The sequence below is a fragment of the Pseudophryne corroboree genome, chromosome 3, assembly GCF_028390025.1.
Source record: "Pseudophryne corroboree isolate aPseCor3 chromosome 3, aPseCor3.hap2, whole genome shotgun sequence".
Classification (NCBI taxonomy): domain Eukaryota; kingdom Metazoa; phylum Chordata; class Amphibia; order Anura; family Myobatrachidae; genus Pseudophryne; species Pseudophryne corroboree.
The window spans coordinates 263,516,346-263,588,434 of record NC_086446.1 but is presented as its reverse complement, the minus strand read 5'-3'; the positions used below and the strand labels follow the sequence as shown (position 1 = coordinate 263,588,434).

The 72,089-nt window shown below is 45.1% G+C and overlaps 1 long non-coding RNA gene across 1 annotated transcript; it reads right to left on the bottom strand.

Moving 5' to 3' along the window:
* Positions 1-34,620: 34,620 nt before the first annotated feature.
* Positions 34,621-41,286, bottom strand: LOC135057679 (uncharacterized). The gene is made up of 2 exons (XR_010244296.1): positions 41,157-41,286; positions 34,621-35,724 (listed from the first exon to the last, which is right to left on the bottom strand). It is a non-coding gene; the product is annotated as an uncharacterized LOC135057679 (long non-coding RNA).
* Between the last annotated feature and the right edge of the window lie 30,803 nt (positions 41,287-72,089).

Below are 72,089 nucleotides of genomic sequence, written 5' to 3'. Positions count from 1 at the left end.
TGGGTGGTGAGAAACGTGGTTCCGGTATCCACCGTTAATTCACATGGAACTAGAGAATTAATTGAGGTACTGTGTCCCCGGTACCAAATACCATCTAGGTTCCATTTCTCTAGGCAGGCGATACCAAAAATGTACACAGACGTCAGAAAAAGAGTCACCAGTGTCCTAAAAAATGCAGTTGTACCCAATGTCCACTTAACCACGGACACGTGGACAAGTGGACCAGGGCAGACTCAGGACTATATGACTGTGACAGCCCACTGGGTAGATGTATTGCCTCCCGCAGCAAGAACAGCAGCGGCGGCACCAGTAGCAGCATCTCGCAAACGCCAACTCGTTCCTAGGCAGGCTACGCTTTGTATCACCGCTTTCCATAAAAGGCACACAGCTGACAACCTCTTACGGAAACTGAGGAACATCATCGCAGAATGGCTTACCCCAATTGGACTCTCCTGGGGATTTGTGACATCGGACAACGCCATCAATATTGTGCGTGCATTACATCTGGGCAAATTCCAGCACGTCCCATGTTTTGCACATACATTGAATTTGGTGGTGCAGAATTATTTAAAAAATGACAGGGGCGTGCAAGAGATGCTGTCGGTGGCCCGAAGAATTGCAGGCCACTTTCGGCATTCAGCCACCACGTGCCGAAGACTGGAGCACCAGCAAACACTCCAGAACCTACCCTGCCATCATCTGAAGCAAGAGGTGGTAACGAGGTGGAATTCAACCCTCTATATGCTTCAGAGGATGGAGGAGCAGAAAAAGGCCATTCAAGCCTATACAGCTACCTACGATATAGGCAAAGGAGGGGGAATGCACCTGACTCAAGCGCAGTGGAGAATGATTTCAACATTGTGCAATGTTCTGCAACCCTTTGAACTTGCCACACGTGAAGTCATTTCAGACACTGCCAGCCTGAGTCAGGTCATTCCCCTCATCAGGCTTTTGCAGAAGAAGCTGGAGAGTTTGAAGGAGGAGCTAAAACAGAGCGATTCCGCTAGGCATGTGGGACTTGTGGATGGAGCCCTTCATTCGCTTAACCAGGATTCACGGGTGGTCAATCTGTTGAAATCAGAGCACTACATTTTGGCCACCGTGCTCGATCATAGATTTAAAACCTACGTTGTATCTCTCTTTCCGACAGACACAAGTCTGCAGAGGTTCAAAGACCTGCTGGTGAGAAAATTGTCAAGTCAAGTGGAACGTGACCCGTCAACAGCTCCTCCTTCACATTCTCCCGCAACTGGGGCTGCGAGGAAAAAGCTAAGAATTCCGAGCCCACCCGCTGGCGGTGATGCAGGGCAGTCTGGAGCGAGTGCTGACATCTGGTCTGGACTGAAGGACCTGCCAACGGTTACTGACATGTCGTCTACTGTCACTGCATATGATTCTGTCACCATTGAAAGAATGGTGGAGGATTATATGAGTGACCGCATCCAAGTAGGCACGTCAGACAGTCCGTACGTATACTGGCTGGAAAAAGAGGCAATTTGGAGGCCCTTGCACAAACTGGCTTTATTTTACCTAAGTTTCCCCCCCTCCAGTGTGTACTCCGAAAGAGTGTTTAGTGCAGCCGCTCACCTTGTCAGCAATCGGCGTACGAGGTTACTTCCAGAAAATGTGGAGAAGATGATGTTCATCAAAATGAATTATAATCAATTCCTCCGTGGAGATATTCACCAGCAATAGCCTCCAGAAAGTACACAGGGACCTGAAATGGTGGATTCCAGTGGGGACGAATTAATAATCTGTGAGGAGGGGGATGTACACAGAGAAAGGGGTGAGGAATCGGACGATGAGGAGGAGGTGGACATCTTGCCTCTGTAGAGCCAGTTTGTGCAAGGAGAGATTGATTGCTTCTTTTTTGGTGGGGGCCCAAACCAACCAGTCATTTCAGTCACAGTTGTGTCGCAGACCCTGACGCTGAAATGATGGGTTTGTTAAAGTGTGCATCTCCTGTTTATACAACATAAAGGTGGGTGGGAGGGCCCAAGGACAATTCCATCTTACACCTCTTTTTTCTTTCATTTTTCTTTGCATCATGTGCTGTTTGGGGACTATTTTTTTGAAGTGCCATCCTGTCTGACACTGCAGTGCCACTCCTAGATGGGCCAGGTGTTTGTGTCGGCCACTTGGGTCGCTTAGCTTAGTCACACAGCTACCTCATTGCACCTCTTTTTTTCTTTGCATCATGTGCTGTTTGGGGACTATTTTTTTGAAGTGCCATCCTGTCTGACACTGCAGTGCCACTCCTAGATGGGCCAGGTGTTTGTGTCAGCCACTTGGCTCGCTTAGCTTAGTCACACAGCTACCTCATTGCGCCTCTTTTTTTCTTTGCATCATGTGCTGTTTGGGTACTATTTTTTTGAAGTGCCATCCTGTCTGATACTGCAGTGCCACTCCTAGATGGGCCAGGTGTTTGTGTCGGCCACTTGGGTCGCTTAGCTTAGTCACACAGCTACCTCATTGCGCCTTTTTTTTTTTGCATCATGTGCTGTTTGGGGACTATTTTTTTGAAGTGCCATCCTGTCTGACACTGCAGTGCCACTCCTAGATGGGCCAGGTGTTTGTGTCGGCCACTAGGGTCGCTTAGCTTAGTCACACAGCTACCTCATTGCGCCTCTTTTTTTCTTTGCATCATGTGCTGTTTGGGGACAATTTTTTTAATCTGCCATCCTGTCTGACACTGCAGTGCCACTCCTAGATGGGCCAGGTGTTTGTGTCGGCCACTTGGGTCGCTTTGCTTAGTCATCCAGCGACCTCGGTGCAAATTTAGGACTAAAAATAATATTGTGAGGTGTGAGGTGTTCAGAATAGACTGGAAATGAGTGTAAATTATGGTTATTGAGGTTAATTATACTATGGGATCAAAATGACCGCCAAATTCTATGATTTAAGCTGTTTTTGAGGGTTTTTTTGTAAAAAAACACCCGAATCCAAAACACACCCGAATCCGACAAAAATTTTTCAGGGAGGTTTTGCCAAAACGCGTCCGAATCCAAAACACGGCCGCGGAACCGAATCCAAAACCAAAACACAAAACCCGAAAAATTTCCGGTGCACATCACTAGTTGTCATGATTTCTTCATGTTGCATGCTGGTTGGCATGGTTTCTCAATGTTGCATGCTGGTCTGCATGGTTTTTCAATTCGGTGTGAGCTAGTGGGATTCTCACCACTATCTGTGTATTTCCTTCTCTCGAAGTATGTTCGTCTCCTCGGGCACAGTTTCTAGACTGAATCTGGTAGGAGGGGCATAGAGGGAGGAGCCAGCCCACAGTATTAAACTCTTAAAGTGCCCACGGCTCCCAAGGTACTAAATGGAACCCCAGCATCCTCTACAGACTATGAGAATAGGATTTACTTGTAGGTAATTAAAATCCTATTATATTTGCACCTACCAGTCTGCCCTGTGACTGGAGCTTGCCGCGCTGTGAAGTGAGGTGTTCCCTTGCTTCTGGAGCTGGAAGGAGGTGGCAGGTCCCTGCAAAGGTGAAGGCAGCGGTCCCTGCAGCCAATGGAGGTGTGGTGCCTGCTCCCTGCGGCAATCCCTGCAGCCTGTGCCCTCTCTGTGGCCGGCCCTTGTGACCGGTGCGGGGAGGATGGTGGTCCCGGCCGGTGGAGGATGGAGGCTGTGCCCTCTCTGAGGCCAAAGGAGGATGGAGGCTGGTGGCAGAGAGGGTTGGGTGACTGGTCCCTGTGGCCGGAGGGGGATGGAGCCTGGTGGCACTGAGGTGCCCGGTCCCTCCTGTAGCTGGAGCCGGTCCCTGCAATTAAAGGCAGCGGTGGGATGGACGAGGTGGCGGTGAGGTGGAACTTGGCGGCGGTGAGGTGGTCCCGGTGTGGGACAAAGGCTGGCGGCCGGAGGGGGATTGAGGCCATGAGATGGACTGTGCGGGAGGCTGGTGGCTGTGCAGTGGCCGGTCCCTGCGGCTTGCACTGGACAGGAGCTGGCGGCTGGTGCAGGAAAGATGCTGGGAAGGGGAGGTGACCGGTGGGGGATGGTGCAGAGAGGGTTGCCTGCTGTCCCAGAGAGACAAAAGTAGGCGGACACTAGCAGGCAGTGTCCGCCTAGTAATCATTCAGTTTGGGGGAAAGTTCCCCCTACACCTGAACGATTAGTTGGGAAAATCAAACAAGTTTGATTTACCCAACTAGTTGGAGCAACCGTTTCTGCCCGTTTTTGAGCGTGTGGGAGCAAACGGCTGATTATAGTTTGCTCCCACACAGTGCCAGATTATCTTTCCAACCAGCCAACTAGTTGGCTGGTTAGAAAGATATTGTCCTGATGTATGGTTACCATCAGTCAGGCAGAAGTGGAAGCATCTGTTGGCCATGATAAGACAGCCATTGTCATGCTTGGGCATCGGACCAACAAATCCACCTCCTATGTGTGGAATTATTTTCACCCAAATCCTGACAACATTTGCCAAGCCATCTGTAGCCTTTGTGGAAACAAAATAAGTAGAAGTAGGGACGTTAAGCATTTAGGAACCTCCACCCAATTACGTCATCTACAGCAAGCTCATGGCAGGTATAGGGTGTCAGAAACTGGTGCTAAGAAAATAACAACAAGCAGTCCAGCAGCAATTGTCTCCCTTCTCTCTACTAGAACCCAGCACCTGCGATCTCCACCAACACCTTCATCCTTAACCTCAATATCCTCAGTTTTGACCAGAGATGGTCGTGAAACCAATTTGTTAATACTAGGTGAATCCTCCCATTTACAGTTTCTGCAGAAGAATCCTTAAGTGCAAGGCCTGCTGATGCTGGTTCTGCTGCTGCTGCTGCTGCTGGGGGTAGTTCATCATCCCAGAAGTGGACCAAGAAAACTGCTAGTACTAGTTGTATTTCCCAAAAAACAATTGACGTTCAGCAATGCTTGGCAAGGAGAAACAAGTATGTCAGTTCTCACCCAGTTGCACAATGTATAACTGACGCCATGACTGCTTGGATAGTAACAGATCTGCGTCCAATATCTGCCATCAACTCAGTGGGCTTTACGCAGTTAATGGAGGCCGCATGTCCACGGTACCAAATTCCATCTCGGTTCCATTTCCCCATAAAGGCCATTCCCCGTCTGTACCAGGACGTTAAGAAAAACCTCATTCACAGCCTAAAAAATGCCATTGTAGCCAATGTCCACCTAACCACAAATATGTGGACAAGCGGGAGTGGGCAAACTAAAGATTATATGAGTGTGACAGCCCACTGGGTGGTTGAATCACCTTTAGCAGCAGCAGCAGCAGCAGCAGTACTATCTAGCAAACATCGCCAGCTCATTCAAAGGCAGGCTACTCTGTGTATCACTGGCTTTACTAAGAGGCATACCTCTGACAACCTCTTAGAGAAACTAAGGGATGTGATAGCAACATGGCTTAACCCACTTGGACTCTCCTCAGGATTTTTAATTTTGGATAAAAATAAAAATTATATCATGAAAGCATTACAGGTGGGTGAATTCCTACACATCCCCTGTTTTGCTCACACGATAAACCTGGTGGTTCAGCGTTTTTAAAAAAAATGACAGGGTCATGCAAGAGATGCTGTCTGTGGCTTGAAAGATTTTGGGGCATTTTCGGCATTCCACAACAGCATGCAGGAGATTGCAGCAGCTGCAAGAAGAGTTGAATCTGCCCTTCCATCAACTGAAGCAAGAGGTGGTGACAAGGTGGAACTCCACCTTTCATATGCTTCAGTGGATGGAGGAGCAACAGAAAGCCATTCATAGCTATACATGTACCTCAGCCCAGTACACTGGAAATTACTTTCTGTCTTGTGCAAGGTGCTCAAACCCTTCGAAGCAGCCATCTGTGAAGTCAGTTCCGACACTGCTAGCTTAAGCTAGGTGGTTCCACTAATTAGGCTTTTGGAAAAACAACTGGAGAAATTGAAGGAGCAGATAAAACAAGGTGAATCTGCAAAATATGCCGGACTTGTAGATCAAGCCCTTTTTTTGCTAAGCGAGGATACAAGGGTTGACAACATCTTGAAATCAGATCACTACATTTTGGCAACTGTGCTTGAGGTTCAAGTTGCAGAGGCGTAACTAAGGGGGGTCGAGCAGGGTATGTGCCCTGGGAGCCTTGGCAGTCCCAGCAGAGTGGGTGCTGCCGGCGGCAAGGGCATCATGCCCACTCGCCCCCCGCTATTGCTCTGCCAGCCCCAGTGGCGGATTTAAAGGGGGGAAGAAAGCTACACCTTCCCTGCACGTTTATTTGAAAAGCCAGCGCCGCCGCATCCACTCCCGTACAGTACTTCCGCGGCGGCAGTGGCGCTCACCAGCCAATCCGAGGCAGACGCTTCTGATGCACCCCTCACCACCTTATCCGGAAGCGGAATTGTTATGTTGGCGGCGGTGCGGGACGCGAGCCCGGGCAACGAGGTGAACATGTCATTTGCTGAGATGGAGGAAAACCTGGTGTCCTTCCAGGGGCTTGAAGAGCAGAGCGAGGACCAAGGAGGTGGGGAATGTCTGAAGGTGGGAGATGTACTGCCTGGACTACACTTCCCGTCATGCCCCGCGCAGCCTGGGCTCGCTGCTCTCGCTAGCTAGCTCCACCAAAGCTTCTTCTACTTGTCCAGCCAGCACCCGGGTCACCAGAGGGAGTCGCCGGCCCGCCCTGGAGTGGAGTCACGGAACAGGTGCGTGTGATAGCTGATAGCGCCCTCTCCGCATCTCTCCCCCACCCCCCCTGTATCCCCGATGCTGAGGGGCACTGTGTATCTGGCGCTGAGGGGCACTGTGTATCTGGCACTGTGGAGCACTGTGTATCTAGCACTGTGGGGCACTGTGTATCTGGCACTGTGGGGCACTGTGTATCTGGCACTGAGGGGCATTGTGTATCTGGCACTGTGGGGCACTGTGTATCTGGCACTGTGGGGCACTGTGTATCTGGCACTGAGGGGCACTGTGTATCTGGCACTGTGGAGCACTGTGTATCTAGCACTGAGGGGCACTGTGTATCTGGCACTGTGGGGCACTGTGTATCTGGCACTGAGGGGCATAGGCGTAACTAAGGGGGGTCGAGCGGGGCACGTGCAGGCCCAGCAGAAGGGGCGCCGCCGGCCAGGGCATCGTACCTGCTTGACCCCCCTTAGTTACTTTGCCTGCCGCCCGCCGCCGCCGCCGTCATTGCACTGCTGCTGCCATCCGTCCTCCCCACTGCGCCGCCGAACTACACCCGCCATGGACCTGGTGCTCGGCGGTGATTGAGCTGCTGCTGGGAGGGAGCGTGACTGCGGCACCAATGTCACGCTCCCTGCTGCTCGGCCACCCTTGCTCCGGACTTGCAGGCTCCCTGGCTCCCATCTCCCAGCTGAAGGGGTCGGGGGGGGGGGGGGGGAAATAACACAAACACAAAAACACACACTATCTCTCTGAAGGGGGGAGGGGGACACCAAAACTCCCTTTTACACCGCCAGCATATAACACGGGTTATTGCACATGAGCACGCGTAACCCGTGTTGCTGGCTGGTGTAAAAGGGTCGAGTGACCCGGTATTCCAAGTCGGGAAGTTTGCAGGGTTGAACACGCGTTCAACCCGGCAAACTGAGCAGTGTAAATGGTAGCCGGGTCGATGCGACCCGGCTTCTCATTTACACTCTATGTGTGGGTGGCACTTGGAGATCATGTGATCTCCAAGCGGCGCCCCCGTCGCGTCACCGGCAACGTCACCAACTCGGCAATATGCCGGGATGGTGACACCGGTGTAAAAGGGGGCTGATGCGGGTCCCAGCCGGGTAGCTCCCGTGTCAGGCTCCTGACTGTGACACGCTTTATTAGGTCTAAAAGCGGTATAAGAGACACATAATGAAGGGCAGGTCCAGATTAAGGCTTGTGGGGGCCCCAAGGCAACAAATTTGTGGGGGGTGCCATCAATAAATATTAAGGCCACCCACCAGTGGCGTAACTAGTGAGTACGAGCAGGGCACGTGCTGTGGGCATCATGGCAGACCCAGCAGAGGGGGGAGCCACCAGCACCTGCATGGCCCGCTCGCATCACTGTGACCACTGCCACCAGAACTCCAGCTGTCCTCCTCACCCTCCACAATCATGGTGCCCCCGAGCCGTCCGCCCGCATGCCATGTCTGCTTGCTGTTGGGAACATGCTCCCTTTTTAATGAACGGCGTGCCGAACCAGGGGGGTAATTCAGACCTGATCGTTGCTGTGCGTTTTCGCACAGCGGGCGATCAGGTCTGTACTGCGCATGCATATGCACTGCAATGCGCCAGCGCATCAGACAACTGCACTGGGCATCGTTGCATAGCGACGGGATGGTGCAAAAAAAGCAATCGCACGGGCGATTGCAAGGTGATTGACAGGAAGGGAGGACACACACAGAGAGACAGTGCAGTGGCGTGCTGAATGATGACGCACGGGGAGGGGATGGTGTGCTGAGTGACGTCGCAGGAGGAGGTGATGGTGTGGCTGAAAGATGATGCAGGGGAAGGTGATGGTGTGACTGAGAGATGACACGAGAGGTAGATGATGGTGTGGCTGAGAGACGCAGGGGACAGGATGTGACGCAGGGGGCAGGGTGTGAGTCTGGTGAACCGCTGTTGTATGATGCTGACCTTGTTAATATTCCTACACAAACAGGCATCTTCCAGACGATGTGATCTCCTACATGAATAGTGAATACCGACTGAAGACGCCGTCTGCCTCAGAGGATACATTTCTTCAGAGGTTCCATATTGTGAGAAACCATCATACAGGTAAGGTGTATGTTGAATTGAAAAGAACGTTCCCAGCGTGACGTGAAAACAGGTGGCATGTCATGTCGGCACGCCCCATTTTCAGTAGCCATGCCCCTTCAGGTGTGTGGCCACGCCCATTTTTTCAACGCGCGCCAAAGGCGCGCACACGCAGCTGCTTTATAAGGTTTTGTGGATTTTTTTTTTTTGGGGGGGAGCCATTCTTAATCTTGCCCTGGGCTCCAAAAACCCTAGTTATGCCTCTGTCAAGTTGTATGCATTGTCTTTCTTTCCAAATGACATAGATCTTAAGAGATGTAAAGAGCTCCTGGTGAGCAATTTGGCAGCTGAAGTGATGTCTCCTCCTTCAATTTCTTCCGAAACAGCCAGGAAAAAAAACTACGTTTTCCCAAAAGACCTAGTGGGGATGCAGAGCAGTCCAAAGACCATTTTGACATCTGGCCAGGTCTAGATGAATTTCCCAGTAGTGACACCTCTACCGTAACTCCATCTGATACGGTCACCGTCCAAAGAATGGTGGAGAATTACTTTCACGACACCGTAAAAGTAGGCATGTCACAGAGTCCCTTGGCATACTGGAAGGAAAAAAGTCAATATAGAGGCCCTTGTACAAACTGGCTTTGTATTACTTAAGCTGCCCACCCTCCAGTGTGTACTCGGAGATAGTTTTCAGCATAGCTGGGAACCTTGTGAGTGAACGGCGTAGGAGGCTACTTCCTCAAAATGTGGAAAAGATTATGTTCATCAAAATGAACTAGAAATTCCACTCGGAAGACCTGTCCCAGCAATTACATCGAAATACAGAGATATCTGTAATGGGGGATTCCAGCTGGGAGGAATTATATTGTATGATGATGAGGAGGATATACACACTGATGAGGATGGCAGTGGCGATGACATCTTGTAGACATTGTAGAGCTGTTGCTTTAAGGCAATTGGTTGCTTGTTTTTTTTTTGCCCAAACAAACCAATCGTTTCAGCCACAAGTGTCCCTGAAATGATTGGTTTGTTAAAGTGTGCATGTCCTGTTTAATATCCAACATCAGGATGAGTGGGAGGGCCCAAGGACAATTCCATCTTGCACCACCGTTCATTTATTCCACTGCTGTGTGGCAGTGTTTCATAGATATGCTACAAACTGCCGTCTGTTTGTGCCGCTGTTCTGTGCGTCTAGTAGTAAATAACCAGCCAGGACTGCAGACATTGACCTAAAGTCTCTGAAAACAACAGTGTGAGCATTATGGTGGTCACAATTGTCTGCAAGTGACTGGAAATTAATGTTATTGAGGTTAATAATACTCTAGGGCAAAAAAAAAATGCAAAAATTATGTGATTTTGGTGTTTTTGTGTCAATTTCGGGAAAAAATCCAAATCCGAATCCCATCACGGCTGTCTGTCAAATCCAAATCCCAACCCCGCCGATGCATCCAAATCCAAATCTTCAGGGCTGGCGCACATCTCTAATTGTATAAGACTCCTCTCTCCATTTTACCTCTGTATTGGTGTCATACAACTTTCCTGGCCAAGTTTTCTTGATAACTCAGAACTCTCATTCCTTTCCAATGACTTACCTACTTTCAACATTCTGCACTACAATGTTATCCTATTGTTTTACTATAATCCACCAAGACTGCCATTACTAAAGTGTCAAATAATCTACAGAAAGAGCCTCACTGTGCCCTTGAAGGACCATCAAGGTGCAATGGTGAAATACCTATGTAGTTACACCCAGGGCATTGTATCAATGAGGCTCACATAACTGTACATCCACAAATACTAGGAGAGAATTATGCATAAACACACAAGACCATTTTTTACATTATGTTTAACACTTGCGAAAGTAAAATCACACCAGAGAAAGTCCTAGTAACTTTTCCTAGTACTGTGGTTTCATATGTCCAGTGCCAGCATGAAACATGTCTTCTGATTTGTGGTAAAGTTCCCTCTACAACTCTCTTACAGGGAATGCAAATTACATTCCCCAGATACACTTCTGAAGATTATCTAATCGCTTATCTCTCTCTCTGCTGAAACATCTTTTTCTTTCCCAAGCATGCTGGGCAAGTTTTGAAGTACCAAAACATTCCTCAGAGCTTTTCATTCCTAATTTGCCTCCCCTACATTTTTTCACAGTGTTTTGCAACTTCAGGAGACATGTGAGTTAGGAAAACTCTAGATTTAAGTCAGTTATTTCTGTTATATTTTGAAGTTGTAAACTATTTACTGCCAACAAAGCATGGAAGTATTTAATTAAAGCTTTTAACAAGTTGGAATCCCTAAAACGAAGCAGTCAGAGTTTGAGTGAGTGTGGATCAGGCAGTGAGAGAGTCTCCTCCTCCTGTCTGCTGGTGTTTCCTGATGACATAGAGGAGACTCTCAGAATATGATTTGTCTATGATTTCTCTTCCTGAATGAGTCCCTTTCCTCTACTCTGCTCATAGCCAACTATAGTGCTATACATACTGTAGCTTCAGTATGATAGACAAGCTGTACATTAGTTTTTAGCACCCCAAGAAGGTTCTGGGTAATTCTGAGCAATGGGGAGACTCATCAAATCTTGGGGAGAGTGGATTAGTTTCTCAGAGCAACAAATCAGCATCTGTCATTCCAAAGACTGTGCTAGACGAATGAAAGTTAGGAGCTGATAACATACCTCCCAACATTTAAGAACTTCAAAGAGGGACATCTCGGCGCGTAGCGTGCCGCGTCCGAAAAGGGGGCGTGTCATACGGGACAGGGGGCGTGGCTTCATGGAGGGTCCGTGATCGCGAGCCACGCCCCGTTTTTGTCACTGAGGGGGCATGGCCAGCGCTCTATGAGCTGCTGGCATGCCCCCTCTCCCTCTGTCAATCGTGAATAAACGCTGTGCGCAATAGACGCTGTGCACCGGAGCAGCGAACACCGGCTCCCTGGAGAGGTGAGTATGTTTTTTTTGTTTAACTTTTTTTTTTAAACTGTGATCAGCTTGTGTGTCCATCGGACACACGTAGCTGATCACTCTGCCGGGTCCCTGCTCAGCTTTCTCTGCCAGGGGCAGAGAAAGCTGGGCAAAAGGGTGCTTATCGCAGTGCTGCCCTGTGAACTCGCCAGCCTTAGCTGGCGAGATTATCACAGGGCACACTGCGGTATTTTTTCACATTTTTTTTTTTTAGTAAATTTGGCCACATCACATTTCCCATTATAAGTATGGGGAATGCGATGTGGATTACTAAAAAATTAAAGGGTTTGGAGCAGTTTTCATGAAAACTGCTCCAAATGCCCTTTAATACATTTAGGTGATACTAAAATAATGTGAAAAGGGTGTGAAAACACCCTTTTTCATATTATTTTAGTAAAAATAATGTTAATAAATAGACCACTAAATCTACAGTTTTCCATTTTGGGTTAAGGGCCCTATACACGGGAGAGATGTGTGCTGAGCAAACCGCTCAGCACACATCTCTCCCGACAGCGCGATGTGTGCTGAGCGATGCGGGGGAGGACGGGGCGGGTGAAATGAGCAACGTGCTAGATTGGGCTGCATTCAGGCTCAATCTAGCACTGGCGATAGCGATGTGCGGGGCCGTGCATCGCTATCGCTGACGGGGGTACACATGAGTGATCTGTGCTTAAAATCTAAGCAATCTAGTCAGATTGCTTAGATTTTAAGCATGGATCTCTCCGTAAGTACCCCCCTTAACAGTTATCACCTAGAGACAGATGTGTCCTTGGCAGTAAGATCTGCTGATTACAATAGGTGTCACATTTTACAGACTACTGTACATTAGAAATCAACCAAAGGAGACGTTCCATGGAAGAGGCCTACTACAGTATGTGGTGTGCCATGTCCTATATCACAGCTTAATGAGAATGATTTAAATTTTAATGCACAAAAACAATGAAACATTGTTTCTGGCCACATGTGGCGTTATGACATTTAAAGCAACTTGAAGCCAAAAATAAAGTTGGAAGTTTTCTAGTATGAAGGGAAATCTACTGCCTCACCTTTCAGGACAGATCTTTCTCATCAAACAATTATTTGTAGCCCACTTGTAGTTAGATGCTGCTGTGACTGGAAATGGCACCCTCGCCTACACTCTTTTCACAGAATTCAGTTGTCATAGGAACCGTTCTCCAGTCACCACACAGTTCTTTATAGGGAGCATGGCCTCGTAACAAGGGGGAATGCAGTGCAAGAAATAATGTGCCTCTAAACCACCCCCCAATTTCATCATGTTAGGAGCATGCCCAGCCCTTTCTTCTGAGAATAGATGCTGCGCCATAGTTTCCAAGGGGGCAACCAGATGGCAGAGTGGAGGGCGATGCAAAGGGCATAGCTTGGCCTAGGGTGCCGAGAGTGTGGGGTGTCGCACAAGAGGCTTTGGGTGGGGATGTGGCTGTGTGTTTACATTATCATAGCCACACCTCCCACCGTACAATGCTGAGATTACTGGTATAGTACAGTAGGGAGCATGGCTACGATAATGTGATTCAATATAAATCACGTCATCAGCCACCTGTCTGCGGGCTGGGTGGCTGGGTGTGGGCAGCTCCAGCAGAACTTTCCTACTTTCCCTGGAGGGGGGGTGGGGTGGGGGATTTTGGGGAGGCTCCTGGCAGTTCTGGGAGAGTATGCAGTTGCAGGTGGGAAACGGGACAGTGCTCTGAAAGCAGGACTACTGACTCCTGGCAGGACTCCTGGGTCTTTTTACAGAACTTTGGCTTTTTGGATTTTACATGCCCTCTACTATCACATTGGGCATCGGCCTTGGCAGACGACGTTGATGGCATTTCATCGTCTATGTCATGACTAGTGGCAGCAGCTTCAGCACTAGGAGGAAGTGGTTCTTGATCTTTCCCTATTTTATCCTCCAAAATTTTGTTCTCCATTATTTTTCTATAACACAATATGAGGTACAGGAGAGCGTACCCCTACACCACACAGGGCAAACCCTGTAAAAATTATTTGGATTAAATATTAATAACCCCTTTAAATGGAGTAAATAATATACAGCACAGGTCAGTACCACTGGACTTATACGGCAATACCACTGGACTGGATTTGTACGGCAGTATCACTGGAATTATACAGCAGTACCACTGGAATTATGCGGCAGTATCACTGGAATTATACAGCAGTATCACAGGAATTATACGGCAGTACCACTGGATTTATACGGCAGTACAACTGGACTGGATTTATCCGCCAGTACCACTGGAATTATACGGCAGTATCACTGGAATTATACGGCAGTACCACTGGACTTGATTTATACAGCAGTATCACTGGACTTATACGCCAGTACCACTGGAATTATATGGCAGTATCACTGGAATTATAAGGCAGTATCACTGGAATTATGCAGCAGTACCACTGGAATTATATGGCAGTACCACTGGAATTATACAGCAGTACCACTGGAATTATATGGCAGTACCACTGGATTTATATGGCAGTACAACTGGACTGGAATTATACGACAGTATCACTGGAATTATACGGCAGTACCACTGGAATTATACGGCAGTATCACTGAAATTATACGGCAGTATCACTGGAATTATACAGCAGTATCACTGGAATTATACGGCAGTACCACTGGATTTATACGACAGTACAACTGGACTGGATTTAAACGACAGTATCACTGGATTTATACGCCAGTACCACTGGAATTATACGGCAGTATCACTGGAATTATACGGCAGTACCACTGGATTTATACGGCACTATCACTGGACTGGATTTATACAGCAGTATCACTGGATTTATACGCCAGTACGACTGGAATTATACGACAGTATCACTGGAATTATACAGCAGTACCACTGGAATTATACGGCAGTACTACTGGATTTATACGGTAGTACAACTGGACTGGATATATACAGCAGTATCACTGGATTTATACGCCAATACCACTGGAATTATATGGCAGTATCACTGGAATTATACAGAAGTACCACTGGACTTATAAAGCAGTGCCACTGGACTGGATTTATATGGCAGTATCACTGGATTTATACACCAGTACCACTGGAATTATACGGCAGTATCACTGGAACTATACGGCAGTACCACTGGACTTATACGGCAGTACCACTGGATTTATATGGCAGTACAACTGGACTGGATTAATATGGCAGTATCACTGGATTTATATGCCAGTACCACTGGAATTATACGAGAGTATCACTGGAATTATAAAACAGTACCACTGGACTTATATGGCAGTACCACTGTACTGGATTTATACGGCAGTATCACTGGATTTATATGCCAGTACCACTGGAATTACACAGCAATATTACTGGAATTATACGGCAGTATCACTGGATTCATATGGCAGTATCACTGGATTTATATGCCAGTATCACTGGACTGGATTTATACGCCAGTATCACTGGATTCATACGCCAGTACCACTGGAATTATACAGTAGTACCACTGGAATTATATGGCAGTACCACTGGATTTATATGGCAGTACAACTGGACTGGAATTATACGACAGTATCACTGGAATTATACGGCAGTACCACTGGAATTATACGGCAGTATCACTGAAATTATACGGCAGTATCACTGGAATTATACAGCAGTATCACTGGAATTATACGGCAGTACCACTGGATTTATACGACAGTACAACTGGACTGGATTTAAACGACAGTATCACTGGATTTATACGCCAGTACCACTGGAATTATACGGCAGTATCACTGGAATTATACGGCAGTACCACTGGATTTATACGGCACTATCACTGGACTGGATTTATACAGCAGTATCACTGGATTTATACGCCAGTACGACTGGAATTATACGACAGTATCACTGGAATTATACAGCAGTACCACTGGAATTATACGGCAGTACTACTGGATTTATACGGTAGTACAACTGGACTGGATATATACAGCAGTATCACTGGATTTATACGCCAATACCACTGGAATTATATGGCAGTATCACTGGAATTATACAGAAGTACCACTGGATTTATAAAGCAGTGCCACTGGACTGGATTTATATGGCAGTATCACTGGATTTATACACCAGTACCACTGGAATTATACGGCAGTATCACTGGAACTATACGGCAGTACCACTGGACTTATACGGCAGTACCACTGGATTTATATGGCAGTACAACTGGACTGGATTAATATGGCAGTATCACTGGATTTATATGCCAGTACCACTGGAATTATACGAGAGTATCACTGGAATTATAAAACAGTACCACTGGACTTATATGGCAGTACCACTGTACTGGATTTATACGGCAGTATCACTGGATTTATATGCCAGTACCACTGGAATTACACAGCAATATTACTGGAATTATACGGCAGTATCACTGGATTCATATGGCAGTATCACTGGATTTATATGCCAGTATCACTGGACTGGATTTATACGCCAGTATCACTGGATTCATACGCCAGTACCACTGGAATTATACAGTAGTACCACTGGACTTATAAGGCAGCACCACTGGGCTGGAATTATACAGCAGTATCACTGGATTTATATGGCAGTATCACTGGAATTATACGGCAGTACCACTGGACTTATACAGCAGTACCACAGGACTGGATTTATATGGCAGTATCACTGTACTTATACGCCAGTTCCACTGGAATTATACGGCAGCACCACTGGACTTACACAGCAGTACCACAGGACTGGATTTATATGGCAGTATCACTGTACTTATACGCCAGTTCCACTGGAATTATACGGCAGTATCACTGGACATATATGGCAGTACCACTGGACATATACGGCAGTATCACTGGACATATACGGCAGTATCACTGGACTGCATTTATACACCAGTACCACTGGAATTATACGGCAGTACCACTGGACATATACGCAGTACCACTGGACATATATGGCAGTATCACTGGACTGGATTTAAACGCCAGTACCACCAGATTTATATGGCAGTACCACTGGACATATACGGCAGTATCACTGGAATTATTTGGCCATACCACTGGACATATACGGCAGTATCACTGGACTGGATTTATACGCCAGCACCACTGGATTTATATGGCAGTACCACTGGACATATATGGCAGTATCACTGGAATTATATGGCAGTACCACTGGACATACAGTATATGGCAGTATCACTGGATTTATATGGCAGTACCACTGGACATATACGGCAATATCACTGGACATATACAGCTGCACAGGCACACCACCACTGGACTGATGCAGGACAACACAGCACCACTGCAATGGACTGGACTTATACAGCAGCACTGGACATATGGCAGCAGAGGACACCACCACTGTGACTGGACTGATGCAGCACAATATACTATTACTGTACTGATGCAGGACAACACAGCACCACTGCAATGGACTGGACTTATACAGCAGCACTGGACATATGGCAGCAGAGGACACCACCACTGTGAGTGGACTGATGCAGCACAATACACCACCACTGAACTGATGAAGCACAACTCAGCACCACTGGACTGGACTTATTCAGCAGCACTGGACATATGGCAGCAGAGGACACCACCACTGTACCTGGACTGATGCAGCACAAGACACCACCACTGTACTGATGCAGCACAACACAGCACCACTGGACTGGACTTATACAGCAACACTGGGCATATGGCAGCAAATGACATCACCACTGTGACTGGACTGATGCAGCACAAGACACTACCACTGTACTGATGCAGGGATGGAGACACATCCTCTCGCTACACTCTCCAATGCCGGAGTAAAATTGGCGGCGATGCGTGACTCCTTATATGGAATCCAAGACCAGCGAGAATCCGACAGCGGGATGATGAAGTTTTGCCTCGTTCTGGTTTCCAAGTCAGACGGGAAAACCCGAGCCGGAAGTCCGGTAGGGTTCGGTTCTCAGGGAACAGAACCCGCTCATCTCTAAAATGAATAAACACACAAAACTTGATAAATCAATATAGATGTATAAACATTCATATGTAAATCAGTGGCATATTTCCCACTAGGCACATGAGGCTTGCGCCTAGGGGAGCCACTTGTTGAGGGTGGCACAGTAGTCTGGACCCCCCTCCCCCACACTGCCTGTTGCATCTGAGCAGAAGGCCTTTTTTTTTTTACCAGGAGAGGAAAAGCTAGAGTAAGAGTGAAGTGTGAGCAGGGGAGCAGAGCTATACGGGACCCAGAGGGCTGCAGTGTGTGTGTGTCTGGGCATTGTGTGTGTCTGTGCAGTGTTTGTACATGTGCAGTGTGTGTATGTGCAATGTTAGACTGCGTAGGGAACATAATTTGACCGAGCAGCCAGAGCCGGCCCTAACCAATATGATGCCCTAGGCAAGATTTTGGCTGGTGCCCCCTAGCACCACCGCTGGTTCTGCTTCTGACCTTGCACCTCTTTCCCAGCACCATCACCCCTCACCCATAGCAGTCCTTGTACCCCCTATATTTTAAATAGGAACAGTTCGCACATTTGACGTACAGCCCAAAAAGGGGCATCTTCTTGCTGGCAAGGGGCATGGCCACACAACAGTAACCCCAATTCCAATTATGCCATACAGTACTGCAACTTTATTCACATTTTATCTTGCGATAGTCTCCATAATTCATATTACATCCCACAGTAGTATCACTTTACCTAATAAACGTTACTCCTCACAGTAGAGCCCCTTATTCACATTACATCACACTGAATTGCTCCTTATTCACATTACACCACACCCTATTGCTCCTTATTCACATTACACCACACCTTATTGCTCTTTATTCACATTAGACGACACAGTAGTGCCCTTTCTATTTGCAACACCACATAGTAGAGCACCTTATACACATAATGCCACACATTAGTAATGCATGTATACACAATTCCACACAGTAATGCCCCTTACACAAATGAGACACATTAATGTCCTTATAAACATAATGCACCTTACACATTATGACAACCTTTATTAATGCCCTTTTACACATAATGTCCCTTACACAAATGCTGCACATTATTAATGCCCTTATACACATAATGACACACATAGTGCCCCCTACACATTTGCTGCACATTATTAGTGCCCCTATACACATAATGACACACATACAGTAGTACCCTGTTACACATATGCCGCACATTATTAATGCCCTTATACACATAATGACACACATAGTGGCCCTTTACACATATGTTGCACATTATTAATGCATTTTTACATGACACACATAATGCTCCTTACACATATTCTGAACACTACTGCACAACCAACCCACTCACATGCACACAGCACTCACACTTCCACTAACACTGTGACCTCTGCCTCTGCTTGGATACAGATGTGTCCTCACAAATCTTGCATCAATGCTAACGTCGGGCACTTTTTTTTAAATGAAAATGCATCTTATTTGCATTGCTATGTGGCTAGGATGCACAAGCAGCTTCTGCTGATTAAACTGATATGCAGCATGCCAATATACTGTGTGAGACTGTGGCTGTATCTGCATATGAAATGCTACATACAGAATATAGGCATGCCGCATATCATTTTAATCAGCAGAAGCTGATGATGCCCCTAGGCATATCAAATGCCCTAGGCAATTGCCTAGTTTGCCTATGCCAATGGCTGGCTCTGCGAGCAGCGTAAACGCACCGTCTGGGCTTGCATCACTTTGGCTTGGAAGGGGTTAATGTTTTGTGGTGGGAGGAACGTAGAGAGAAGGTCCGGGAGGCTGATTGGCTGGATTGTGGATAGGGGTTGGCCTGTCATGCATATAGGCTTCTGACATGGTACATATAGGCTTCTGACATGGTACTTCCTGCCTCTTTTCAGCTCTTCTCGTGGAACTGCTAAGTAATCATTTTATCTACTTAATTTCCTATAATCCTTTCCTTTTTCCTAGCTCTTTAATCCTTTTTCTTCCTATATTCTCCCTTCTATCACAGGAGACCCTCTCTCTGCTTTTTTATTTATCTCTACCTTCTACTACCCTATTCCTGCTCCTTGTCATTTACAACCTCCCCTCCCCCCCCCTTTTCTCCTCATGTCGAGACCAAGGCTCATGGACTCTGCTGTTGTCCGGCCGGCACGGGGTAGACCTGCTGCGCCCGCTGCACAGGAGACTCCGGCCGTGCGTGGCCGCGCTCGCCCGCCCGCGCTCCCCTGCGGCCTCGCTCATCGTCTCCATCACCGCCACTGGCTGCGGCGCTGGACGGAGCGCCGGGGGTCCGCGGCCGTCTGAGGCGGCCTGCCAGGGACGGTGTCCTGCCGTCCCTGGATCCGCCGCTCGGAGCTGCTGGCGGCCAGTCTAGTCACGTGGGGCCCGAGCTCCCGCCCTGCGCATCGGCGGCTATCTCCCCCATACAGTTAATACCACACTCCCATTGGGAGGGAGGGGGGATCGCGCGGCTGCCAGACGCCAAGGGTCTGGGCAGCGCGCGAGTGCCAGTTTTCACATGGTGAATAGGGGGGCCCATATGAGGCCTGTTCCTGCTCCCCAGGTACACGCTCACCGGCAGGCGCCCTCCGGTGGCAGGACGGGGCGACACACCCGCTCTGCGGCTGCGGATGGGCTGCTGCCGCCGGTGGCCATTGCAGGGCCTGTCGGCCTGGGGCGTGCCGCATCCGCTCGCGGTAGGACGGGCCACCTGGCCTCTCCTGCCGTGGTTGGACCCGTGGTGACAGCCCCTTCCGGGTCGGCTTGTGAGCCACTTCGTACTGCCGCCAGCCGTGACCGTGCGGCCCCTGCCGGTCTCATACGGGGGCGGCGTGCGACGGCAGGAGGCGAGCGATCTGTCCCTCCCCACGTCCAGATGTCTGCTTCCGTCGCTGAAGCGGACAGCCCTCAGTCCGACGTTGAGCTGCCTCTTTCTATTTCTGGCGACTCTCCGGCTTCTCCTCCTGGGGCTACTGCTCGGGATAGGAGGAGGTCGCTGCGCAGACGGTTCGGCCGGGGGGTATCACAGCAGAGCGGATGTGCCGTTGTACCTGACAGTGAGGAATCATCCGAGTCCTTGCTCCCGACAGGAGGTTTGCGAACCTCCCGTGGGGCACGCGACTCGCATGCCCGGTCTGATCTTAGAGTGCCTGCCACGGCGGCTGCACCCTTGGTGGATGCCACCGTCTTGTCCGCCATTTGTGCCGCTGTCATGTCGGCGGTGGCTCCCTTGTTATCCTCCGTACCCGGGGGACCGGGACGGGCCACCGCTTCTTTGGCGAATAGCATTGCGCAATCTCTTACCCTGCTCCTGTCCTCTGGCTGCGGGTCCGATGGAGGAACAGGGGAACATTGTCTCTTTTGTCTCCCCAGCCGCGGACGTTGGGCCAGGAATGGAGTCAGTCGGCGCATCTACAAGTCGTACGGCGGCTGCTGGGACGGACGGAGTTCCCCCTCGTACTGGTGAGTCTTCATCGAACCCTGACTGGTCCAAGGGGAGCGCGGTTACCCCGCGGGGGGTTCTAGTACTCAGTCCCGCTCTTCTAGCAGCGGCAGCAGTGCACGTAGGGTTACCGGCAAGCGCGATAGGCGCAGGCGTCGAGGCACGGACTCTTCCCTTGCCTCCACGTCCTCGGAGGGTGTGTCCTCCTCCGACGGCGGTTTGCACAGGGTTAAGCGTCGCAAATGCCGCGAGCGATGGTATTCAACCTCTTCCACCTCGCAAGTTTCGGTGGAGTCGGACACCGTTCACTGTGCCAACACGGCAGTGCAACGTGGGCTCAGGCCCCGGATCCGGGACCAGATCCGTAAGGGCCAATATGTAAATATTTTTGCTCTTACTAGCGACGATCGTAAAGCCTTACTTTCAGCTAAGAAAAAAGGGCAGAGCAGCGAGGACGCTTTGCGCTCCTACCCGAATTGGGTTCGATGCATGTTGATCTTTACCGCGTGTTACCTAGAGACCCACCCGGACGAACACATGAACGTTGTTCGATATCAATTCCTCATACACGTGCTGCACCATAAGTACAAAGGGTCGGCCTGGCGTCGTTATGATGAGGATTTTCGGCGGAAACAACACGGGCGGCAGATCTATAACTTCGGTAAAAAAGATGTGGAATTGTGCTCGGAACTGACCCAGGGTTCTGCCGTCACTGAGGAAGGCGGCACGGCGAGACGATGGGTAAAACAACCTGCCTCTCGATCTGCTGGCTTTCGCGGCGGTTCAGGGCACGCGGGGCATGGCAAATGCTTTGCCTTTAATAATGCCCAATGTGACTTGGGGGGGCGGTGTCGTTTTCGTCACTCCTGTATCAGATGTGGCGGGGGCCACGGGATTAAGGACTGCCCCAGTCCAGGGACCGGGGGTTCTTCCGGACCGCAGACCCGGCAGAGTCGTGCTCCCGCGGCCTCCGGCGTTGGCCACAGCCCCCACCCCAATTAGACTTCGGGCGCTCATTCCCTGGCTGCGACGGTACCCACGGCCGGCGGACGCCCAATTCTTACACTCGGGCTTCGCGTCGGGCTTCCACTTGCCGATTCATGGAAGGGTGGGTCCCGGGGCGGGCACGAACCTGAGTTCGGCTCGAGAATTTCCGGAGGTGCTCCGCCGGAAGGTGGAGGCTGAGGTGGCGTTAGGTAGAATGATAGGCCCTTTCTGGGAACCCCCCTTGCCAGATTTGGTCTTGTCCCCCGTAGGCATAGTGGCCAAAAATACCGCGGGCAAATTTCGGCTTATCCAACATCTTTCCTGTCCTCTGGGGTCATCGGTTAATGATGCTATCCCTTATGATCAGTGTAGGGTTGTTTACCTATCCTTTGACTCGGCTATAGACACCATCCGGTCTTTTGTGCCTGGGGCAGTGATGTGTAAATTGGACATCCAGTCAGCATTCCGTCTCCTTCCGCTGCACCCTTCCGCCTATCGGTTTATGGGTTTTAAGCTGGACGATGGCTATTACATCGATCGGTGCCTCCCTATGGGCTGTTCTATCTCTTGCGCCTACTTCGAGAGGTTCAGTTCTTTCCTCCACTGGTGTCTCGAGCAGGTGACGGGTGAACGGGGAATTTCGCACTACTTGGACGATTTTCCTTTTATCGGCCCATCATACTCAGATCGCTGCGTCAACTTACTGCAGGGGGCTCTGGCCCTCTTAGCGCACTTCGGGGTTCCGGTCGCACCAGAAAAGATGGAGGGTCCCTCCGACTCATTGGTTTACCTCGGGATTCAGATCGATACGGTCGGTGGTCTCTGTAGGTTCCCTGCGGACAAGGTGTTGCGTTTACATGACGGTATCCTATATGCGCTGGCTGCGGGCAAGCTCACTCTTAAGCAGGCTCAGTCCTTATTGGGCCTGTTTAACTTTGATTGCAAGGGGATCCCCATGGGCAGGGTTTTCTTTAGAAAATTGGAATGAGCTACCGTGGGGGTTAAACGCCCGCATCATTTCCTAAGGTTGTCCCTCGAAATCCGAAGGGATTTACGTATTTGGGACGACTTTCTTGTTCGTTTCAACGGCATCTGTATTTGGCAGGAGGCGGTCATGTCTAGCCCATCCCTGGAGCTTTTCACGGACACCTCTGGCGCTTTTGGGTTCGGAGCTTATTTCGCAGGCCGTTGGTGCGCGTCTCCTTGGCTGCGGGCCTGGCTTAGTGGGGGCCTCACGACGAACATGCTGTTGCTAGAATTTTTTCCCATTCTGGTCGCTATGGAATTGTGGTGCGATGCCCTGCGTAACAAACATGTTATCTTCTGGTGCGACAATTTGGGCGTAGTTTTTGCCCTAAACCGCCAAAAATCCACGTCCTTGCCAGTCCTGCGGGTCATTGCGCAGATAGTCTTGCTATGTTTGGTGAACAACATTACGTTGTGAGCCAAGCATGTCCCTGGCGTGCGTAACGAAATTGCGGATGCCCTGTCTCGCGGCGATTGGCAGCGGTTTAGGCGCTTGGCTCCTGCAGCTCTAAGCCAAGGGGAATCATGTCCTGCTTATGTGTGGCAGGTCATCCACCCGGATTGTAGGAGTTAGCCCACAGGTCATTGGCCCCTGCAACTTTTCCGGCCTATCGGGCCGCCTGGGAGCGGTGGAGCCGCTTCCTCCTGGAAAGAGGCCAGAGTGGTAAGACCTCTCACGATTTACTCTTACAATACATCTGGATGTTGTACTCCGACGGGATTTCGCGGGCGTCTGTTAGCAGAATTCTGGCGGGTATATCATACTTTCTGCAGCTTCGGGGGGAAGCGGATTTTACGAAGTCCTTTTTCCTCCGGCGGGTGTTGAAAGGTTGGGCTCGGGCGACCCCGCCTCTCCCGGATACTCGCCAGCCAATCACTGGTGCTTTGCTGAGGCGGATTTTGGGATCCCTACGGAGTATTTGCTCTTCGGGATACGAGGTTCGCCTCTTCATGGCGGCCTTTACGATAGCCTTCCACGGTGCGTTCAGGGTGGGTGAGCTGGTGTCCGTCTCTCGGACTTCTGCCTCGCCCATGCTGGCGGCCCACGTCGTCGTACGCCCCGACGGTTTGTGGTGTAGGACTCAGCGCTCCAAGACTGACGTAGTCGGCAGGGGGCAGTGGGTTCGAATGGGTCAGGCTCGTGCGCGGGGCATTTGTCCAGTTGCCGCGGCCCAGGCTTATTCATCCGTACGGCCTCCAACGCCCACTGGGTTGCTCGTCCTTAGTGGCGGTTCCCCGTTGACCAGATATCAATTCCGGTCGGTTTTGGGGCGTTGTATTTTGTACCTGGGTCTATCTCCGGCCGACTATGGGACTTACTCTTTCCGCATTGGCGCTGCTTCAGCAGCCGCTGCGGCGGGTTGGTCCGAAGTCGAAGTCCGGGCACTTGGTAGGTGGAGGTCTGGTGCAGTCAGATGCTATATCAGGCCTTTTCCTCCCAGTGCACCCATTTGAGGACTAGCTGCTCGTCGCAGTTGCACTTTGCGATTGCGGGGGCCTTGAGGAGTTTTTGTTTTATCGTTGGTTGTAATTACGGCTTTTGCCGGCTAACGAAGTTTTGTGTTTTTGCCTCAAGTCAAATTGGGTGGCCCAACCCCCCCCCTCCCATCCCCCGTTAGGGACGTAGTTAGGTTACCCATTTACACATTTCATTTCTTTTCCTTCGTCACACCCTTCTTTTGCAGGACGGCGGTTAGACCCGCACTTTATATAGTTTGTCGGCCATTCATACGTCTACTGGCTGTCCGTGTCGGCTCTGGCCTGCGACACAACCCGGTTTCCGGAGCTGCAGGCCGTGCGCTGGTTGGGGCGTAGAGGCCTCCGCTGGGACGGCCTGCGGGACTGGCTTCGGGCGGCAGTTGGCCGATTTGGGTATCCACTGTTTCTGGTCTTGCATCTGGGTGGCAATGATCTGGTGCGCCGCACTGGGCTCGACATTCGCCTCGAGATCAGACGTCAACTGTTGGAACTTATGGCTGACTGGCCGTTTTGCCTAATCCTCTGGTCAGACATCGTCCCTTGGAGGTCTTGGCGTGGAGCCTTTAACCCCGGGGCGTTTGACCTGGTTCGGAGGCGGGTCAATTCGGTTGTCGGTCGTGCTGTCCTCCAGCATGGCGGGCTGGTCGTGCCGCATGGTGGTATCTCCTTCCGTGATCCGACTCAGTACTGGTCTGACGGGGTGCATTTGTCGCCGGCTGGCATGCTGATCTTCTTGGAGGACATTATTCACGTTCTTCGGTCCCTTTAGATAGTTTTCTCTTTTGATAGTCGATTTGGGTTTTTGTTGCGTTAGTTAGTGTTCTGCTTTCTTAGGTCTCTTTAGTTAGTTTTTCTGCCTTTTCGTTGTGTGGGTTTTGAGTTCGGTGGCGGTGGCAGGTTGGTAACCTGGCAGTTGGCCGGTTTCTGCACGGTTACTTAATTTTAATTATGAGTTTAAGGTTAGTAAGTTTGGGTGTACTTTTAGGTAAATTTTATAGTTTTATAATTAGTTTACGGGCATCACTTTACCAAGTGGGTCCATATAACTGGTATAAACATATGTGGATAGCGAGGCCGGTGGCCCAATTTTTACCACGTAGGGGCGGAGCGTACCTCCGTCCCTGCAACTGTTGGTGGGCAGGGGTAGTGGCAGAAGGTCGACCCCTGTCCTTGGATTTTTGATTTTCGATGTCTGGGATGGAGGCAGGAGGCTGATCCCGGAACATCTGGGGCAGAAGGCTCCCTCACACATATGTTTTTTATTGCTTGTTTTTCTGTATTATAATGTTGATCACCCATGTTACATTTATCATGTTTAACCATTCTTCTCCCCGCCACCTTAGTTAGAGAGGGAAGTCTGCATTTTAGTTTTAGTATTTAATAGGCCTTCCTCTCAGTCAGAAAATAAAAACTGACCCCTTTCACTCCAATTACAGTTGTTGTATCTTTATTTTATAAGATAAGTGTGCTTGAGTGGCGCGTGGATGCATCTGACGTGTGAGGTTTATGTATGTGTGGAGTGTTTGTGTGTGCAGTGTGAGCAGTAGGGGGAAGGGCTGATGGGGCAGGGAGTTATGTTGGGAGCAATGTGAGCAGTAGGGGGGGCAGTGAAGGGTGGGAGAGCAGTGAAGCTGTAGGGGTGCAGTGTGGGGGGTGCGTGATCGCGCAGTGAACTGTGATGGGAGCAATGTGAGCTGTAGGAGGGCAGTGAGAGGTGGGGAAGCAGTGAAGCAGTAAGGGATAATGTGCAGTGTGTGTGTGATGGGGCAGTGAACAGTAGGGGGGCAGTGAGGGGTGGGGGAGCAGTGAAGCTGTAGGGGACAGTGTGCAGGGTGTGTGTGTGTGTGTGTGTGTGTGTGTGTGTGATGGAGCAGTGAGCTGTGATGGGAGCATCGTGAGCAGTAGTGGGGCAGTGAGAGGTGGGGGAGCAGTGAAGCTGTAGTGGGGCAGTGTGTGGGGTGCATGATTGGGCAGTGAGCTGTGATAGGAGTAATGTGAGCAGTAGGGGGGCAGTGTGGGGTGGGAGAGCAGTGAACCTGTAGGGGACAGTGTTCACGGTGTGTGAGTGATGGGGCAATGAGCTGTGATGGAAGCAATGGGAGCAGTAGGGGGGCAGTGAGGGGGGAGAGCAGTTATGTGGGCAGTGAGGTATGATGGGGTAGTGAGCTGGGGCAGGGGAACGAGTAAGGTGTGAAGGGGAAAGTGAAAGCTGTGGGAGACAGTGAGGTGTAAGGGATAGCAGTGGGAGCTGTGCAGGAAGGGAGGGCAGTGAGATAGGGAGGAAATTGGAGAGAGCTTTGAAAAAGGTAATGAGAAGGCTATGGGGAGATATATGGTGAGCAGTATGTACTAACCGGAAAATGCGGTAAACCCCCTGTTTACTGCATTTTCCTGATGTACCATCCCCCGGCCGGCAGGTGAGCACCACCACAGGGTTTGCCAGCTTTTGCTGGCGATACCCCATAGAAGCCTATGGGCTTCTCTCCGCGGCTCTGTGTGGTCAGCATGCCTTGCGGCCGCCCCTGTCGCCCTGTGCATGCGAAGACTGACTCCTGGGGTCAAAACCCGGCAGTCAGGCTGCCGCTGCGCATCACGGAGGACAGTTCTTATCATAAGAGCTGTCCTCCACAATGCTGATCGCATATGTAAGTACCTATGCAATCAGCATCGTGGCGCAGGGTGGCGATGGGCGGCGATGTACATTAGTACATCCCTCCCAGAGGGAGGTAATAGTAAGAGACATATCATTTCTTTCTTTTTGGAGAGAGGGGTGGGCAATAATGTTGTGCCTAGGGCCGGATTATGGTCGGTGGGTGCCCCTGGGCAACAAACTTGGTGGAGCCCCTATCAATAAAAGTGATATAGTGGCCATGTTACAGCATGATACCTGAATAAGCAGCGGTTGCGGATCTACAAAAAAAATAAACTCACATGAATCCTAATTTATTATACTCGTTTCATGTGTACCAGTCCGCACCACTAAACACACTCATGACTCATCACTAAGTCAGCGTCATTGACACTGACTAAAGGGCAGGCTTCTCATAGTCACAAGGGTGATTGGGGATCCCGACCATGCCAAACCGCCTCTGCTGCTGAATGCTGCCTCACTCTGCAGCAGCTCTGTCAGCTCCACCCATGGCGCGCTGAGATATTGTGACTCACAGTATCTCAGCAGGCCATGGGCAGCTCAGTGAAAGCGAATGTCTCGTGCGATTTAACTTCCCGCGAGACTATGTATGTAGGCTCAGCACCTCAGTGGCCGAGTAGGGAGGAGATATTAATAGTGGCAGGCTACTGGCAAAGCAACGGGGTGTCCTGGCTGCGATTCGGGGGAACAGAGTGTGGAGACCCCTAATACGGGGGGCCCCTGTAAGCCCTCCTTTAATTCGGGTCTGGCCTAGGGGTGGCCTGACCCCTAAATCCACCTCTGATATAAATGCATTTGACACCACAATCTGTTGTATCAGTGTGGTAGACCAGTAGTTCCAAAACTTTATCCTCAAGGACACCCAACAGTTCACGTTTTCCAGTTCCCCGCAGAATCGCAAGTGAAATAAATATCTCTGCCCATGGATATTTTAAAATGTGTCAGTGAGTAATGAATATACTGTACCTGTTTACCTGCTAGGTGATCTAGGAGACATGAACTGTTGGGGGTCCTTGAGGACCGAGTTTGGTAACCACTGTGGTAGATTATGTGCTGTTGGGGTCCGTACTCTGCCCACTACGTAACAGTCTGTAGCTTCCTGCTCACCTCCTTTCCCCTTCTAACATCATCACAAAGCCCTTGTAACATGCACCAATGACCTCACTAATGTAACACAGGCCACACTGCCTCACACCAGACCAGCTCCTTAACATTGGTCCTCCAGCTGTTGTGGAACTACACATCTTAATAACATAATGCAAAATTATTCCATATACACTGTTGAGTATGTCTCATGCTTTAAATTACATTGGAAGCACACTCAATACCTGCCAAAACAGATTAAATAACGGGCAAAAAATGAAAACACTAAGTTTTTCAATGCATTTTCAATGCATTACATCCCTATAGATTGTAAACTTGCGAGCAGGGCCTTCCTACCTCTATGTCTGTCTGTTTTTACCCAGTTTTGTTCTATTACTGTTGTTCTAATTGTAAAGCGCAATGGAATATGCTGCGCTATATAAGAAATTGTTAATAAATAAATAATAAATAAACTGAATCATCAAACCCATAGGTCAGAGGTTCCCAAACACGGTCCTCAAGGCACCCCAACGGTCCAGGTTTTAAATGTATCCATGCTTGGCCACAGGTGACTTAATTAGCACCTCGGTCAATTTGATTTAACCATCTGTGCCTTGAGGACCGTGTTTGGGAACCTCTGCCATAGGTGTTATTGCAATCTTGACAAACTGAGCACCTTGTTGCAGCTGAACTATAGGGGAAAAATCAGAAGCAAACTATGGGTACACTGTGAAAGAATCAGGTTGCAAGGTATGCTGTACACAACAGGTGATGTTCTGTGACTACTGCTAAGAACTGATCAGTCCTATGTATTATACACAACAGCTAGGAAGCCCCTCTTGCTCTCCCCTTCTGCTCCTCATCAGCATAATCATAAATGAGACTTTTTCTTTTCTTTCTGGCTTTAGATTCCTCCTGATTCAGAAATACAGCTGGCAGTATCCAGGGCAAATATTTTCTGGTGTTGAAACGATTCCCAGCAGGCTCACAGCCGAGTTGCTATGTGTATACCTCTCAGGAATTTATTTGTCCACTGAATAAATTCTGATGTCATGTCAGATGGAGTGATCATTTCAAAGGCTGACATAATTCCCCATCAGAGCTTCAAAGAAAAGTATTATTTCTTCATGTCTGTCCATGAAATAAAAAAATGTAAAATAAAAAAAGTTTGGAAATATTTCTAACACCTGCTACGAAACTGTATACAGTATATATATGTATATGTGAAAAAAATGTTGGCACATTAGCAGAATCTGAGCAGCGTTCCCTGCCAGGGGACTGAAGTGTTCTCACTGTGTTCCTTCCACTTATCTTTTATTTACAATAGATGATGTGTAGACATTTGAGAAGCTGACAGCGCTCCCTGTGTTTTGGTGCCAATTTCATAGATGTTACGGTTAAAGAATGTATCGCCTACACTCTAGTAAAACCAATACCAGGAGTCTGACTGTTATACAGTGTACAGTTATAGCTACAAAACATATATTAAAGGCACATTAAAATATATTTATTGTATAGCTTCTGTGAAGGTGTTGCTAAGTACAGTATATGCATATGAAATGCTACAGTATATGCTTAGAGACATTGTTTTTGTCCCATAATCCCTTTATATCCTTTCAAAGTCCTAATGACAGTTTTATTAAAATGTGGAAATCCTCTGCACAGCTTGAGGGAGTGACTTAGTGACTGCGGATGGGACTGTCTTTATTAGATGGATCTGTCATTATACTAATTAGGATGCGGTCAAGTTTGACAGACAGCAGGCAGATGGGAGGCAGTCAGAAAGGTTTTTTTCCCCCCGTATACCCACAGTATAATGAGAAAACATGTCACATATTCTTCTTGTTTCACTTTATTTGAAAATAAAGATATAAAACATTATTCTACAGTGGCATTGGTTCCCTGCTAATTTAAATTAACTTTTTAGAAAGCCAGCATTGCCTTCAGGAATCATGGGGACAAGATAAAGTGGATTATGCAGGTCCACCCGTCCAAACAACCTCTCAAGGTTCTGAGGGTGTAAAAGTGTAGTGTAGAGTGATTTAACAAATGAGAATTGTACTTACCTGTCAGCCTTAGTTATGAGACTTTGAACACGGTTGTGCTTTCCTTCATCCAAGCCTCTTCTGATCTGCACCCAGCAGCCATGGTTCTATGCAGGAGCTGGCAGGGCAGGGGGGCAGGGTGTCATCTGCCCCCTGGGCCAGTGCAATTTAAGTGTTCCAGGGCCGCCTGGATGCCGAGGCAGGCAGAGGATGCTCCTACAGCTTGAGTCTGCCCCAAGGATGAAAGTTGCTTGCCAGCCCCTGGTTCTATGTACAACATTCAGAAGATGAAGATGGAAAGTCATAAAGAGGGGAGAAGTGGAAGACAAGGGAGGAGCAATGGTTGGCATAAGAGGAAGGTGAATAGTGGGGGAAAATAGGAGAAGAAAGATGGGGATCAGATGGGATGGGGAGAAATATGAGATAATGTGACAAAGAGAACAAAAGAAAAAAGTGACAGGGGTCAGAGGCACTCATGTGGAGTGGAGTGGATGAAGGGCAGAGACACTCATGGGGAGACGAAGTGAGGCATAGGCAGAGGGGAGCGTGAGGCAGAAACACACATGGGGTAGAATGGGGCAGAGTAAACATGGGAAGTGGAATGGCACTCATGGGAAGTGGGGGGAAGGACAGAGGCACACATGGGGTGTGGAATGGCAGGCAGGGGCACTCATGGGGAGGGAAGGATTCAGATGTTGAGGGTGAGGGGAGTAAAGAAGAGGAGGTGGAAGAGGCACTCACAAGGATGGAAAGGGTCATAGGCAATCACGACAAGGAGCGGATGGCGTCAGAGGCAATGTCGGCTGCAGCGCCGATCATATAGTACAGTGGGGAACCGTTTAGCATTTTTAAACATACAGTCAGGACTGTGCAGGTGTTTAGCATTAGTTTGTGGGACTTACCTATCTGGGCTCTGATGGTGCGGTGGTGTGGGGTGCTGGGTCCGCATGGACAGTGGGTGAGACAGCGGAGGTCTCAGCCATGACAGTGGGCAGCACTATCTAGTGTAATGGTGGCCTGTGTTTGGGGTAGTTTGGCGTGTGTTCCATGTGACCGGTGTTCCTTTGTGTCTGCATAATGGGCACCGCCATGTTGGAGACCATCAGGTGACTGCTAGTATCCAATGGTCAGCCAGGGGGTATTCATGGGCCAAGCGGTGCACGGTTATGCCTATAAAGCCAGTACAAGTCCAGAGTTTTTGCAGTTACATTCAGGGCCGGCAACATAAATATTGGGGCCCGGTTCAGTGATATCTCTGGGACCCCCTCAAATATATGGGTCAATCCATGTGGAGGGGTCCAGCCCTGGTTGCTTGACCATTTTAAAAAAATATATTTTTTGTGTGCGATGACCCCTGTAAGTTAGTAGTCAGAAACCACCATTACTTTATGTTTATTTACCTTCAGATGAAGATGGCGGCCATTTTTGTATCATGGCATAAGACATTTTTTTACTGTTGTGGATGTTTAGGGTAAATGCATTATCTCAGATCACAAAAGTCATGTAAAGCTGGGATAAAAAACATTATTTTCAGCACATTTCAAGCTACATTTTTTTGTCATGTAACTATTTCCCTACCTCACTTCCTTATGACTGAAATGTAAGTCCAAAGTTAATTGTCAGATTTTTTTTTAAAAGTCTATTTTATGGATTGTATTTCAGTGGGAAGGAATAAAATTTCAGAGCTGTAATGTATTTGGGGAATAGTTAATTATGTAAAGGTTTGCCAAACAAATTTTGAGTTCTCTATCTTGTCTATTTTCTATTTTTTATTAGAGCATTTTGAAATTGCTTGTTTTTCACCTAAATTGACCTCTAATATCTCTAGTGGGGAACTATTTTAAATTCACAGCATACACAGTAAGTACTCTATGAGGGGCGACTGTAAAGAAAAAATAAAGTTTGAGATTCCACGTGGAATAAAGCTACACTAAGAGCAAATATCAATATCAAATATCAAAATATGGAATATAAAAAAATGGAAAAAAATGGAATATTAAAAAATCAAACTCCATTTTTTTTTAACAGTTACTCCTCATAGAGTACTGTGTGTGCTGTGAATTTGAAATTTTAATCAGGTCCCCCATCAGAAATACTAGAGGTCCCTCCATCAGTATGAACTATCTGTCCTGATGGACATCTCATTTCTCCTGGTTAGCATGTTGGGCATGGACATTGGTGGTTTACAATTTTTATAAGCCATGTCTAACAGAATTGCACAATGTATAGCTAGGCACCTCTATCCAATAAGTGTTTCCATTTTGCTGCTACTTATATTAGGGAAAGGTCCATTATGAAATGACAACCTTTTTGTCTATGCTATCAGATTCAAAGATCTATTTACCAATTATTTTCTATTACTGCTTATCACTGCAATAGAAAATCAGTTTTCAAGTTAACAAGAAATGGGGCAGATGTATTAACCTGGAGAAGGCATAAGGAAGTGATAAATCAGTGATAAGTGCAAGGTGATAAACGCACCAGCCAGTCAGCTCCTAACTGTTAATTTACATATTGGAGCTGACTGGCTGGTGCATTTATCACCTTGCACTTATCACTGGTTTATCACTTCCTTATGCCTTCTCCAGGTTAATACATCTGCCCCAGTGTTTGCTGGGGAAGCTTGATGCTGGATAGCAGCATTAACAACTCTGGGCCTGGTTTCTCTATGCATATGTACCCTGTTCAAATATGCACAGTGCCCGAGCGCATGGACTTGGGTGTTCATGTGGACATTTGTAAAAAGGAGGGAAAAAAATTGTCAAAAATAGAAAAATATAAATAATAAAATATATTTGGGAAGGAAAATGGTTGTTCCACCTGTCCTTATTTACTAGGCAAATAGGACCATATAATATGAGGGTGTGGTGTTGAAGACCTACAGTGTCTAGGAAGACAGTCATTAGGTCAACCCCATAGAGTCGACATGCATTATGCTGACAGGGTCAAAAGGTTGACAGGGACAAAAGGTCGACAGGTAAACGGTAGACAGTGGGTAAGGTCGACAGGTTCAAAAGTTTGACATGACAATGATCAACACAGAAATGGTCGAAACAAGTTTCTTACCCCACGCATTTTGGGTGTCATTTTGTAAGTTTCATCATATGCGACCACAATCAGTGGAATCCTGTACCATTCTGGGTTTGCTTTGCTCACCATTTTCGGTCAAGGTCTGCTACCGCTGTGCTCGTCACAGGTTACTATTCCCAATCGCAGTTCTCGTAGATAGTAAATCAAACAAAAGTTGTGAAAACATGTAAAAAACACCAAAAACGCATGTCGATCATTTGTGTGTCGACCATTGTCGCGTCGTCCTTTTGAACCTGTTGACCTTTTATACCGGTTGATCTTAATGTCGACATATGGTGTTGAGCTATTGACCGTCGACCTAGACACTGCCAGCCTATCATCTGGATACCATAATCTGATAACCCCAGGGATTATGAGTAGTGAGAGTGAATGAATATAGAATATATTTTTTTATTATTCATTGTCATCTGGATGTTACTGCACAGAGCCAGGCTAATCACTGCTCCCACATACTGTTGTGTGGTGATGGCCATAATAAAGTGACTACAATAGGATCAGAACATTTTTCTTCTTTTATTGATGTTAAATTATTCTTTCCACCCTGTTGCTATTATGGGTAAATGGTTATGTTGATGACCATCTGGCCTAATTAATTTGCAGAGCATTTTGCAATGTAAATACAATAAAATCTACAGCTGGACTTTTCAAGATGTTTGAGCCATATTTTTTTCTTTTTTAATTCTTCCTCACTTTCCTTTGCCAAGAGACGCATATTGCCAGAAGTTACACAAATGACATAAACTTTGTATTTTCAAGGATTTTTTTGCTGTTCTTTTACTGTCTGGTAAAAGATCACAGGGACGTTGTATGCTTGTTAAAAATCCATTCCTTTGAAGATTGGACCATTTCTGAAACAGCATTTGAGTTCTGCCTAGTACTGTAAACATTAACTGCTTAACCCCTGGGCTTGCAGATAGATCATCGGAAGTTTGGGAAGGAAAGGAAAAAATATGATATGGCTTCAGGAATTCACACCCTCCTACTGCCAGATTAGAATTCAAGACTATTTCTTTTCATAATCCAGATAAGTGTGCACTAATATCAACCGTCACTCCATTCGTACATTCATAAACCCATTTCAGGGGTGCTTGTTCAATAACAATGTTTTATAGTTATAATGAAACCCCTATTTATTAAGCAGTCCTGCCCATCAATGGTAATCACTGCTAGAAAAACTTAACCCAAACTTGCAAAGATAAATGCAATTATTTATTATGGGTGCTGGGTCCTACTAAAAATAACAGCACTAGCTTAAGGACAAAGAAGTGTTGTTTGCAATATATCAAAATATCAGCAAAGTCCCCTTGAAAAAGTGATTAGCAAAACATATGGTTAGGTAGATTAAGGACAGAAAACCTTTCATTAAAAATCACATTGAGACCAGAGCAATGTGAAGCACTAGTGTTGCAATACAGAACATTAATCCTGGATAACTGTGTAATAAAATCCCTGTGTGTAATACATTAAGTGCTATCCACAAATGTTAATAAGTCACTGTGCTTCTGAAGGCACAGCATGCATATACCTTTGGTTAGAAAAGGTCTGTCTTCAATTATTTATTTATTAACAGTTTCTTATAGCCCAGCAAATTCGGCACCCATCCCGCCCCCACCCCCCCATTCCCCCAAACTATAACTTTATGCCTTACCTCCCATGCTTAACAAAATAACAGCGCTTGTCAAAGGTATGCCACAAAACAGGTGTGTTTTCACAAGGACGGGGTGTGGACAAACAATAGTACCCAATTTCAAATTCCACCATACTGTAGCACAATATTATTTATATTACACTGCATGTAGTGTCCCGATTCATATTACACCACATAGTAGTGTCCTTTATACACATAATGTCACACTGTAGTGTTCCTTATTCACGTTGCGCCGCACAGTAGTGTCCCTTGTACATATAATGCCTACAGTAGTAATGCCCCTTACATATAATTAGAGATGAGCGGCTCCGATTCTCTGAGAACCGGACCCACCGGAATTTCACGATCTGAGTCGGGATCTGAGTCTGGGTCAGGTTTTCCTGCCTGACTCAGATCCCTAATGAGGCAAAATGTCATCCTCCTGCTGTCGGATTTTCGCGGGTTTTGGATTCTATATGAGGCCCCCTTTGATAGGTGCCATTTCACTCCGGCAGTAGAGCTTGTATAGTGCAGACGTGTCTGTGCTGTGTCCGTTCATGGGTGCTGCAGAGTTGCCCATCCAGGGGTGCTGCAATGTTGTCCATCAAGGGGCTGGGACTGATTTGGGGTGCTCTGTCAAATTAGGGGTGAAAAAAAATAAAAGCTACAAATAGAATTGGGAAAAATAAAAAATATATATTTATTTTTGTGCTATAACCGAGTGTACTATACTATTATTTTTCTGTGACACTGCTGGTCAGACCGCAGTGTATCATACACGTATTGTGTGATACTGTAGGTGGAAGTGAACTGCAGTGTAATATGTATTCTGACTCATACATGTATTGTGTGACACTGTAGGTGAAGATAATCTGCAGTGTTAGATTATTATTTCTGACTCATTCACCTATTGTGTGACACTGTAGGTGAAAGTTAAACCACAGTGTTAGATTATTATTTCTCACTCATACACTTATTGTGACACGGTAGATGGTACATTTTTGGTAGAAATTGTGGTCTGTGCTGTACCCCACTTTGTTTGTGTTTGTTGATAAATATGGAGAAAGAACACCCTGAGGAAGGAAGTCATTTCTGAAATGCATTGGTGTTTTTCTGAGGTACCCCAGGTTTGATTTTACCACTTGAATATTTACCTTTGTTCTTTAACAATTAAGAATAATTCTTCCCTAATAGGGAAACCCATGCTCTATTTTGGAGAGACAATTTTTTCCCCTTAACTTCTAAGGTATAAAGTGAAACAAACCATGCTGCTATAATGGAGATACTGTGTGTTATTGCTTTTAGATTTTATGGAACAGTATACATATGTATGAATACATTTTTTGGGGATGAAAAGTGTTCTCAATTGTTCTTGGATTCTGCTTATCTGGTGGTATCTGTTGTGGACGGGAAAGTATTCATCATGATAGAGGGTGGAGGCCAGGACAACTGAGAAGACCAGCACAAAGATACCTTTTGGTGAGCATAGGGCACCTTATATAGGCAAGTGTTACACAAAGGGGACAGGACAGTATATATCTGGGTCTTGAAAACACTGAGTGGTGATTCAAAGAAACCTTTTGGTGAATGTATTTTATATAAGGTCAGTCTGGAAATCCCTCATGACACATGAACATACTCTTTTTATTAAGACTGATGCAAACTTCTTGTCTCTTCCTTTAAAGAATATAGGATATCTACACAGGATTTCCTGGGCCTGAAAAGGAGGGACATTGTTTATATATACTAGCAGCGCTTGTGAACAACTCTACTCTATTATATATGGAGGGTGAAAAATTGAGAGGAGAAAAGGAAGCACATACTAGTGCTGCAGGTGCTACCACCAGTCATGACAATACAAGTCTGTCAACATCATCTTCTAAGGCCCAGGTCATAGAAGGCTTAAGTCAGGACATGTTAACCATGTTAAATCAAAGACGCAATATGATTTTACAGTGGTAAGGAAAAAACATCAAAAATAAAGTTAACTACAGAGAAACATAAAATTGGCAGTATGCCATTCGCCACATAAAGTGGCAAGGAAAGGGTAAGGCCTTGGCCTTTATTTATGACTGGTGTTTCTGCCTCTTATGATGATGTAAGCCCTTCTCTCTGTAGAAGTGTCAAAAAATGAAATGTGTGGATGAGCAGCACAGGTTAACGGCCCTCATTCTGAGTTGATCGCTCACTAGCTGCTTTTAGCAGCAGTGCAAACGCTAGGCCGCCGCCCTCTGGGAGTGTATCTTAGCTTAGCAGAAGTGCGACCGAAAGGATCGCAGGATTGCTCCCAAAAAAATTGTGCATTTTCTGAGCAGCTCGAAACTTACTCCTAGCTAGCGATCACTTCAGACTGTTTAGTTCCAGATTTTACGTCACAAACATGCCCTGCGTTCGGCCAGCCACTCCCCCGTTTCCCCAGCCACTCCTGCGTTTTTATCGGACACGTCTGCGTTTTTACACACACTCCCCGAAAACGGTCAGTTTCCGCCCAGAAACACCCACTTCCTGTCAATCACTCAACGATCAGCAGTGCGATTGAAAAGCGTCGCTAGATCTTGTGTGAAACTGCATAGTTTTATGTGAAAGTACGTCGCGCGTGCGTATTGCGCACCATATGCATGTGCAGAAATGCCGCTTTTTCACCTAATCGCCGCACTGCGACCGAAAACAGCTAGCGAACAACTCGGAATGACCCCCAACATGCTGCCATAGAAGTTGAGGATGCTTCCGTGGAAGTGAACCAGGATGAGGAGTATATTTGTGTCACTGGCACTAATAATGATGTTGTTGAGGATGTTGTTTGTGTAAATCAGGTACCAGTAGAAACAGTTGTTGCCCATGATATGAAAAAGCCCATTGTCATGCCTGGGCAAAAGTCAAATAAATCCACCTCTTCTGTGTGGAATTATTTCTACCCAAATCCAGACAACAAGTGTCAAGCCATCTGTAACCTTAACCATCTAGGAACCTCCTTACTCACTAAACTTTGGCTAAAAATGTAACAAAATCAAGTCCAGCACCACTTAATCCAGTGGTCATGGGACAGGGGTAAATTACCCCAAATGGGCTAAAAATGAAATTCCTGGGGGTAATGGACGGTCACGCTGATGAGACACAGCCCCATCAAGGAAATTCCCACCGACATTACTGAGGTGAGGATGTGACCATCTGTCTCCTAAAAGTCGTGTCCCCCTTTCTTACATTCATTCTGGTGTTTTGGGGAGAAAGTGTTAATTAACCCATTCATTGGCAAAAGATAATTGGCGAAAATAATAAAAAAAATCTAAATAATAATATTATATATATATATATATATAGTGTCCATGTGATTCGGCTCTCCTTTAGAATAAATTGCTGCACCGGGTGCCCCCGTGATTGATCAAGCATATAGACAATGGACGCGGCACTCCTGGTGTCTGGATCAATAATGACTCTTAGCAGGCAAGTAGTAGCAGACAACGTTTCAATGACGTTTAATATGTCATTTTCCTCAGGTCTAAAACAACAATGGTACATGTCTTACCTTATAAAGAGTGCATCACCCTGTGAAAACGGCTCGCGGTCAGCGGGACGCCGCCCGCCCCCTCCAGCGTGCCGGAAGTGACGCTACACCACGTCACTTCCCGCGATCGTGCTCCCCATCACCATGGTGACAAACAAACAGAAAAAGGGCAGCTGCAGATAACAGAGTGAACGGATCAGACAGCGGAGTACCATACTAATCTTAGGACATGTCATAATATACAATTCAATATATATAACACTTATAAAGTACATACTTATTAAAAATGACATAGATACAAGAAGATTAAAGAGGCAAATGCTACAATTAGTATGTTTGGATGAATAATACACGTACCGGTGAAAGTGTTAGACATCACATGCGAGATGTTATTGGCAAGTATACAATACACTTTTTGTAAACCTATAGGAAACTATTGTATCCATGGGACTCGTTTAGTCCTCGCGGAGACACCGTATCTAAACGGTAGATCCGCCGTGCTTCAAGCCTCAAAAGTTTAGCCCCACGATCACCCCCACGGATAGATGCTGGCACATGATCGATCATGCGGTATTTAAGTGTAGTTAGTGGATGGCGATGGGAGGCAAAATGCCTAGCAACGGGCTGTTCACTAGTACCCTTGGTGATGGCCAATTTAATTGCCGACCTGTGGGCTGCCATACGTACCTTGAACATACATTGTGTCTTACCTATGTATGACAGCCCACAGGGGCATATCAACTGGTAAACAACAAAACGAGAGGTGCATGTTAATGTATGCAATATATACAATGTTTTCCCAGAGTGAGGATGCTGGAAGGTGTCACCCGCAATCAAAAACCTGCATGTTGTGCAGGTGCAGCGAATACAACCCCTATGCCTACTCCTATTAGAAGTAGTAGCAGTAGGATACTTGGTGACATCTGTTTTCACCAGAATGTCCCGGATGTTTTTACTGCGTTTGTAACAAGACAACAATTTAGTGTTACCTAACCGTAGCTCGGGATCACTCTGTAAAATGGGCCATAATTGTTTAGATATTTGGTTTATGCCTGGCTCTCTGAGATGGACCTGCAGTTGCTACAGGAGGTTAAATTAAAGCATTAAATATTGACAGAGCCACTTTGATAGGTCCATTTCAGAGAGCCAGCAACTCGGGTCCTATTATGCCATGGGTGATGCAATATCATTCAGCCAGTACAGGCATAAACCAAATATCTAAACAATTATGGCCCATTGTACAGAGTGATCCCGAGCTACGGTTAGGTAACACTAAATTGTTGTCTTGTTACAAACGCAGTAAAAACATCCGGGACATTCTGGTGAAAACAGATGTCACCAAGTATCCTACTGCTACTACTTCTAATAGGGGTAGGCATAGGGGTTGTATTCGCTGCACCTGCACAACATGCAGGTTTTTGATTGCGGGTGACACCTTCCAGCATCCTCACTCTGGGAAAACATTGTATATATTGCATACATTAACATGCACCTCTCGTTTTGTTGTTTACCAGTTGATATGCCCCTGTGGGCTGTCATACATAGGTAAGACACAATGTATGTTCAAGGAATGTATGGCAGCCCACAGGTCGGCAATTAAATTGGCCATCACCAAGGGCACTAGTGAACAGCCCGTTGCTAGGCATTTTGCCTCCCATCGCCATCCACTAACTACACTTAAATACCGCATGATCGATCATGTGCCTGCATCTATCCGTGGGGGTGATCGTGGGGCTAAACTTTTGAGGCTTGAAGCACGGTGGATCTACCGTTTAGATACGGTGTCTCCGCGAGGACTAAACGAGTCCCATGGATACAATAGTTTCCTATAGGTTTACAAAAAGTGTATTGTATACTTGCCAATAACATCTCGCATGTGATGTCTAACACTTTCACCGGTACGTGTATTATTCATCCAAACATACTAATTGTAGCATTTGCCTCATTAATCTTCTTGTATCTATGTCATTTTTAATAAGTATGTACTTTATAAGTGTTATATATATTGAATTGTATGTTATGACATGTCCTAAGATTAGTATGGTACTCCGCTGTCTGATCCGTTCACTCTGTTATCTGCAGCTGCCCTTTTTCTGTTTGTTTGTCACCATGGTGATGGGGAGCACGATCGCGGGAAGTGACGTGGTGTAGCGTCACTTCCGGCACGCTGGAGGGGGCGGGCGGCGTCCCGCTGACCGCGAGCCGTTTTCACAGGGTGATGCACTCTTTATAAGGTAAGACCTGTACCATTGTTGTTTTAGACCTGAGGAAAATGACATATTAAACGTCATTGAAACGTTGTCTGCTACCACTTGCCTGCTAAGAGTCATTATTGATCCAGACACCAGGAGTGCCGCGTCCATTGTCTATATATATATATATATATATATATATATATATACAGAAGGAAGTCTGGCACTCCTAATTGCAATGTGTAACTACGGTCGGTGCCTTCACAGTGAATAAATGCAGATGGAGGGAAGTGCGGCACTCGGCTCTTAATGAATATTACAAAGTCAAATATTGATATAACAACGTTTCAGTGCCTCCGCACTGTCGTCAGGTTTATTAAAAATGAAGTGTACAGAACATACCTTTATACCGTAGAGAACACCCCAGTGAAGGATGCCAGCTCCGGGAGCGGGACCACGCACCCGTCCGGCGGCCGTGTCTGATGACATCATCAGTTAGAGTCAATGTGCACACCCACCAAACAACGTTGCTATGGCAACTGTAAAGCAAAACGGAGAAGCAATGGAAGATTCAATCTCTTATACAAATGTATAGCACAACATAGTGATGGTAATCGATCTCAAAGTTATAAAGATATCGAAACACAAGGGCAGTATAAAAGATACATGAAAAGCAAAAAGATGCATTGTAAGAAACAAGTATAATTAATAGCATCATTAAAGCCTTTAGGTGAAATAACATCAAGGCGAATAATCCACCTTGTTTCGCACTGAAGCAATTTGCGCGCCCTATCGCCACCCCTTTTTGACAAGGGTACATGATCAATCATGCGATATCGGAGGCTATTGAGGGGATGCTTATGTTCACAAAAGTGGCGTGCCACAGGCTGGTCACTCTTCCCGGATTCCAAAGCATGGCGTATGGCAGAACGATGGGCAGCCATCCGTTCTTTGAATTTCCGCTCTGTCTTGCCCACATAACTTAATCCACATGGGCATAGTAGTTGATATACAACAAACGTGGAATTGCATGAGAGCAAATGATGAATTTTTATTTTTTTTACCTGTGTGGGGATGACAGAAATAATTACCGGGAATAAGAAACTGGCAGGTCACACAAGTACAGCGAACGCATCCTGTTTTATTGGATGCAGAAGCTGTTTTCATAAGAGGTGCGATGTCGGTTTTAACCAGAAAATCTCTCAAGTTCCTCCCTCTAGCATAACATGGCATTATGCTGAAATTCTGTAAGGGTAATGATTTATCAGATTCAAAAATTGGCCATAAATTCTTAGAGATCTGGTTGATTGTTGGAGATGCTGTATTAAATTTGTTAACCATGGGGAATTTGAGGTTATTTTTGTTATTGGTACATTTCTTATTAAGCAAGGTGTTCCTATCAAGCATAAGTACTTTTTCTTTTGTAGCCAGTAATTCTTTACGAGAATAACCTCTAATTACAAATTTTTCAATTAGTGCATCGATCTGAGAGATGGATGCTTCCATCTGATTATTGATCCTGTGTATACGGATCATTTGTGAATATGGCAAACCTCTAGTCAAAGTTTTAGGGTGGCAACTATGTGCTTGCAAGAATGTATTACTCTAACTGATGATGTCATCAGACACGGGCGCCGGACGGGTGCGTGGTCCCGCTCCCGGAGCTGGCGTCCTTCACTGGGGTGTTCTCTACGGTATAAAGGTATGTTCTGTACATTTCATTTTTAATAAACCTGACGACAGTGCGGAGGCACTGAAACGTTGTTATATCAATATTTGACTTTGTAATATTAATTAAGAGCCGAGTGCCGCACTTCCCTCCATCTATATATATCAAATGCCCGTGTGGGCTCCTATACATAGGGAAGACCATACGACAGTTCAAGGAGCGTATTGCCTTACATCGCTCCAGTATACGGGCCGCACTGGAAGGACGCAGGTCTGACCAACCCGTCGCCCGTCATTTCAAAGAACTTCAACATAACTTGGCCTCCATTCGCTACAAGATAATCGATGGAGTCCCTGATAACTCTAGGGGTGGCAACCGCGGTCGGCTTCTATTACAAAAGGAATCCCGCTGGATCCATACTCTTCAAACAGTCAAACCGTTTGGTCTTAATGACATCTTGTCTTATACATGTTTCCTATGAGCGGTTAGCATATTTGTGTTGATATTTTCCAACAGTCCCCATTGCATAGCCATTCATAATTAGCCCTTGTATATTTATGAGTAGATACGCCTATGCATGTGACCAGATAGGATCTTTTATTACATTAGGGCCTGTGCTGTGAGTATGTTTAATATTCAGATGTCTGTGTCTTATTCTCCTGGTCTCAGTCACTTATCTAATTGGCAATATAGCTATGTCTAATGTTGGCCATATAGCTATGTCTAATACTGTGCGCTCCATTCACTTGTGGCTGTTCCTTTTTGTCCTATTCCAGCATCCATACACTTGTTCCCATGGTGATGGTTTGCACTGTTTTTACACCACGCCCCCTGGAGACGCCGGGTCGCCGGCGCCGGCGTGTGCCCATGACGTCAGCGGGTCTCCCGGAGAGCGCCGGTCGTCTGCACATGAGGTGTCATTGGTAATGTATAAATGTTTGTCTTTTTTGTGTTTACAGTTGGTCTTGATAAAAGGGCATAGCCCTGAAACGTTGACTTTAGCTACTGCATCTGTGTCTTCTTTAAAAGTCTCCACGAGTGCCAGCTTTTGTGTGACTCTATATATATATATATATATATATATATACGCCAACTATTCACCCGGCACTCACATATGGATGCAAATAAAAGATTGCTGCGGTGCCATCCGTAGGTAGACAAACTACCTTATATAGCACACAGGTCCGGCGGCACTCAAGCAGACTGATAAAGGTAGTAATGCAAGAAGACTTGATTTATTCCATCCTACGGCGTTTCGGGGCTATACCCCGTCGTCAGGGACAAAGCGTTATACACACAACACTTAACAAACTGAGCTTATATAGCTGTACAAACATTTGTTACAAAGCATAATCGTGCTCACCTGGCTCAGGCGCGCGGCGTTCGTCAATCCCGCTCACACACTCCTGTGGACGCTGGAACATGACATCAGCCGGTAACGCCAGTGCACTGGTCACATGACTCAGGGTCGTTGCTAGGAAACGCTATAAACATAACATACTTAATAATGGAACTATCGTCCACCCTTAAACCCTACTAAAAACACTAATGACAAAACCCTCTATCTAAACACTTACTTAAAAACCTGTGAAACCACCACAATGTCATCTTTACACTATTTAAAGATATATGTAATAACTTAGATCCCACTTGGATCTGACTTAGTGCCGTCCTTATTGGCTGCATTGTATTATACATAAGGATATTAACCCCTTACCAAAATCTCTAACACTTGATTATTTATCTATTACATAAGGGCTTGTATACCCAGATATTCGTTAAGTCCTCTGGGGGCTATGGTATTTAATCTGTGTATCCACCTGTATTCTTTCTGCAGCAGAATTTTACCCCGGTTACCTCCCCTGTGAGATACCGGCACATGATCTATAATGATAGCCCTGATACTAGCGATATTGTGGCAGGCCTGTACACAATGCCTCGCGACCGGTTGGTCGCTATTACCTTTCTCCAAAGCTTGTTTATTGCACTGCGATGACCCGCCATTCGCTCACGGAATTGTCTCTGGGTCTTGCCCACATAGGCGAGACCGCATGGGCATTTCAGCATATACACAACATGTGTGGTTGTGCATGTCACTCTGTGGTTAATTCGGTATGCCTTACCTGTCTGTGGATGACTAAACGTGGAACCCGTAAGTAAAGTGTTGCACGTTGAGCATCACAAACACCTAAAGCATCCCAACTTGGGTCTTAAAAAATGCGCTTGATTCTGCTTGGTCAATGGGAAAATATCCTTCTTAACTATCATGTCAGCTATGTTTTTACCTCTCTTATAACTTGGGAGCAAACGGCTATTTTGTAAAGCTGGTAAGTCCCTATCAGAGCTAACAATTGGCCAGAAGGTTTTAGCTTTTTTAGTAGTATGTGGGGTGTCTGTAGTAAATTTATTGACCCAAGGGATCAATGTCCTACTGGTGTCCACTCCCTCCAATTGAGTAACTGCTGGTCCCCTTAATGCCTGTTCTCTCTGCACTCTAAGTGCTTTAATTTTTGCTCTCTGAAGTTCACCCCTCGGGTATCCTCTTAATACAAATCTCTCAACCATTCGGTCCATTTCCTGTTCACACTCTATTGGATCCGAGGTGATACGTCTAACTCTTAGAAACTGACTGTATGGTAAGCCCCTCCTAAGGGCCACCGGATGGAAACTATCATGACTTAGTAGTGAGTTTCCATCCATGGGTTTGACATATAGGGAGGTCTTAAAGATACCATCTTGAATAGAAATCTGCACATCAAGGAAATGAATGGATGATACACTCATCTCATATGTCAGTTTAACTGGATTCTCTGCTATATTGTGCGTGTCAAGAAGATTCTTTAAGGATACTTCAGTATCCTGCCAAAATATCAGCAGGTCATCGATAAAGCGTCTATAATAGTAGACACTGGGGTTAAGTTGTTCTCCCAAGCCTAGTATCTTAGTTTCTATGCAGTACATGTACGCATTTGCGTATGACGGGGCCACCGGTGACCCCATCGCACAACCAGTCTTTTGCAGGAAATATTTTCCATTAAAGGTAAAATAATTGCGAGTTAATACTAACCACAATAACTTTAGGAAAAACGGGATGGACGGTCCCTGATATATTGAGTTATCAGTGATCAATTGCCTAACTGCCTCTACACCTGCTTCATGTGGAATACAGGTGTAGAGGCTAGTTACATCCGCTCCACACATTACCAACTCTCCTGGTGGGGGACCCAAAGCCTCCAATTAAATTAGTAAAGAGTTAGTATCCTTAAGATACGAAGGGACCTTCTGTATATAGGGGTTAAAAAACGAGTCTAAGGAAATAGAGATCGGATGATATAATGAGTCTCTAGCGGACACTATGGGCCATCCCGGTTGGTTATCCAACGTCTTGTGTATTTTGGGAATGGTGTAAAAGAGTGGAACCCATGGGAATTGCACCCTCAATGCATTCATGATCTCAACTGTAATTGTGCCCTCTGTGTGTGCTGAGCTCAGTATATCATCCAACTCTCTCTTAAATTTAATGGTCGGATCCAAGGACAATTTCTCATATACATCGCCGTCTGCTAGTTGACGGTTGCACTCCTTCAAATAATCTGCTAAATCCTGGACCACCACGGCCCCTCCTTTATCCGCATTGCGAATAACCAGGTCAGTTCTACCTGCTAAATTATTCAAGGCCGTCCATTCTTCTCTGGTTAGATTGTTATATACTACCTGTTGGCCCAAAGTCGGAGCCGCTTCTTCTAGCAGTCTTGTATATGTTTTAATAGAGGAATTATAAGACACTGGGTCAAGCTTGGAACGTGGTAATATTTTCTTTAATTTCTGTGGAATCTGTTCTGAAGCGGTTGTGCCAGGTCGCCCTCCGAAATGTTCTTTTAATCTTAGCGTCCTGTTCAGGTTTAGCACATCTGCTTTCCACTGTAATGGGTCAGGGGGAGTTGTAGGAACAAAAGACAGTCCTTTAGTTAACACTTTATTTTCCTCAAAAGTGAGAGGAGAGGAAGAGAGGTTGAAGACTATCTCATTCACCGGCGAGGGGTTTTTGCGCTGGTTGTTTCTTTGATTTTGCCCCGACCTCCGCGTCCTCGACCTCTTCCTGGTCATCGGGCTGATCTTGTTAGTACCCCTAAAGGGAGAGCTCCCCCTTGTGCTCCTCCAGGTGTTAGCTGATTCTCAGAATCACTCCTACTTGTGCTGGATGCAGTGCTGTCCCATTGTCTATGGCGGCCACGTTGTTGTCGCTGGTAACTAGGACGTTCCCGATTAGAAGTAGTACCACCTAACCATTGGTATACCCGCCTTTGTTGGTAATCTTGTTGGACTTTGAGTAATTTGTCCTTCTTAAATTTAATTAAGTCCCGTTTGTAATTTTGCATCTGCAATGTTAACTTCTCCAGCCAGTTAGTGTGGGTGTCTCCCTGTAGCGTAGGTCGGTGAGCTTTTTCAAATTCCTCAATCTGTGTTTTTATATTATTAAGTTCCCTGGTGGACTCCTCCACCACTAAAAGTAACAAGTCCATGGAACATTTGTTTAAAATGGCCACCCAACGCCGACAAAATGCCACATTATACCGTCCAATGGTCGGGGTATTACGTATTCTGAACCCTCTTGGTATCTGGTTATTTCGGTAGTAGTCCGATAGACTTATGCCATGATATGTGTAATCACATTCTCGTTGTTTAAGGCGTAACAATTGTTTAAATAGGTCCTCCGTGGTTTTAAAATCCTGTTCATCATCCAATTTCTGTGAAACTAAAATGGATTGTGCCTCTACATCCGAGAAACTTAATCTCTCACGGGCATCCAAATGCACCAAGTCCAGCAATGTGTCTAAGTCAGTGTCTGCATCTGACATTTTAGCAAGTGAATGACACAGTGGTGGATCCACGTTGTTCCGGTACTATCCGGAATTAAAAAATATGATGAACTTTGCGCACAAATGTCCTTGTTATGTAGAAATTTTCCTCTGGTGCCCTGGTGTGGCCAGTATGGAAGCAGAGCAAGCCTCCCGTTTTACTGGTCCATATACGCCAAGTATTCACCCGGCACTCACATATGGATGCAAATAAAAGATTGCAGCGGTGCCATGCGTATATATATATATATGTATATATACACACACACACACACACACACACACACACACACACACACACACACACACACTAACTGCCATATAAACAGTGATAACCAGTATATATGCACAATAATATATGATTTCCTTCCTTTCAAATCAAGGGGGTAACGTCGGAGTATCTAAATATATTTTGGGGTAAAAGGTAAAAAAGTTCCCTGACCCCTGACCTAATCCCTTCTCTCTTTTTGATCCAAGTACCTGCAGTCTCTACCACCAACACCTTCATCATCAATATCCTCCATCATGATTGGAAGTAGTCTTGCATCTAGTTTCATAAGCATGGCTGACTTTTATCCTATCCGGGTTTTCTCAGAAGAATCCTTGAGTGCTATGCCTGTTGCTGCTGGTGCTGTGAGTGAATCTTCATCCCAGAAGGGGACCAGGAAGACTACTTGTAGTAGTTTAGCAAAACAATTGACTGTTAAACAATCCTTTGCAAGGGGGATCAAGTATAACAGCAGTCACCCAGTTGCACAGTAGATTACTGATGCCATAACAGCTATGCTGGTATTAGATTATTCTGTCAATCTGAAGAGCTTCCTTTTAGACAGTATCAAGTTTATCCTGGTCAATAATTATTTTTATTTTCATGGTTCCTACTATGTTCAGCGAGTAGGCATGGCATTTGGCACCAGGTTTGCCCCTAGCTACGCCAATTTATTTATGGCTTACTGGGAAGACCAGACGGTTTGGTGTGGAGATGGTCTGGGGCGGGCCTGGTGCTCTGGCATCACTATATAAATGACGTTCTTTTCATTTGGGAAAGACCTATGGATGATTTGAAGTCTTTATGTAAATGTTTAAATATCCATCATTTCTATATTAATCTATCTTTTTCAATAAGTAGTGAAGAAATAGTCTTTTTGGTTCTTTGCCTTTATGTAAAGGAAAGAGAACTGAAAACCAAGGTTTACAGGAAACCTACCGATTCTAATAGTTTCATAGAAGATCAAGTCTACACAACGATAATTTGCTGGATTTGAGGGTAAAACAAAATTGTACTGAGCCTGATATACAGTATGTAAGATACAAACTATAGAGATGGGGAGTCGTTTCTTGGAGAAGGGTTATACTAAAGAGTCCATTGAGAGAGCACAACAAAAAGTGGATATAATCCATAGGAAAAATTTGATATTAGGTAATAAAAAACCAAGAGAAAAGACTGATGATACACAACGGTCTTTTATAAGTCATTTTAATTCACAGCACAGAGAGATAGAAAGCAAAAAAAAATTAGAAATGAGACCCTATTTTTGGTAATAAAATACCAGAGAGACCTGGTTTTATATATAGAAAGGCACCTTCTTTGAAGGATAAACTTGTTGTTAGTATTATTGAGGCCCCCAAGAGAAGTAGTATATGAAATCAGGGGTTCTATGGTTGTGGGTTATGTGCAATGTGTTGCACAACAAAGGGTAACACAAGAACTAACTGCACTTGGGGAATCACCTCATTTGAATTGGGGAACAATAAGAATTGCATTTATTAATTGGTGTAGAAGGTAGGCAAGTAAAAATTCCTGTATAAGTAATAGAGAGTTCTACAATTGTATCAATGTAGAACTGTGACGTTACAACCAATTGCCACAGTATCAATACATAAAATGTTGCTCATAACAACAATAATGTTACAGTATTCAATAATAGCTCTCTGGGATAAGCAGCATAAAAACCAACAGACATAAGTATAAACATCTGGTATATAAGGGGTTAATAGCAAGTCATTCTCCTCGGATAGCCCCAGTATGCGCATATGGTGAAAGATGCTTTTGAGAAAGTCACGTGGCAGTGACGAAACGCGTTAGACCTCCGTTACCTATACAGTGTGCGGCTACATCCGGCCTGATACCCCAGACAGATAAGAACAGTGCGCAGCACATCCTGGCCACCTTCAGCAGAATGGGTTGTGAGGTTTTCTCCTGCATGATCTCCCCACGACCACCACCCGCAGAGAGGTCATCTAAACCAGAGCTGGATTAAGGGGGGCAGGGCCCAGGGGGTAAGTATCCCGGGCCCCACAGGTTTAGAGGGCCCCTGGCTAGAGCAGCTCTGTCCCAGCTCTGAATCTCTCCCCGTCCTGCCAGCAACAGCAGCAGCATTGGGCTCCAGTCAGCACACTGGCTGGTCTGTGATGGTCCGGCAGCAGCAGTAGTCTCTTCTGCCTGTGCTGAGGTGTAGGGGGAGAGTGATAACACTGGTTGAGAGGCCAAAATCTGCAAAAAAAATTGATCCCTGTGATTGGCATATGGCGGCGTGGCCATGCCACCCGCGATTAAGCCACGCCCCCGATTCCACAGAAGGCACAGCCAGGGTGCCATCAGAAATTGTGGGGCCTGGAACTGACATTTTATGAAGGACGTTTACAATTGAAGCTTGCAGCGTCCTCTCCCACTCCTGTGACAATGTCAGAACTCGGGCAAGAAAAGAGGGCAGACCAGAGCGGCGGCTGGACGGCAGCATAATGGCCCAGGCCCTCTCCTCTCTGTCAGAGAGGCCAGGTCCGGGACATCTGTGCCCGCAGCACCCCCCTGATGGCGTGCCTGGGCACAGCAATGTGGTAGGGCCCCCCCGTCTCAAGTCACCTGGGCCACCTGAAGGCATAATCCAGCCATGATCTAAACCAGCATTCTGCTCCCCCCCCCCCCTCAACAGACTTATCACATGGCCAGTTAGTCAACCATCTGAGGACGCTCGGACAGAGATGATCCCCCGGAGGGTATTTTGATACTGCTTTCACACTATAGTGTATATGCCTGAGTAAAGCAACACCGGGTAAGATCAGTGCCTTCATCACTGCTATCAGCACTCTAAACTCCGGATACCATTATTTCAATCCATCTAAGGTACAGTTAATAGGCAACATCGCCATTCATCAAACACCGTCTAAATATCATTCTAAATCAGAGGAATATTAAGTCCTAAACTACAGTGCACTTTTCAAAAAGTTTAAAAGCTGAATTTATAATACTGATAGAAGGCATCTTTCACCATATTCGCATATTGGGGTTATCCAAGGAGAATGTATTGCTATTAACCCCTTATATCCCAGATTTTTTATACTTATGTCTGTTTGTTTTTTTAGCTGCTTATCCTAGAGAGCTATTATTGAATATTGTAACGTTGTTTATATGAGCAACATTTTATGTATTGATACCGTGGCAATTGTTTGTAACCACACAGTTGTACATTGATACAATGAGAGATCTGCGTCTCTAATCTGCACGGATCACTCGCTCTTATTCAAAACTGCAGGACTTTCTTTGGCCAGCACCCACCCTATGGAATGCCCTCCCATGCACAATAAGACTCTCCTCTAGTCTCCAAACTTTCAAGACTCACCTCTTCAGGCAAGCCTATCAAATTCCTGAACCGCCCACATAACTTTCAGAACCATTCATATCTAATTACATCCCATCAGGACTGTTTTTGCAATCTGGTAACTGCTATGCTATAGGTTTCTTCACAGTACGGACAATATGTATATGGAATTGCCTGCCTGAGAGAGCAGTGATGGTGGACTCGGTCACTACTTTTAAAAATGGGCTTGATAAATTCCTAATGGATAAGGATATATAGGGTTATGGTGGGTAAATCATGTACTATAGTAATACAAAAAACTGAGTATTTTAGTTAATGGCTAAACACTCACCACAGTTAAAGTTAGTCTTAAAAATAGTTCAGTGTTGGAGACCACTAACAGGTTGAACTTGATGGACAAATAGTCTTTTTTCAACCTCATAAACTATGTTACTATGTTACTAGATAGAGCCTATCCTTGTGTATCCTTCCTATTTCCCTATAGATTGTAAACTTGCGAGCAGGGCCTTCCTACCTTTATGTCTGTCTGTTATTACCCAGCTTGTCTTATCACTGTTGATTCCATTTGTACAGCGCAATGGAATATGCTGTGCTATATAAGAAACTGTAAAGAAAGAAAGAAGAAAAAAAAGAACTCTATTCCTTATACAGGATTTTTTACTTGCATACGTTTTACACCAATTAATAAATCCAATTCTTGTTCCCTGATTCAACTGTGGTGATTTCCCAAGCGTTGTTAGTTCTTGTGTAAATTTGATTGTTTTTTTAAACCAACAGTGGTTTAATACTAACAGCGACTGGGGGTCACGATCACAGGTATTATCAGAAACAACACCCATTATTGAAGGTTGATCATTGTGCCCAGGTTCCCCCCTTTCTTTCCTCCAACAAAGGGTAACAGTAAGATTAAAGAGTTTTCAGTCAATAATACTACTTACCCAATAAAGCAATTCATTACATGCAATTCAAATTTTTTTATATATTCATTGGAATGCCAGTGTGTATTACTTTATATTAGCAAGATGGGAAGATGTCTTAAAACAAGACTAGCAGAACATCTGTATAACATTAAAAAAGGTCTAGATACATATTATGTGTCTGCACATTTTAAACATACTCATAATTCGAACCCATGTTTTATCAATGCTTTTTGGGGATCCAACAAATAAGCCCCACTTGGCATTGCAATGATGTAGATATAGGTCTAGCCAAGTCTGAGATGCAGTGGATCTATAGACTTAAAACCTTGGCACCACATGGTTTAAATTCGGATATCAAATTAAAATGGTTCCTATAACTTCCACTCTATTGTTTTGTCATTGAGAAGCCTCTTCTATTTTCTATTTATCCCTTGTTTCTCTTTTTAAATACACCATGTGTATATTATCTATTGGCTTATGTATGTAATATTCATTATATGAGGTTACTCATTTAAAATTTTTATGTTTTTTATATATGTTTTGGACAATTTATTCCACTACCAATACCTCATCCCCTTGGAGATATTGTACAACTCTATTCACTGCAATTTGTGCTTTCAAAAGCGCTAAAACATATGGAATACACCAGTGCCGTAACTAGGCATTTTAGCGCTGTGTGCAAGAAACGACATTGGCGCCCCCCCCATGCAAGATAGGGGCAGTGCGCGCCGTAGGCGCGCAAAAAATATATAGGGGCGTGGCTTCATGGGAAAGGGGCGTGGCCACAAAATAATAGCAATTCAAATTACGCTGCACAGTAGCGCCACTACACCAGGTAGAGCCCCTTTTATACATTACAGCAGACAGCGTCCCCCTTTTTACACATTACAGCAGACAGTCCCCCTTTTTACACATTGCGGCAGACAGTCCCCCTTTTTACACATTGCGGCAGACAGTCCCCCTGTTTACACATTGCGGCAGACAGTCCCCCTTTTTACACATTGCGGCAGCCAGTCCCCCTTTTTACACATTACAGCAGACAGTCCCCCTTTTTACACATTGCGGCAGACAGTCCCCCTTTTTACACATTGGGGCAGCCAGTCCCCCTTTTTACACATTGCGGCAGCCAGTCCCCCTTTTTACACATTGTGGCAGCCAGTCCCCCTTTTTACACATTGCAGCAGCCAGGCCCCCTTTTTACACATTGCGGCAGCCAGGACCCCTTTTTACACATTGCGGATGATCGTGAGAGGACGTGGCTGGCGTCCTCTCAGTTTCTATGTTCAGTGGGCTGCAAATATCTGTGCTCATTGTGCTGCAAATATCTGTGCTCAGTGTGCTGCAAATATCTGTGCTCAGTGTGCTGCAAGTGCAAATATCTACGTTCTCTGCCTGAAAAACGCTCCATATCTGTGCTCAGTGTGCTGAAAATATCTGTGCTCAGTGTGCTAATTGCTTTATTGTGGGGACTGGGGATCAGTAGTATTATATAGTAGGAGGACAGTGCAGAGTTTTGCTGACCAGTGACCACCAGTATTATACGTTCTCTGCCTGAAAAATGCTCCATATCTGTGCTGCATTGTAGTATATAGTAGGAGGACAGGGCAGAATTTTGCTGACCACCAGTATATCTATATATATATATCAGTATGGTACAGTAGTCCACTGCTCTACCTCTGTGTCGTCAAGTATACTATCCCATCCATACCTGTGGTGCATTTCAGTTTTGCACAGTTTGCTGACCACCAGTATATAATATATAGCAGTACGGTACAGAAGGCAACTGCTCTACCTACCTCTGTGTCGTCAAGTATACTATCCATCCATACCTGTGGTGCATTTCAGTTTTGCACAGTTTGCTGACCACCAGTATATAATATAAAGCAGTAGGGTACAGAAGGCCACTGCTCTACCTACCTCTGTGTCGTCAAGTATACTATCCATCCATACCTGTGGTGCATTTCAGTTTTGCACAGTTTGCTGACCACCAGTATATAATATATAGCAGTACGGTACAGTAGGCCACTGCTCTACCTACCTCTGTGTCATCAAGTATACTATCCATCTATACCTGTGGTGCATTTCAGTTTTGCACAGTTTGCTGACCACCAGTATATAATATATAGCAGTACGGTACAGAAGGCCACTGCTCTACCTACCTCTGTGTCGTCAAGTATACTATCCATCCATACCTGTGGTGCATTTCAGTTTTGCACAGTTTGCTGACCACCAGTATATAATATATAGCAGTACGGTACAGTAGGCCACTGCTCTACCTACCTCTGTGTCGTCAAGTATACTATCCATCCATACCTGTGGTGCATTTCAGTTTTGCACAGTTTGCTGACCACCAGTATGTAATATATAGCAGTTCGGTACAGAAGGCCACTGCTCTACCTACCTCTGTGTCGTCAAATATACTATCCATCCATACCCGTGGTACATTTCAGTTTTGCACAGTTTGCTGACCACCAGTATATAATATATATAGCAGTATGGTACAGTAGGCCACTGCTCTACCTACCTCTGTGTCGTCAAGTATACTATCCATCCATACCTGTGGTGCATTTCAGTTCTGCACAGTTTGCTGACCACCAGTATATAATATATAGCAGTACGGTACAGTAGGCCACTGCTCTACCTACCTCTGTGTCGTCAAGTATACTATCCATCCATACCTGTGGTGCATTTCAGTTTTGCACAGTTTGCTGACCACCAGTATATAATATATAGCAGTATGGTACAATAGGCCACTGCTCTACCTACCTCTGTGTCGTCAAGTATACTATCCATCCATACCTGTGGTGCATTTCAGTTTTGCACAGTTTGCTGACCACAAGTATATATAATATATAGCAGTACGGTACAGTAGGCCACTGCTCTACCTACCTTTGTGTCGTCAAGTATACTATCCATCCATACCTGTGGTGCATTTCAGTTTTGCACAGTTTGCTGACCACCAGTATGTATAATATATAGCAGTACGGTACAGTAGGCCACTGCTCTACCTACCTCTGTGTCGTCAAGTATACTATCCATCCATACCTGTGGTGCATTTCAGTTTTGCACAGTTTGCTGACCACCAGTATATATAATATATAGCAGTACGGTACAGTAGGCCACTGCTCTACCTACCTCTGTGTCGTCAAGTATACTATCCATCCATACCTGTGGTGCATTTCAGTTTTGCACAGTTTGCTGACCACCAGTATATATAATATATAGCAGTACGGTACAGTAGGCCACTGCTCTACCTACCTCTGTGTCGTCAAGTATAATATCCATCCATACCTGTGGTGAATTTCAGTTTTGCACAGTTTGCTGACCACCAGTATATATAATATATAGCAGTACGGTACAGTAGGCCACTGCTCTACCTACCTCTGTGTCGTCAAGTATACTATCCATCCATACCTGTGGTGCATTTCAGTTTTGCACAGTTTGCTGACCACCAGTATATATAATATATAGCAGTACGGTACAGTAGGCCACTGCTCTACCTACCTCTGTGTCGTCAAGTATACTATCCATCCATACCTGTGGTGCATTTACGTTTTTGTGCGCAATATATATAGTAGTAGGCCATTGCTATTGATAAATATATTACTGGCATATATTACAGGTTGAGTATCCCATATCCAAATATTCCGAAATACGGAATATTCCGAAATACAGAATTTTTTGAGTGATACTGAGATAGTGAAGCTTTTGTTTTCTGATGGCTCAATGTACAAAACTTTGTTTAATACACAAAGATATTAAAAATACTGTATTAAATGACCCTCAGGCTGTGTGTATAAGGTGTATTTGAAACATAAATGAATTCTGTGAATGTACACACACTTTGTTTAATGCACAAAGTTGTTAAACATATTGGCTAAAATGACCTTCAGGCTGTGTGTATTAGATGTATATGAAACATAAATGCATTCTGTGCTTAGACTTAGGTCCCATCGCCATGATATCTCATTATGGTATGCAATTATTCCAAAATACGGAAAAATCCGATATCCAAAATACTTCTGGTCCCAAGCATTTTGGATAAGGGATACTTAACCTGTATTACACACATTAAAAAATGGAGAACAGAAATGTGGAGGGTAAAATAGGGAAAGATCAAGATCCACTTCGACCTCATGCAGAAGCTGCTGCCACTAGTCATGGCCGAGACGATGAAATGCCATCAACGTCGTCTGCCAAGGCCGATGCCCAATGTCATAGTAGAGAGCATGTAAAATCCAAAAAACAAAAGTTCAGTAAAATGACCCAAAAATCTAAATTAAAATCGCCTGAGGAGAAGCGTAAACCTGCCAATATGCCATTTACGACACGGAGTGGCAAGGCACGGCTGAGGCCCTCTCCTATGTTCCTCATGACTAGTGGGTCAGCTTCACATGAGGATGGAAGCACTCATCCTCCTGCTAGAAAACGTAAAAGCCTTAAGATGGCAAAAGCACAGCAAAGAACTGTGCGTTCTTCTAAATCACAAATCCCCAAGGAGAGTCCAATTTTGTCGGTTGCGATGCCTGACCTTCCCAACACTGGACGGGAAGAGGTGGCGCCTTCCACCATTTGCACGCCCCCTGCAAGTGCTGGAAGGAGCACCCGCAGTCCAGTTCCTGATAGTCAAATTGAAGATGTCACTGTTGAAGTACACCAGGATGAGGATATGGGTGTTGCTAGCGCTGAGGAAGAAATTGACAAGGAGGATTCTGATGGTGAGGTGGTTTGTTTAAGTCAGGCACCCGGGGAGACACCTGTTGTCAGTGGGACGAATATGGTCATTGACATGCCTGGCCAAAATACAAAAAAAATCACCTATTCGGTGTGGAATTATTTCAACAGAAATGCGGACAACTGGTGTCAAGCCGTGTGTTGCCTTTGTCAAGCTGTAATAAGTAGGGGTAAGGACGTTAACCACCTAGGAACATCCTCCCTTATACGTCACCTGGAGCGCATTCATCAGAAGTCATTGACAAGTTCAAAAACTTTGGGTGACAGTGGAAGCAGTCCACTGCCAACTAAATCCCTTCCTCTTGTAACCAAGCTCCTGCAAACCACACCACCAACTCCCTCAGTGTCAATTTCCTCCTTAGGAAAGCCAATAGTTCTGCAGGCCATGTCACTGTCAAGTCTGACGAGTCCTCTCCTGCCTGGGATTCCTCCGATGCATCCTTGAGTGTAACGCCTACTGCTGCTGGCACTGCTGTTGTTGTTGCTGGGAGTCGATCGTCATCCCAGAGGGGAAGTCGGAAGACCACTTGTACTACTTCCAGTAAGCAATTGACTGTCCAACAGTCCTTTGCGAGGAAGATGAAATATCACAGCAGTCATCCTGCTGCAAAGCGGATAACTCAGGCCTTGGCAGCCTGGGTGGTGAGAAATGTGTTTCCGGTATCCACCGTTAATTCACAGGGAACTAGAGAATTGATTGAGGTACTGTGTCCCCGGTACCAAATACCATCTAGGTTCCATTTCTCTAGGCAGGCGATACCGAAAATGTACACAGACATCAGAAAAAGAGTCACCAGTGTCCTAAAAAATGCAGTTGTACCCAATGTCCACTTAACCACGGACATGTATACAAGTGGACCAGGGCAGACTCAGGACTATATGACTGTGACAGCCCACTGGGTAGATGTATTGCCTCCCGCAGCAAGAACAGCAGCGGCGGCACCAGTAGCAGCATCTTGCAAACGCCAACTCGTTCCTAGGCAGGCTACGCTTTGTATCACCGCTTTCCATAAAAGGCACACAGCTCACAACCTCTTACGGAAACTGAGGAACATCATCGCAGAATGGCTTACCCCAATTGGACTCTCCTGGGGATTTGTGACATCGGACAACGCCATCAATATTGTGCGTGCATTACATCTGGGCAAATTCCAGCATGTCCCATGTTTTGCCCATACATTGAATTTGGTGGTGCAGAATTATTTAAAAAACGACAGGGGCGTGCAAGAGATGCTATCGGTGGCCCGAAGAATTGCGGGCCACTTTCGGCATTCAGCCACCGCGTGCCGAAGACTGGAGCACCAGCAAACATTCCTGAACCTGCCCTGCCATCATCTGAAGCAAGAGGTGGTAACGAGGTGGAATTCAACCCTCTATATGCTTCAGAGGATGGAGGAGCAGCAAAAGGCCATTCAAGCCTATACAGCTACCTAAGATATAGGCAAAGGAGGGGGAATGCACCTGACTCAAGCGCAGTGGAGAATGATTTCAACGTTGTGCAAGGTTCTGCAACCCTTTGAACTTGCCACACGTGAAGTCAGTTCAGACACTGCCAGCCTGTGTCAGGTCATTCCCCTCATCAGGCTTTTGCAGAAGAAGCTGGAGAGATTGAAGGAGGAGCTAAAACAGAGCGATTCCGCTAGGCATGTGGGACTTGTGGATGGAGCCCTTAATTCGCTTAACCAGGATTCACATGTGGTCAATTTGTTGAAATCAGAGCACTACATTTTGGCAACCGTGCTCGATCCTAGATTTAAAACCTACGTGGTATCTCTCTTTCCGGCAGACACAAGTCTGCAGAGGTTCAAAGACCTGCTGGTGAGAAAATTGTCAAGTCAAGCGGAACGTGACCCGTCAACAGCTCCTCCTTCACATTCTCCTGCAACTGGGGCTGCGAGGAAAAGGCTAAGAATTCCGAGCCCACCCACTGGCGGTGATGCAGGGCAGTCTGGAGCGAGTGCTGACATCTGTTCCGGACTGAAGGACCTGCCAACGATTACGGACATGTCGTCTACTGTCACTGCATATGATTCTGTCACCATTGAAAGAATGGTGGAGGATTATATGAGTGACCGCATCCAAGTAGGCACGTCAGACAGTCCGTACGTATACTGGCAGGAAAAAGAGGCAATTTGGAGGCCCTTGCACAAACTGGGTTTATTTTACCTAAGTTGCCCCCCCTCCAGTGTGTACTCCGAAAGAGTGTTTAGTGCAGCCGCTCACCTTGTCAGCAATCGGCGTACGAGGTTACTTCCAGAAAATGTGGAGAAGATGATGTTCATCAAAATGAATTATAATCAATTTCTCTGTGGAGACATTCACCAGCAATTGCCTCCAGAAAATACACAGGGACCTGAGATGGTGGATTCCAGTGGGGACGAATTAATAATTTGTGAGGAGGGGGATGTACACAGTGAAAGGGGTGAGGAATTGGACGATGAGGAGGAGGTGGACATCTTGCCTCTGTAGAGCCAGTTTGTGCAAGGAGAGATTGATTGCTTCTTTTTTGATGGGGGCCCAAACCAACCAGTCATTTCAGTCACAGTTGTGTGGCAGACCCTGTCGCTGAAATGATGGGTTTGTTAAAGTGTGCATGTGCTGTTTATACAACATAAGGGTGGGTGGGAGGGCCCAAGGACAATTCCATCTTGCACCTCTTTTTTCTTTCATTTTTCTTTGCATCATGTGCTGTTTGGGGACTATTTTTTGAAGGGCCATCCTGTCTGACACTGCAGTGCCACTCCTAGATGGGCCAGGTGTTTGTGTCGGCCACTTGGGTCGCTTAGCTTAGTCACACAGCTACCTCATTGCGCCTCTTTTTTTCTTTGCATCATGTGCTGTTTGGGGACTATTTTTTTAATCTGCAATCCTGTCTGACACTGCAGTGCCACTCCTAGATGGGCCAGGTGTTTGTGTCGGCCACTTGGGTCGCTTAGCTTAGTCACACAGCTACCTCATTGCGCCTCTTTTTTCTTTGCATCATGTGCTGTTTGGGGACTATTTTTTTCATCTGCCATCCTCTCTGACACTGCAGTGCCACTCCTAGATGGGCCAGGTGTTTGTGTCGGCCACTTGGGTCGCTTGGCTTAGTCACACAGCTACCTCATTGTGCCTCTTTTTTCTTTGCATCATGTGCTGTTTGGGGACAATTTTTTTAATCTGGCACCCTGTCTGACACTGCAGTGCCACTCCTAGATGGGCCAGATGTTTGTGTCGGCCACTTGGGTCGCTTAGCTTAGTCACACAGCTACCTAATTGCGCCTCTTTTTTTCTTTGCATCATGTGCTGTTTGGGGACTATTTTTTTAATCTGCCATCCTGTCTGACACTGCAGTGCCACTCCTAGATGGGCCAGGTGTTTGTGTCGGCCACTTGGGTCGCTTAGCTTAGTCACACAGCTACCTCATTGCGCCTCTTTTTTTCTTTGCATCATGTGCTGTTTGGGGACTATTTTTTTAATCTGCCATCCTGTCTGACACTGCAGTGCCACTCCTAGATGGGCCAGGTGTTTGTGTCGGCCACTTGGGTCGCTTAGCTTAGTCATTCAGCGACCTTGGTGCAAATTTTAGGACTAAAAATAATATTGTGAGGTGTGAGGTGTTCAGAATAGACTGAAAATGAGTGTAAATTAAGGTTATTGAGGTTAATAATACTATGGGATCAAAATGACCTCCAAATTCTATGATTTAAGCTGTTTTTGAGGGTTTTTTGTAAAAAAACACCCGAATCCAAAACACACCCGAATCCGACAAAAAATTTTCAGGGAGGTTTTGCCAAAACGCGTCCGAATCCAAAACACGGCCGCGGAACCGAATCCAAAACCAAAACACAAAACCCGAAAAATTTCCGGTGCACATCACTAATCTAAATATATGGGGAGAAGAAAAATGTAAAAACATACATATAGAGAGAAAATGTTGTGAATCCATTTTTCCACACAAATTTTTTTTTTGTGCACACATTAAATACATAAAATACGTATAGGGAATGATTCATATGAAAAAATAAGTAAGAAGACATACTGTAGTACCAGAGGGGTCATTATAGAAACCATTTGATCTCGAAGTCGCTATTTAGTCCCCCCGGTATTAAAGCACCATTCTGAAAGATCGTTTTAATTTCTGTCCTTGCAATGGCCTGAATGTTATCTTTATTTCGTTGGTTCCTTTTGACTATTTTCAGACCATAAAGGTTTTTAATCTCCTCTGTTTTACATAGATGTGCTTTTTTAATCTCCTCTGTTTTACATAGATGTGCTTTGTTAAAATATGAACTCACAATCAATGAACTTCAACACTGACAGCACCTCTGTGACATCACAATGCATTGTAATTCAAAACTAAATCACCTCAATGACATCATAATCAGTGAAAATCAACATTTCCAGGCACCTCTATGACATCACAATCAATGAACGTCAACATTGAAAGCACATCTATGACATCACCATACAGTCTAATTCAAAATCAAGTGCACTTTTATGACATCACAATCCATCAAATTCAACATTTACAGCACCTCTATGACATCACAATTTACTGTAATTCAACATTTACAGCAACTCTATGACATCACAATGCACTGTCATTCAAAGTTAAAACCACAATAATTGAAATACAATAATTGAAATACAACATTGAAAACACCTCCATGACATCCCAGTGCATTGTAATTCAAAACTGAAACCACTGCTATGACATCACAATCATGGAAATGCAACATTGAAAGAACATCTATGACATTACAATCAATGAAATTCAACTTTTACAGCACATCTGTAACATCACAATGTATTGTAGTACAAAATCAAAAATTCCTCAGTGACATCACAATCCATGAAATTTAAAATCAAAAGCACCTCTGTGATATCACAATCAATGAAATTAAATATTTATAGCATTTCTGTGACATACAATGCACTGTAATTCAAAATGGAAACCACTTCTATGACATCACCATCATAGAATTGCAACATTCAAAGAACATCTATGACATCAAAATAAATTAAAATTCAAAATAGAAAGCACCTCTATGAAATCACAGTCAATTAAATTGAACACTGGCAGCACCTGTATGACATCACAATCAATGAAATTCAACATTGACAGCACCTCTATGACATCCCAAAGCATTGTAATTCAAAAGCAGTAGCACCTCTATGATATAACAACCCATTAAACCGAACATTTACAGCACCTCTATGACTTAAATTTCTAATTTATAACCACTTCTTTGACATCACAATCATGGAAATGCAAAATTCGAAAGCACATCTATGACAACACAATCAATTAAATTCAACATTGACAGCACCTCTTTTACATCACAGTGAAAATCAACATTGCCAGCACCTATATGACATCACAATGCACTGTAATTACAAATTGAAACCGCTTTTAGTAACATCACAATCATTGAAATACAACATTAAAAACACCTCTTTGACATCAAAATGCATTGTAATTCAAAATCAAAACCACTTCCATGACATCACAATCATGGAAATGCAACACTGACAGCACATCTATGACAACACAATCAATGAAATTCAACATTGAGAGCACATCTGTGACATCACAATGCATTGTAATTCAAAATCAAATGCACCTCTGTGACAACACAATACATCAAATTGAACATTTAAAGCACCTCTCTGACATCACAATGCACTGTAATTCAACATTTACAGCACCTATATGACGTCATAATGCACTGTCATTTAAAATTGAAACAAATTCTATGGCATCACAATAATTAAGATACAACATGAATGCACCTCTATGACATCACAATTCATTGTAATTCAAAACTGAAACCACTTCTATGACATCACAGTCATGGAAATGCAACACAGAAAGCACATCTATGACATAACAGTCATTTAAATTCAACATACATAGCACCTTTTATGACATCATAATCAATGAAATTCAACTTTTATAGCACATCTATGACATCACAATGCATTGTAATTCAAAATCAAAAGCACCCCTGTAACATCAAAATCCATGAAAATCAAACTCAAAAGCACCTCTGTGACATCACAATCCATGAAATTCAACATTAACAGCACGTCTATGACATCCAATTTAACTAAAATTCAACATAGAAAGCACCTCTATGACATCACAATGAAATTGAACATTGACCCCACTTCATGATATTGCAATGCAATTAAACATTGACAGCACCTCTATGACATCACAATCAATGATATTGAACATTGAAAATACCTCTATGACATCACAATCAATTAAATTCAACATTGACAACACCTCTATGACATCACAATGCGTTATAATTCAAAATCAAAAACACCTCTATGACATCACAATGCACTGTATTTCTAAATCAAAACCACTTTTATGACAACACAATCATTGAAATACATTGAAAACACCTCTATGACATCATAATGCATTGTAATTTAAAATAAAAACCACTTCCATGACATCACAATCATGGAAATGCAACATCGAAAATGCATCTATGACATCACAGTCATAAAAATACAACATTGACAGCACACATATGACAACACAATCAATGAAATTCAACATTGACAGCAAATCTATGACATCACAATGCATTGTAATTCAAAATCAAAAGCACCTCTATAAATCACAATCCATGAGATTCAACATTTACAGCACCTCTATGACATCACAATCCACTGTAAGCCAAAAGCAAAACCACCTCTATGATATCACAATCATTGAAATACAACATTAAAAATACCTCTATGATATCACAATGAATTGTAATCAAAATCAAAACCACCTCTATAACATCACAGTCATTGAACTACAACATTAAAAACACCTCTATGATATCACAATGAATTGTCGTTGTAGCTGTGACATCACAATTTATGAAGTTCAAAATCAAAAGCACCTCTGTGACATCACAATCCATGAAATTCAACATTTACAGCACCTCTACGACATAAAAATAAACTGAAATTCAAAATTGAAAGCACCTCTATGACATCACAATGAAATTGAACATTGATAGCAATTCTATGACATCACAATGAAATAAAACATTGACAGCACCTCTATGACATCACAATCAATGAAATTCAACATTGACAGCACCTCTATGACACCACAATGCATTGTAATTCAAAATCAAAAGCACATCTATGACATCACAATGCATTGTAATTCAAAATTAAAAGCACCTCTATGACATCACAATCCATGAAATTCAAATCAATTCAATTTCTAAACTGAAATCACTTCTATGACATCACGCTCATGGAAATGCAACATTGAAAGCACATCTATGACATCACAGTCATGGAAATTCAACATTGACGGCACATATATGACAACACAATTAATGAAATTCAACATTGACAGCACATCTATGACATCACAATGCATTGTAATTAAAAATCATAAGCACCTCTATGACATCACAATTCATTGTAATTCAAAATCAAAACCACCTCTTTGACATCACAATCATTTAAATACAACATTAAAAACACCTCTGACATTCAAATGAATTGTAATTCAAAATCAAAACCACCTCTATAACATCCCAATCATTGAAATACATTAAAAACACCTCTATAACATTACAATGAATTGTAGTTCAAATCAAAAGCACCTCTGTGACATCACAATCCATGAAATTCAAAATTTACAGCACCTCTATGACATCACAATGCACTGTAATTCAAAATCAAAACCACTTCTATGACATCACAATCATGGAAATGCAACACCGAATGTACATCTATGACTTCAAAATGAATTGAAATTCATAATAGAAAGCACCTCTATGGCATCACAATCATGGAAATTCAACATTGACAGCACCTCTACGACATCACAATCAATACATTTGAACATTAACAGCACCTCTATGACATCACAATGCACTGTAATTCAACATATACAGCACCTCTATGATAACACAATGCACTGTACTTCAAAATTAAAACCACCTCTATGACATCACAAACATTGAAATACAAAATTAAAAACACCTCTATGACATCACAATGAATTGTAATTCAAAATCAAAACCACTTCTATGACATCATAATTTTGGAAATGCAACATGGAAGCACATATATGACATCACAATCATTGAAAATCAACATTGCCAGCACCTCTATGACATCACAATCACTGAAATTCAACATTTACAGCACATCCATGACATCACAATGCATTATAATTAAAAATCAAATGCACCTCTATGATATCACAATCCATCAAATTCAACATTTACAGCACCTCTATGACATCACAATGCACTGTCATTCAAAATTGAAACCACCTCTGTGACATCACAATAATTGAAATACAACATTGAAACACCTCTATGACATCACAATGCAATGTAATTCAAAATCAAAACCAGTTCTATGACATCGCAGTCATGGAAATTCAACTTTGAGAGCACCTCTATGACATCACAATCAATGAAATTCAACTTTGACAGGACATTTATGACATCACAATGCATTGTAGTTCAAAATCAAAAGCACCTCTGTGACATCACAATCCATGAAATTCAAAATCAAAAGCACCTCTTTGACATCACAATCCATGAATTTCAACATTTACAGCACCTCTATGACATCACAATGCACTGTAATTCAAAATTGAAACCACCCCTATGACATCGCAATCGTGGAAATGTAATGTCGAATGCACATCTATGACATCAAAATTAATTGAAATTCAAAATTGAAAGCGCCTCTATGACTTCAAAATCAAACAAATTCAACATTTTCAGCACTTCTATGACATCACAATGCACTGTAATTCAAAATTGAAACCACTGCTATGACATCACAATCATGGAAATGCAACATTGAATGCACATCTTTGACATCAAAATTAATTTAAATTCATGATAGAAAACACCTCTATGACATCACAATCAATACAAAAATCAACATTTACAGCACCTCTATGACATCACAATGCCCTGTAATTCAACATATACAGCACCTCTATGATATCTCAATGCACTGTCATTCAAAATCCAAACCACCTCTATGACATCACAATCATTGAAATACAACATTAAAAACACCTCTGCGACATAACAATGAATTGTAATTCAAAATCAAAACCACTTCTATGACACCATAATTTAGAAATGCAACATGAAAGCACATATATGACATCACAATCATGGAAATTCAACATTGAGAGTACCTCTATGACATCGCAATCAATGAAATGCAACATTGATAGCACCTCTCTGACTTCACAATTAATGAACTTCAACACTGACAGCATCTCTATGGCATCACAATGCATTGTAATTCAAAATAAAAAGCACCTCTATGACATCATAATTCATGAAATTCAACATTGACAGCACCTCGGTAACATCACAATCAGTGAAAATCAACATTGCCAGCATCTCTATGACATTACAATAAATGAATTTCAACTTTAACAGCACATCTATGACATCACAATGCACTGCAATTCAAGATTGAAACCACCTCTATGACATCACAATAATTAAAATAAAACATTGAAATACCTCTATGACATCACAATGCAATGTAATTCAACACTGACAGCATCTCTGTGACATCACAATCAATGAATTCAACTTTGACAGCACATCTATGACATCACAATGCATTGTAGTTCAAAATCAAAAGCACCTCTGTGACATCACAATCCATGATTTTCAACATGTACAGCACCTCTATGACATCACAATGCACTGTAATTCAAAATCGAAACCACTCCTATGACATTGCAATCATGGAAATGTCATGTTGAAAGCATATCTATGACATCAAAATTAATTGAAATTCGAAATTGAAAGCGCCTCTATGACAGCACAAGCCATCAAATTTACATTTACAGCACCTCTATGACATCACAATGCACTGTAATTCAAAATCAAAACCACTTATATGACATCACAGTCATGGAAATACAACATTGAAAACACCTCTGTGACATCATAATGCATTATAATTTAAAATAAAAACCACTTCCATGACATCACAACCATGGAAATGCAACATTGAAAGTACATTTATACCATCACAGTACCAAATCTCTCAGAAAACCTACCTATTTACTAGAGCTTAGACTCCCATCTGTACTACTCACACTGATACAGCCTCACACTACTGTATTTCGGTTTCCACTTTGAGCGCACTCCTCTTGTATCAGATGTACCCTTCTACCACTAGATTGATAGCTCTTTTAGCAGCAGAGCATTCCCTACCCCAATCTTTACATCTATTTTGTGTTTCTTGTATGTCCCTGCTTTATGTACTGTAGTTAAAGAGGGAGATGACAGAAGACTTCTCTTTGGGGCACTCTTATGTGGGTCACACACTGGAACGACAGATCTGACAACCAGTTTGGTAAAGGTTATGCACAAACGATGTGTGCACACACACTTACTAATTGGAAGCACAATATGTCTGGCCCGAAGAACCAGTTGTGACATCACTGGTTCCTGGTGCAGTATATGAGTCGTTTGGTTGTGTGTACACGATACACTGCACAATATATCTGCACGATATATCACTTATGCCACGCAGCATTACAGACCAGGGACGTGCAGTCAGGGGAGGCAGGGGAGGCAGTGCCTCCCCTGTCATTAATGAGTAAAATAATACAAAGAAGATACTTATGACACATAAGTATCTTCTTTATTATTTTACCTATCATTATATATGTTAAAATCACTTTGGGAGGCACCGATCGTGGTGCCTCCCGTAGTGATTAGGAAAAGTATGGGGAGCGGGGGGCGGGCACAGGCGGGCCCTAGCAATGGGCTGGAAAAGCCCATTGAAATTACATGGGAAAGCGGCACCATTAGTGGTGCCGCTTTCCTACAGGGACGTGCTTTCAACCTATGAAAGCACGTCCCTGTGAGTGAGGCCACAGTGATTGGCCAGCGGATCCGTCACTGGATCCGCTGTCAATCACTGTATGGGGCGGCATCGTTACCTGCGGAGGTGCGGCGGCAGAGGTACGGGAAGCGGCGGGCCGGCCGGCGGAGGTACGGGATGCGGAGGTACGGGATGCGGAGAGGCGGGCGGCGGTAGCGGCGGCGGTAGCAGAGTTTTGGCAGCGGAAGCGGTACCCATTTAAAAATGGCGCCTCAGCGTCATTTTTGAAATTCAAGATGGCCGCCGCGAGCCAATCATGGCTCGCAGCGTCATCGCCCCGCCCCCTCCCGCTGACTTATATAAGTCAGCGCGAGGCAGCGGCTGTCAGTCCGACGGCGGTGGAGGAGCGGAGAAGAGCTCCTGAAGACGCCGTGGAAGTCCTGGATGGGCGGCGGCTATGCAAAAGAGCTTAGCAGCCGCCGCCCACCAGGTGAAGATGCTGGAAGTCCTGGGAAGGCGGCGGCCATGCAAAAGAGCTTAAAGGCCGCCGCCTCCAAGGTGAAGACGTCGTGGAAGTCCTGGATGGGCGGCGGCTATGCAAAAGAGCTTAGCAGCCGCCGCCCACCAGGTGAAGACGCCGGAGGAAGACCACAGAAGCCCTGGGGAGGTGGCGCCCTCCCAGGTGAAGACGCCGAAAGCCCTGGGAAGGCGGCGGCCATGCAAAAGAGCTTAAAGGCCGCCGCCCCCCAGGTGAAGACCCAGTTTAATAAAGGATTTTTTAAAGAATGTGTTGTGTTTTTTTTTTAATATTTTTTTTACAGGTGGACTACAGGTGCCAGCGGGCCCTTTATGTCCGGGCATGCTGGCACTTGTGGTTCTCCAAGTGCCAGCATGCTGGGGCAGGCTTGCTGGGACCTGTAGGCCACCTGTAAAGAACAATATTACTATTCTTTGCAGGTGGACTACAGGTGCTAGCGGGCCCTTTATGTTCGGGCATGCTGGCACTTGTGGTTCTCCAAGTGCCAGCATGCTGGGGCAGGCTTGCTGGGATCTGTAGGCCACCTGTAAAGAACAGAACATACAATGAACCCCGCACCCACCGCCACCAGGGGTGCGGGAAATAGCACTGGGCTATCAGCCCAGTGCTGGTTGTTGCTCGGGAGGGGGGACCCCATTTTGATTTTTTGGGGACCCCACTTTCCGAGGAATTCCAGCCCTGGGCTGACTGGTTTGGGGGGTGTTTAATGGCATGGCAGGGGGACCCCACACTGAGTGTCTCCCCTGCTATGGCATTATCCCCCCTGGCTGGTTCTGCCTGGTGCTGGTTTTAGTGGTGTGGGGGGGACTGCACTCTTTTTTATTGGGGGGGGGGGGGGGGGGCGAGTTTAGCTGCAGTGCCTCCCCAGGCCCTGACCTCACCGCACGTCACTGTTACAGACATTATTCACAGATACTGTATATTAGGGGGAATGTAATAGGGTGTGAGAATAAGAAAGTGAGGGATTTTTTGGCGAGTTCTCCTGTTTTTTAAAGTGACAATCATTTACATGGCAAAACCAAGTTGATTTTGCCATGTAAATGACAAAATCCCGTGTTACATGATGACAGACACATGGTCCCCGTTGTCTCTCCTCCTCATGCTTGCTGCAAAGGCGTGGGAGCGGTCTTCACCCAAAGCCGGCTGCTGCTCACACGCACCCAGCTCTTCCTCCACTGATTGCTTCATACGAAGCCTGGAGTAAGCCCGGGGCCGATTGGCTACTGTCACCTCCCAGGCCTGGGGCGTCACTGCGGAGGCCACGACAGCAGGTCTTCCAGGCAGCAGTAGCCCCCATGTACTGCAGACTCTGTAGGCTCAGCTAGTGCTACTGCTGCACAGCCAGCAGCCGCACCGCACCGCAGTGGAGGTACTGTACGGTGCCGGCATCTCAAATGTGGGGGGCAGGTGTAGGGGGGAAAGGGCGATCGCGCATTCCGCCCCATTTTAAATCCGTCACAGATGGTCACCATGGTGATTGTTTGGCAGTATTAAGGGGAAGGAGGGGGGGTACACAGGTGGTGGCACCCATGAGTCTAAAGAATGTGAAAGGTATTCAGTGGCAACCCTGCAGCTGTGGCAGAAAAAAGGGCAGATGCACAGTCTGAGACCTTAGATTGCGTAAGTCAGTGCTTCTTAAACTGTGCCTTGGCACCCTTGGGTGCCTCAGGGAACTTGCAGGGGTGCCCTGGGTTGGTGGTTCAGGACCAATTCAAATTATTTATGGTCAATGTAATAGGTAAAACCAGTGCTGGTGGCTGCCAATCATAAAACATATAGAGAAACAGAAGCAAATCTTGCCCTTCACCACACAATTGAACCTACGGATAGCATATAAACACAATGTCCTTAATTTAATATTTCTTTCTAAATTTCTCAATAAAAACTTTTGGCCTAGGGGTGCTGTGAAAAAAATTCTGATACTCTAGGGTGCTGTGATTCAAAAAGTTTGGGAACCACTGACGTAAGTGGTACATTACAAACAGCTGTAAATTAAGCTTACTGATGCTTGCTAAATATATAATGCAGCAGGCCACACCCCATATGTAGACCACACCTATCCACAGAACTGGTCACACACCCCTAAGCGGCACACAATAGCCCCATCATAAATTTCAGCTCCAGGCCCATGTACATATTAATCTGGCACTGGCTGTTGTCAGAGAACTGACCAGCGGGTATCTAATCAATGATCAGAATATGAGTTTAAAGGGGGGTACTCACGGAGCGATATTCTAAGCAATCTGACTAGATTGCTTAGAATTTGAGCATTATCGCTCCGTGTGTACCCCCTACAGTGATAGCGATGCGCTATCGCTGCTGCTAGATTGGCCTGCCGTGCAGGCCAATCTAGCGGGTCGCTCATTTCACCCGCTGGGTGAAGTGAGCGGCCCCCCTGTCTCCCCCCGCACGCTCAGCACAGATCGCGCTGTGCTGAGCGGCGGGAGAGATGTGTGCTGAGCGGTACGCTCAGCACACATCTCTCCCGCATCGGCCCGTCTTTATGGGCCTTAAGTCAAATGTACACAATGGTAAACCATAGTACAAACAATAATAAAGTCCTTGGTGTAAATGTAATAGTGTGCGAGAAGCCATACGTGCGGAAATCATGTGCACTGCAGGTGGAGCAGATATAACATGTGTAGAGACAGTTAGATTTCGGTGGGGTGTGTTCAAACTGAAATCTAAATTGCAGTGTAAAAATAAAGCAGACAGTATTTACCCTGCAAAGAAACAATATAACCCACCCAAATCGAACTCTCTCTGCACATGTTATATCTGCCCCACCTGCAGTGCACATGGGTTTGTCCATTAGAGAAAGATTGTGCTGCTGAGATCAGGTCTGAATTAGGCCCTAAGAACTGTGTTGGTGGAATCAGGAGACATCTGTTAAAGTATTAAGAAGGAGTGAGAAGGCATTAAAGAGCTTTTGATTTTCATTTTCAAAAGCAAATATGAATAGGTGAGTTAAGAAGGTCCACAAATGTCCACATGTGTTTTTGGGCCAGATTATTTATTGTGAGATTCTGGGCTCCCGCATAAGGGCCCCTCTTCCACACCCAGGCAGGAGATACAGGTTGAGTATCCCTTCAAAATGTACTGACCTTGGTCACTTACCGAGTGATCTGTATCTTGAAGTTGACACAAGCATAAAGGGGTTCGACTCTACCTATTCTCTCCTTCATGGTAACTGGTTCCACCAGTGGGCCAGCCACTAACACACTGCAATATGGCTCAAACAGTAGATCTGTTCCTTTCCTTCCACTCGCTTAAACTTTCTTTAAATTAATTGATAATATTAATAATAAAACATATAAAAAGAAAATGGCTACATTTAAATAAATAATAAAGCAGTAAACTTGGTAGTGGTGAGTAAATGTTCTCAAAATTATCAGTGAACACGATACTCAAAGGTTTGCAACCTTGATCTACATGTATTTCCTCTGGATCTGAAAAATGACTATTTCCGATCTGTTCCTTCCAGTTTCAGAATTTTTTTTATATATTAAAGAACTTTTCTTTGACAGATTTACATCCCTCGTACTTTTCTAAATCCCTTAATGTATTTGAGTCTTTGTGTCATAATCCCCTCAACCGGACTGGACACATCAAGTTTCCGGAGCTCTTTGCAATTGTAGCTCTTACCATATAGATAAAGTATCTGCCACATCCGATCTCCAGAGCTGAACACGTTATTTTGCTTAAGGTGGATCTGAACCATTTCCAAAATGACACAGCAAGCTCCCAGATTTACCGACTTACAAATTTGTGAAAGCCATATGATTTCTTTTTTGGCATGTTCTGTATATTTTTGCAGTTTATTTAATGACTTGTTGGAACACAATTTGGAAAAATCCAAGCCAAATTGCTTAAAAATAACAAAAACCTAACAAATAATTTTCAAGGTTGTTAATGTTAGAATATGAAAACATGACTTTAATAAAGAGATAATATCAAGAAAAAGGGAAAAATATACTACTTACTGTATTTGCCTATTTTATATTTCTTTTTAGAACTAGCAGCGGGCACATTTCGTGTTTTGTGTTTTGGTTCTGGTTCCATGCTCGTGATTTGGATCTGGATTGGTTTTGCCAAAACCACCCTTTCGTGTTTTGGTTTTGGGTCTGGATGATTTTTGAGAAAAACATAAAAACTGCTACAATCACATCATTTG